This window comes from Triticum aestivum, chromosome 7B (assembly GCF_018294505.1).
Source record: "Triticum aestivum cultivar Chinese Spring chromosome 7B, IWGSC CS RefSeq v2.1, whole genome shotgun sequence".
NCBI lineage: Eukaryota > Viridiplantae > Streptophyta > Magnoliopsida > Poales > Poaceae > Triticum > Triticum aestivum.
The window spans coordinates 326,262,825-326,334,913 of NC_057813.1; the positions used below are offsets into that span (position 1 = coordinate 326,262,825).

The window sequence follows — 72,089 nt, forward strand, 5'->3', positions numbered from 1 at the left end:
CCCCCGAACCAGGCTTCAATGACGACGAGTCCGGCGCGCAAGTTGTCTTCGGCATTGCAAGGCGGGTTCTCCTGCAAATTCTCTGTATCCGTCGAATAGTGTCCGGCTTCTAGTGCGTGCTGCCCTCCTCTGCTTCTGTGCCCCATAATGACCATCTTCCACGTGTCAAACGAATGCGAAAAGCCAGGGGATTTTTTTAGTTACCCCCCTGGTTGCGTTAATGAACCGCCCATAAAAGAGACGGGGATTTAGATCCAATTCACACCATCTTCCCTCCGCGAGATTTCATCAGAGTGCCTTCGACAGAGATCCATTCCACCATGGCCGGTCGGTGCAGCTCCTCCTCTCGCCCCTCCAACACTCGGCCCGGAGATTGGGGGCGGTGTTCCGTCCCGCATAGCGAGCTAGTAGTGCTTCAGTCCAAGGGGCTTCTCCCCCAGCATATATGGTCCCAGTTCGAGCCGGGATTGCTACCTATAGCGGCGGAGAGCAGGCGGAGAGCGTCCCCCATCCCTCTCGAGGAGAGCGGGTATGCCTAGTCCCTTATTTAATGAGAGGACTCGGATTTCCAATTCATCCGTTTCTTCGAGGGTTGCTGGAGTTCTACGGCCTCCAGCTACACAACCTCACGCCCGCCTCCATTCTGCACATTGCGGGCTTCGTGGCCCTCTGCGAGCTGTTCTTGGGCGTTGAGGCCCATTTCGCGTTGTGGAAGAGGTTGTTTTGCCTTGTGCCTCGTTCTCAGGAGGGGTCTATTTATCAAGTGGGCGGAGCCGAACTATGGCGCATCGCCGGGACCGGATATCTATCCGGCACCCCAAAGAGGGCGTCCGAAGACTGGCCCTCGGAATGGTTTTATATAGATGACGTCCCCCTGCCGGACCCTGTACGGATCGGCCTCCCCGAGTTCAATAATGCTCCGTTGAAGAAGCGCCTGAGTTGGCGCCCACGGAACCCTCAGAGGGAAGCTGACAGGGACGTCCTGTACCTGATGAGCCGGATAAGGTTGTTGGCTCATTCCGGACTGACCATGATCAAGGTCATGGCCATATGCATCACGCGAGGGGTGCAGCCGCTTCAATACAGAGGCCACCCCATGTGGGATTTCAACGGGGAGGATGATGCTACCCGGTGCGGTCGCAAGGGGCCAGATTCGGCCGCCACTTTAACGAGAATCTTATCCGCTTTGTACAAGGGGGAGGAGGAAGAATTCCTCCGTGTCAACCCGGAAGGCGGATTCTCTATGTACAATCCTCCTAGTTGGGTGAGCGGACACTTTCACTTGCCTATCCATTTTCGAAATTCCCGTAGTTGAGTACTTAGACTAGTAATGTTTAAACGCAGGAGCTGCGCCAGGCTGTGAAGGAAATAAACAGCCCTGCTCCACAACCCGAGGATCCGGAACGGTCCCTCGATCCGGACTCCCAAGAAGATCCGGACTTATGCGTGGAGTTGGTTGATGGAGTATTTCATCAATTGAGCAAGGATAACTCCTTAGTGGCCATCACGGCCGACTACCCCGGACTACTTCCAGCTTCCAAGGTAACTAAGACCGAAGTCCCAGTATTCTCATGCTTTATCTTGCATGCCGTGCACTAACAGCGCTTCGCAGGGTAAATCCTTGAGGCGGAAGGCCGAGCCCACGGTGGGCAGCCAACAAGGGCCGCTGAAACCAGGCGGGCCAAAAAGAAGTGCGGACCAGATCGAGATTCCGGTGCAACGGTATGGTGTGCGGATTTAACGCCTAGGGTTTATGCCCTTGAGTCTTACTAATGCTCATGATTTTCTTAGAAAGAAGAGAGCCCGCCGGACTATGTCCGCCGGCCAAGGTTCGAGGCCGGGTCCGGAAGCGGAGGCGGACACGGGACGCGCCTCGGGCGCTCCTCCGACAGAGGGCGCCGACGGGCTATCTGCCACCAATTCAGAGGTGGAGAGTGCCCTAAACCACAGGCGTCGCCGGACTGTTCTCCGTGACGCGTGTTTCTCCCCAGAGGCGTTGGACGCCTTTAATACAGGAGATGCGTATCTCCGTGCTGCTCAAAATGGTCTAGCCAGAGCCACGGAGCAGTATGTGAAAGACATACAGGTGAGTAGAATTGAAGGTTATATATGTCAGTAGCCCCCGAGACTTGAAACAGTGAAGATAACTGTTTGAAGGATCATGTGCTATGCAGTGTCTTACAAAGAAGAACACGCAATTGTCCCAGGAGCTCGAAGAGTGCAAGGCTCAGCTCGAGGCCGCATTGGCCACTTCAGAGAATGTCAAGGGGACGCCCGCAGGTAATATGTGCTTCGAAAGGTACCTCCGTTTTGAAATGCGGCAGGCGTGCAACCCTGACTATAATAATGCAGATGAGGCCGGAGTAAATCCGGACCAGCAACAACTCCTACGCCAACTAAAGGCTGGCGAGAACGTGCTGACGAGGGTGAGGCAAGAGAAGAACAAGCTTCAAGACGCCAATACCCAGCTAGGCGAGGAACTGAAAGACGTTCGCATTCAGCTGTCTTCTGCCGTGAAGGAGAATCGGCGACTTCGACGCGGCATTTTTAGTAAGTGCTTGAGCGAATCTTCGAAAAAAGAATTCGGCGAGGAAGTCGATTGACAGAGCTATGTCTGTAGGTCTGCTGACGGGTCGTCCGGCGGAGGAAATGCCCGGTTCATCGGGAGACCTTCTTCCCGAGCTGTTGCAACTACACGAGCGAGTTCGGCAGGCAATGCGAGGCGTCGTCCAGGCTATGTGGCCATCCCTCTCCGTGCCCGAAGGCCTTGAGGAGCTTGCCAAGAAGCTGGAGGGAGTGCGGCAGCGCTTCCGGTTATGGAAGATATCGGCTTGCCGTCAAGGTGCCAGGGAGGCCTGGGCCATGGTGAAGACTCGGTACACGAAGGCTGACCCAAACCACATGGCCGAGGTCGGCCCTATAGGTCCGGACGGAAAGGAGATCCCGGTCAGCTTGGCATATGGCCAGGTGGAGCTGGCTGCAAAGTATTCCCAACAGGACTGTAAATTAGACCGCCTGTTAGATGGCATTGAAGAAGAATATGCCGAGTCGGATTGACTATGTAAAAATGACATAAAAAATGTCCTCTAGCCGGATTGTAGATCGTTTGTCATTGCGGACCTTTTCGCTTCGACCTCTGGACCCTATAGTCCGGAGTGTGTCCGAATACCCTCTTTGTTATGTAAGAACCGGGGCATGCATGGAGACAAGGCGTAGGGGTCATAAGTGCTTTAGCAGACAAGTGCCCAACTAGTTATGTTATATTACATGGTTAGTAAGAAACATCTTCCAGAGAGAATAGTTCCGTTAGGGGTTCCTTTCCCTGGGAGGCATGCCCTAAAGTGCATGTCCGAACTGCCAGAAAGAGCAGAAAAGCATCTGGGGGCAAAAAAGTAAATACGAAAGATCATCTTTTAGCTCACCGACCGAATATTCCCTTAAGAACGCTAGCTTTCGGCTTCACCCAGTCTGAGGTACACATCCGGCTGACCCGGCAGTAACAATCGCAGAGGTGCTCCCTTTACCACCTAGCCGAACAAACGGGAACGTAGGGGTAAGCACAGGAGCCAGGCAACCCAGCTTGGCCAAAACTTAAGTCATATCGATGCATATAATGGTGTATAAAAGGTTCATGCGGAAGCATTACACATGTTTTGGGCATGAGGCCCGTTTTATATAAACTTCTTGGTAGAGAAGCCCCCAGGTATTGTGAGCGCAGGTAGCGCGTCGGGTGCGTGCGAATATTGCACATGCGAGCCCCTAAGGGCTTGTGAGAAAAAAAGGGGGAGGGAGAAGGAACAAAATCCCGGACTGCCAAAAATAAAAACAAAAAATAAACAAAGGGACGAGGGAAGGAGACGAACACGGAGTCCGGTGCTAGGCGTAGAACCTTCGTAGGCGTGCTGCATTCCATGGGTTCGGCTCGAGTCGGTTGTCCGATGCGCCTCGCAGACGGTACGCTCCGCCGGTCAGTACTTGGTCGATGATGAAGGGGCCCTCCCATTTGGGCTTTAATTTATCCTTTTTCTTGTCCGGCAGGCGTAGAACTAGTTCGCCAACGTTATATGTTTTGGCCCGTACTTCTCTGCTTTGATATCTTCGAGCCTGCTGTTGATAGAATGCGGAACGAGCCTTTGCCACGTCGCGCTCCTCTTCCAATGCGTCCAAGCTGTCCTGCCGATCGAGCTCGGCTTCTCTTTCTTCGTACATGCGCACTCGAGGTGAGTCATGGATTATGTCGCATGGCAGTACCGCCTCTGCGCCGTATACCATAAAAAATGGTGTGAATCCGGTAGTGCGATTCGGCGTGGTCCGCAGCCCCCAGAGTACGGAGTCAAGCTCCTCTACCCAGTGCGTGTCAGATTCCTTGAGGGATCGCACTAGTCTGGGTTTGATGCCGCTCATAATGAGACCGTTGGCCCGTTCGACTTGACCGTTAGTTTGAGGGTGATAGACTGAAGCGTAGTCGAGCTTGATGCCCATGTTTTTGCACCAAAGTTTGACTTCATCGGCCGTGAAGTTTGTGCCGTTGTCGGTTATGATGCTGTGGGGGACACCGTAACGGTGTACAACCCGGAAAGGAAGTCTATCACTGGTCCGGATTCGGCCGTCTTTACAGGCTTGGCTTCTATCCATTTGGTGAATTTGTCCACCATGACCAGTAGGTATTTTTGCTTGTGGGTTCCTCCTTTAAGGGGTCCGACCATGTCAAGCCCCCAGACCGCGAAAGGCCAGGTAATGGGTATAGTTTGTAGGGCGGTAGGCGGCATGTGGCTTTGGTTGGCGAATAACTGGCAACCAACACATCGTTGTACTAAGTCCTGAGCGTCTGCCCGGGCCGTTGGCCAATAAAATCCGGTACGGAAGGCCTTGCTTACAAGGGCCCGGGCTGCGGCGTGGTGCCCGCCGAGTCCGGCATGGATTTCAGCCAAAAGGTCTCGTCCTTCTTCTTCGGAGATACACCTTTGCAGGACTCCGGTTGTGCTTTTCTTGTAAAGCTCTCCCTCGTGGACTTTGTAGGCTTTAGATCGCCGCACTATGCAGCGGGCCTCGTTTTGGTCCTCGGGAAGTTCCTGCCTAGTTAGGTAGGCTAGGAATGGCTCTGTCCAAGGGGCAATGACTGCCATTATTTCGTGGGCTGACGGCGTTGTTTCGTTGGCGTAGCCCCCAATTGTGTCAGGATGCTCGGTGAGGGGCAGTGTAGTTGTGTCCGGGCTATCGTTTCCGGATTCTCCGTCCCATGATACAGATGGCTTGAACAGCCTTTCTAGGAAGATGTTGGGAGGGACGGCCTCGCGCTTGGCGCCGATGCGTGCCAGCACGTCTGCTGCTTGGTTATTTTCCCGGGCTATGTGATGAAATTCGAGCCCCTCAAACCGAGCTGACATCTTTAAGATGGCGTTGCGGTAAGCTGCCATTTTCGGGTCCTTGGCGTCGAAGTCTCCATTTATTTGGGATATTGCGAGATTTGAATCCCCGCGGACCTCTAGGCGCTGAATGCCCATGGAGACTGCCATTCGGAGGCCATGTAAAAGGGCCTCGTATTCGGCTGCGTTGTTCGAATCCGTGTACATTATCTGAAGTACGTATTGGACTGTGTCCCCGGTTGGGGACGTCAGAACGACGCCAGCCCCCAGGCCAGCCAACATTTTGGAGCCGTCGAAGTGCATGATCCAGTTGGAGTATGCGCCGTATTCTTTAGGGAGTTCGGCTTCAGTCCATTCGGCAATGAAGTCGGCCAAAACCTGCGACTTAATAGCTCGCCTTGGCTTGTAGGTTATGTCGAACGGGAGGAGCTCGATGGCCCATTTGGCAATCCGGCCCGTTGCGTCGCGGTTGTTTATAATGTCATTAAGGGGTACTTCGGATGCCACTGTTATGGAGCACTCTTGAAAGTAGTGTCGCAGCTTCCGGGATGCCATGAACACCGCGTATGCTATCTTTTGATAATGCGGGTACCGTGACTTGCATGGAGTTAGCACAGTGGACACGTAGTACACTGGTTTTTGGAGGGGGAACTTGTGTCCGTCCGCCTCTCGTTCGACGACGAGCACCGCGCTTACCACTTGATGGGTTGCCGCGATGTATAATAGCATTGGTTCGCCCGTGTTGGGCGCGGCCAGGACTGGATTTGTTGCCAATATGGCTTTTATTTCTTCGAGTCCGGCCGTGGCGGCCTCCGTCCACTCGAAGTGGTCGGTGCGCCGTAGGAGGCGATAGAGGGGTAATGCCTTTTCTCCTAAGCGGGAGATAAAGCGGCTTAGAGCCGCCACGCATCCTGTCAGTTTTTGTATTTGTTTGAGGTCCTTTGGGGTATCTAATTGTGACAGAGCTCGGATCTTGGCTGGGTTTGCTTCGATTCCTCTACCGGATACGATGAAGCCCAGGAGCTTTCCGGCTGGTACGCCGAAAACGCATTTTTCCGGGTTGAGCTTAATGTCATATGTTCGGAGATTGTCGAACGTGAGCCTCAAGTCGTCTACTAGAGTATCGACGTGTTTGGTTTTGACGACCACGTCATCTACGTATGCTTCGACCGTTTTGCCGATCTGGTTGGCCAGACATGTCTGAATCATGCGCTGATATGTTGCGCCGGCGTTTTTGAGCCCGAAGGGCATCGTGTTGAAGCAGAATGGGCCGTATGGGGTGATGAATGCCGTTGCGGCCTGGTCTGACTCTGCCATCTTGATTTGGTGGTAGCCAGAGTATGCATCGAGGAAACACAACGAGTCGTGTCCTGCGGTGGCGTCGATGATTTGATCAATTCGGGGGAGTGGGAAAGGGTCCTTTGGACAGGCCTTGTTTAGGTCTTTGAAATCGACACATAGGCGCCAGGATTTGTCCTTCTTTGGTACCATCACCAGGTTTGCTAGCCAGTCTGGATGTTTTATGTCTCTGATGAACCCGACTTCTAGTAGTTTTGCTAGCTCCTCTCCCATGGCTTGTCTCTTAGGTTCGGAAAAGCGCCGTAGGGTCTGCTTGACGGGTTTAAACCCTTTTAAGATGTTCAGGTTGTGTTCGGCCAGCCTGCGTGGGATTCCTGGCATATCCGAGGGGTGCCAGGCGAAAATGTCCCAATTTTCTCGCAGAAAGTCTCTGAGTGCGGCGTCTACATCGGGCTTTAATTGTGCCCCGTTTGGGATGGACTTGGAATTTGACTATTTCGTACGCTGGTTTAAAAGAGGTGGACTTGGATCTCTTGTCTAGTATCACGTCGTCCCTGTCCACCATGGAGCGCAACACCGTTAATTCCTCGGCCGCTAGGGCCTCACATAATGCCTCTAGGGCCAGTGCGGCTGTCTTGTTTTCCGCGTGGAGCGCTATGTCCGGATCACTTGCGAGAGTGATGATTCTGTTGGGCCCGGGCATTTTGAGCTTCATGTACCCATAATGGGGTATGGCTTGGAAAATTGTAAATGCTTCTCGCCCTAGCAGAGCGTGGTAGCCGCTGCTGAACGGGGCCACTTGAAACGTGACCTCCTCGGATCTGTAATTGTCCGGTGTGCCGAACACCACATCCAGTATGATTTTTCCTGAACAGCACGCTTCCCGGCTTGGGATTATTCCCCTAAAAGTTGTGTTGCTTCGCTCAATGCGGCTCTAGTCAATTTCCATTTTTCGCAGGGTTTCCTCGTAGATGAGGTTGAGTCCGCTGCCGCCGTCCATGAGTACCTTTGTAAGTCAGAAGCCATCCACTATCGGACTGAGGACCAATGCGGCTGGTGCTCGGGCTGTCCGGAATTTAGGTTCGTCACTGGCATTAAAGGTGATAGCCGTGTCACTCCATGGGTTTATTGTTGCTACTTGGTAGACTTCGGCGAGGTTGGGAGCGTTAGTTTCCTTGCATTGTTTGATGTGAACGTCTCGAAGACTGTCGATACCGTACTGGGGAGGTATTCTTCGGGTGCTGGAGTTAAAAGCTCCTCGCCGCTTCTGGCTACCTGCCGTAGTATCCAACATGCTCTGAGGCTGTGCGTTGGTGTGGCTTTCCCTGAATTATGAATTCTACAGGGTCCATTGAGCCATCCTTCCAATACGGTCCCGTACCCTGTAGAGGGCTTTTGTTTTTTGATATTTGGCTCGGATGCCTGGCGATAATGCGCCCTTTTGTTTTGGACTCGTGTTATATTCGGGGCCGGATTGTCCCAGAATTTATCTTCGGTTTTCCGAACGCTTTCAATCGCACAGTACTTTTGTACTATGGATGTCAAGTCGGCGAATCGTGTAATTTCACGGCGACTTATGGCGTTGAGGATTCCGATGTCCGTGCAGTTGTTAAGGAAGAGTAAAATTGCTTCTTTCTCACGGCAGTCCTTTATCCTATTCATAACCAGGAGGAATCTGGCCCAGTAGTGGTGTACTGCTTCTCCGGACTCTTGCCGTATTAGGGATAAATCCCGTATAGTTGGGTGGGCGGGTGGAAATAAATCCGGAACCCTGCCCGATGTAAGATTCATGGGCCGAGCAGTTTCTGAATTCGGAAGCTTGCTGCCTGACTTTAAGTTCAGGGTTCGGCCGACATCCTTCCCTTCGCTGGTTTCCGGCTTGGAGGGATCGGGAATCCGGACGCATCTGGTCCTTAGGGCGGGCGAAGATTCGCCGCATTGTTCTTCCACCACTTCGACGTGGTGGGTAATCTGGGGAGAGTCAAGCTCTCTCTGGTCAGGTTTAAGCCCAATCTGGTCGTAATCGGTAGCGACTCCCAGGGCTGCAATGCGATCCAAGAGTTCGTTCAGGGAGAAGAGCTCCATCGGATCTAACTGCTCGGCGAGCTCCGAGCTGATGCGAAGATTGCTTTCGATGGCCCGAGAGGTCATCGTTGGCGCGGCGGCCGGACTGGCGGTCATCAAAAACCAGCCTAGCCGGAGAGTTTGGCCGACAGCCAAAGCTCCTTTAGCAACGACGCCGTCTTTAAAGACGGGGTGCGGCATCCTTCCTGATGGTGACGACACAGCGGAACTCTCAATGAAAGCACCAATGTCGGTGTCAAAACCGACGGATCTCGGGTAGGGGGTCCCGAACTGTGCGTCTAGGCGGATGGTAACAGGAGACAAGGGACACGATGTTTTTACCCAGGTTCGGGCCCTCTCGATGGAGGTAAAACCCTACTCCTGCTTGATTAATATTGATGATATGGGTAGTACAAGAGTAGATCTACCACGAGATCGGAGTGGCTAAACCCTAGAATCTAGCCTATGGTATGATTGTTGTTCGTCCTAGGGACTAAAACTCTCCAGTTTATATAGACACCGGAGAGGGCTAGGGTTACACAGAGTCGGTTACAATGGGAGGAGATCTTCATATCGTATCGCTAAGCTTGCCTTCCACGCCAAGGAAAGTCCCATCCGGACACGGGACGGAGTCTTCAATCTTGTATCTTCGTAGTCCAGGAGTTCGGCCGAAGGTCATAGTCCGGCCATCCGGACACCCCCTAATCCATGACTCCCTCAGCGCTGCTCCACAGACAGGTACTCTGGAGCACTCTTCGGAGGAGGACCTATCAAAAAGGAATGGTGTCGACAATCAATACACAAGCATATGCAACAATGCGATGCATGAATATGGCATAAACATGTGATGTTGTTTGATCTAATGCAACTAGCATTATTCATTTGGGTGAAGTCCATTTGAACCAAGGGTTGAAATGCAACTCCAAATTAAACATTCATAAATGCCATTTAAGTGTTTTCACTTATATAGTAGGTATAAGTTTTTTTGTCATGGATGAAACTAGTACAGATGGATAGATTGAATTTCTCTGATAATCTTTCATATATAAATTATTACAATCTGAGCTATGGTTGAATTTATATGAATTTTTGAACTTTGTAACAATTTCTAGAATTTCCTCATTTATTTTAAAACCAGAAAAAGATTAATTGCGTCAGCACTGCGTCATGCTTGTGTCAGTAAGTCAACTGCGCTGACCAGGTCCAACCTAACGTGTGGGGTCCACACGTCAGTGTCACAGTTAATTAATAGAGTTAGTTAACACTAACACTAACCCTAATTATAATTTAGCTAGAGTCGGGCCCCACAGGGGTCAAAACTGGTCAACTGGGTGGTCAAACCCAGTCACCTGTCAGCGTTTAGCCACCGGCAAGGCCGAACACGGCGGAGGGGATAGGAAAATACCCTCTGGTGACCAAATGCACGACGGAAACCATGAGCGAGGAGCTGGGGCTCGTCCGCGTCATTTAGAGCAAGCGGGAGGCTGCGGGGGTGCGAGAGCTCGCCGGAAACGAGCTCGGAGTGGCGGCCGGAGCACGGCGAGGTGCGCGCGCAACGCGCGGTGCACGCCAGGGGTTGCTGGTGGTGGTGTTGGCCTGCTAGGGGCTGCTGAGTGATGTCTACTACACAACCTTCTTCTTGTAGACGTTGTTGGGCCTGCAAGTGCACAGGTTTGTAGGACAGTAGCAAATTTCCCTCAAGTGGATGACCTAAGGTTTATCAATCCGTAGGAGGCGTAGGATGAAGATGGTCTCTCTCAAACAACCCTGCAACCAAATAACAAAGAGTCTCTTGTGTCCCCAACACACCCAATACAATGGTAAATTGTATAGGTGCACTAGTTCGGCGAAGAGATGAAGATACAAGTGCAAAATACATAGTAGATAAAGGTTTTTGTAACCTGAAATAATAAAAACAGCAAGGTAGCGAGCGATAAAAGTGAGCGTAAACGGTATTGCAATGATAGGAAACAAGGCCTAGGGTTTATACTTTCACTAGTGCAAGTTCTCTCAACAATAATAACATAGATAGAACATATGACAAGCCCTCAACATGCAACAAAGAGTCACTCCAAAGCCACTAATAGCGGAGAACAAACGTAGAGATTATGGTCAGGTACAAAACCACCACAAATCTATTCTTTCGAATCGATCTATAAAAGAGTGTGTACTAGAATAACACCTTAAGACACAAATCAACCAAAACCCTAATGTCACCTAGATACTCCATTGTCACCTCAAGTATCCGTGGGCATGATTATAAGATATGCATCACACAATCTCAGATTCATCCAACCAACATAAAAGTACTTCAAAGAGTGCCCCAAAGCTACTACCGGAGAGTCAAGAACGTGTGCCAACCCCTATGCATAGGTTCATGGGTGGAACCCGCAAGTTGGTCACCAAAACATACATCAAGTGGCACATGATATCCCATTGTCACCATAGATAATCATGGCAAGACATACATCAAGTGTTCTCATAAAGACTCAATCCGATAAGATAACTTCAAAGGGGAAACTCAATTCATCACAAGAGAGTAGAGGGGGAGAAACATCATAAGATCCAACTACAATAGCAAAGCTCGGATACATCAAGATCGTGCCATAGAAGAACACGAGAGAGAGAGAGATCAAACACATAGCTACTGGTACATACCCTCAGCCCCGAGGGTGAACTACTCCCTCCTCATCATGGATAGCGCCGGGATGATGAAGATGCCCTTCGGTGATGGGATCCCCCTCCGACAGGGTGCCGGAACAGTGTCCCGATTGGCTTTTGGTGGCTATAGAGGCTTGCGGCGGCGGAACTCCCGATCTATCTTCTGTTCTGGAAGTTTTTCGGTACGTAGGTATATATGGGTGCAGGAAGTACGTCGGTGGAGCTACGGGGGTCCCACGAGGCAGGGGGGCGCGCCCAGGGGGAGGGCGCGCCCCCACCCTCGTGAGCACCTCCCGTATCTCCTGACGTGCACTCCAAGTCCATCGGGTGGCTTTCCTTCCAAAAATAACTTCTCTAGTTAATTTTGTTCCGTTTTGACTCCGTCTGATATTCCTTTTCCTCGAAACACTAAAATAGGCATAAAACAGCAAATCTGGGCTGGGCCTCCGGTTAATAGGTTAGTTGTGAAAATAATATAAAAGTGGATAATAAAGCCCAATATTGCCTAAAACAGTAGATAAAGTAGCATGGAGCAATAAAAAATTATAGATACGTTGGAGACGTATCACTGAGCGCAGTGGCATGCGCGGGCGCGAGCTACGGTGGCCAGGGCGACGGCGGCGACATGAACGGCGTCGAGGAGCCACGGCCATGGCGGGGAACGGAGCTACGGTATGCGAAGAGAAAAATAGAGAAGGGGAAACATATCAGGAGCTCACAACGAGCACCATGGGCTTGACGGCGAGCTCGGGGGCACGCTGAGGTCGACGGGGCAATGATGGCGATCTCCAGCGGCGGGAGGTGAAGACGATGGTGATGGCGGCTCTCTAGGGCCTACCGTGGCGCGCGGCTCGACGGAGATGCAGTAGACGTCACGACAGAGCTTGTAGACACGAGGAGAGGGCGAGGGGGAGGCAATAGCTACGGCAGCGGCGAGCGGCGGCGACGGCAGCGCTCGACTGTTGTGAGAGGGAGAGATCCAGGGGAGGAGGGAGAGCAAGAGAGAGTGACAGAGGTCCTGGGTGGCACGTGGAGTCGTCCAGGACGTCTAGGCGTCGATGGGGAGGGGCAGGCTGGCAGGAGGTGGCGCAGTGCGTGCATGCGCGCGGCGACCACGCGCCCGTGGCCTCCTGGTGGGAGGTTGGTGGTGACTGGCAGGGCTAGCTGGCTGGGTCAGCCTATTGGGCCGCACAGTGCCAGGCCGCCAGGTGGGCCTCTTCTTTTCATTTTTTCTATTTTTCTTTTTCAGACATTGTTTTGATATAATAATAATACTAAACCATTTTATTTTCTTGTGTCTATTTTTGTAGGAACTAGTTGGATTTTTCAGAGCTCCTCAACAACTAACAGAATTATTGGACACTATTTTATATATATATAAATATATATCCAATGCAAATAATTACTGGATTAATCCAAATGGCCAACAATAAATATTTATGAGCTCCTTAAAATATTGGTATGAATTTTACCTCTGACCAATATTTCCAGAGAGAATCATGACCATTTTCTTGGACCTTTTTGGAGCAATTTTTATCTGGGTCATTTCCAGAAATGATTTCTGAGGGTTTCAAAAATCCCCAATTCAATTTTAAATGAAATTTAAACATGATGCACAAATGACTAGCTAGTGTAGGTCATACCAGAACTAGGGATGTGACAAGTTTCCTCCTCTTCCTGGCCGTTATTGCCGGGGATACGGAGGGCTGAGTCAAATGGAGAACAAAAGTCCCTGGTACCATAGGGAGTTTTTGTGCAGCGCACTTTGACAGATGATCAGCAACGTTGTTTTACGCATGACGTACGTGCTCTGTTTGCAATCCGCCAAAGTGCTCCTCCAACTTTCTCACTTCCTCAACGTATGCCTCCATCAATGGACTTTGGTAATACTTGTTCACTTTTCTCACCACAAGTTGTGAATCTCCGCGGATGATCAACTTCTTGATCCTCGGTTCTATCGCAATCTCGAGCCTGTCAAGGAGCCCTTCATCCCGTATTATTGGTAGCCTCCTCCCAGGGAAAATACATCTGGACGACATACTTAAGGTGTTCCCCAATGGGAGCAATAAGAAGCAAGCTAGACCCTACACCTTGCAGGGAGAAGGCACCATCGAAATACCTAATCCGTTCCTGGGGCGCTTCCTTACCGGAAATAACAGTCTCCAACATTGGCATCCATTCTGCAATGAACTCTGCCAGTGCTCTACTCTGAATAATTGATGTGCTCTCAAACTTCAAACCAAATCTGGATAATTCCAAGGCCCACTCCACTATCCTGCCGGTGGTCTCGGGGTTTCTGAATATTCTTTGTATAGGAAAGCGGGTGACAATCGTGATCTCATGGGCTTGGAAGTAGTGGCGCAGTTTCCTTGAGGCCATGATGAGGCTAAAAAACAACTTTTGCACGCCAGAGTACCTTGATCTAGCCCCCCTGTAACAGGGAGCTGACGAAGTACACTAGGCGATACACCACTTTCTTCCTTGCCGCAACCTTGGGACTGTCTCCGCTATCTCACTCTCCCTTGTCTTGAACTGTGTCTGACGTTGCCGGGGTGTGTTCGCTTTCTGATGAGGACATCAATACAATTGTTACACCCACAGCCCCTGCTACTATACATACTGGACCAATTACTAGAGCTCGTGCACGCCAACTAAATTACCAGGTACTTTCGTTTCTTGGTAATGATTCTAATGTTCATGAGAATATGATGCTGCCTAAATTGGATACATTTGTTTTGCTTACAAATGAAGGGCCTAGCTTGGAGAAAGATGAACATTGGAGCAAGAACAAGCATGGAGATGATGGCATGCGCAAGGGGAACAAGAACGGAGTTACAAGTGATGATTTCAGGACTTTGAAGCCACCATAATGGGTGCATGAAGCCTTGGACAAAATATACAAGATGCCACTTCATAAATTTCGTCCCGAGGCTATTTTAGGTGCTGCGTCACCTTATTTTTGGGCCAGGCCCATGTAATTTCGAAATACATAAGTATAGGCTATTTTTAGAGTCCGTATGTGGGGGAAACAAGAGATAGGGTTGATTTCGGACCCCTCCACCAAGGGCCACGAAATTCCCCCCTCTTCCTCCATATATACAGCCCTTAGGGCATCGTTTAGACTTTGGGTTTTGTTTAGATTAAAAGTTCGCCATAGCTGCAACTTCGCGTACTTCGTTTGTGTTCAACGACCAGACAAAGGCGTCACAGAACCCCACCTTGATCAATAAAGCTTTCATCTTATATTCGCAATATCCAGATTGCAATCTCAGTTTCTTGCTTGTTCTTCGTTTGCTCGCAGGAAACAGACCCTCGTGGTCAGGTTGATCATGCTCCGGCGTGGTCAATAACCTCTCGGAGTTGGTTTAGCGATTGCTAAGGCGCGACGTCCTCGCACGTTCGTAGTCGGATCGTCAAAGTCGACTTCCACCAAAGCGATATCCATCATCTCATCGAAAGACGGGACACCTTTGCCCCTATCAAGTGGTATCAGATTTCCAGGTTGCTCGGTGAGATTTTACAGTTTTTCGTAGTTTAGATCGAGTCTGTTCTTCATACCTACAGTCCACGAAAAAGCCACAAAAAAAAATTAGGGTTAGTTCATCATATCCGAACCAATCTGAGCCTTTGCATAATCTTTTTAGGGTTTTGCTTTGTTGAATTTGCGGTTGCATCGTCGTGTCTAGTTGCTGGTCTTAGAGTCTAGTCTTTTAGAGTTTCGAGTTCTGGTCATAAGTTGTCACGCCGCCGCCGCACCATCATCATCGCCCCTGCCATCTACCACCACCGCTTATCCGCCACCGCTCCGAATCCGTATCCATATACCACCACCGATTCATATACCACCACCGATTCATATCCATATCCATATACTACCACCGCTACCACCACCGCTGCCATATACCACCACCATATATCCACCACCAATCCGAGTTCCTTGATTATTAGGGTTGTTTTCGAGATCCATCTAGTTTCCGATTCGTCTTTCCTTGCCGGAGTAGGTTTCAGAAAAAAAAAGCAGTTTAGGCCCAAAATTTTTCGAAAACGCATTTTTCGAAAAAATTTCTGGCTATCCTATTTTTAGGTGTTTCTGAGTGTTTTGAGACAGGTGCCATTATAGGAAGTTTTTTTTGACCTGTTTCCAGTTTTTGGGTCCGGGCAGTCGAAAAAAAAAAATTTTGGTCGAAAAATAATTTCGTGCCCATCCTGTCAGTTTGACCTAGGAAGAGTTTTGAGACACTCGCCATTATAGTGATTTTTCACAAAAAAAAAGCAGCGCAAAAAAAAAGAGCGCAAAAAAAAGAGCGAAAAAAAAATTCAGAGTGTGCTTTTCCCTTGTTTACGTGCCGCGCCGTGATTTTGTTGGTGTTCTAGGCTCGCGTCTCTAGCACAGTCTAGCCTAGGACCGGCACAGTACCGTCGTTGAGCGTTTATTCAACTTTGCATCTCTGAATTGATTATTGCTGACCCTTTTTGCTACCATACTATAAGCCATCCCAGCTCCACATACATCTACGTCGTGTGTTTGACTCTCCCTGGTAATCGCTCTATCCAAGCTTTGAGAGTTTTTGACTACAACGGTTGCCGATCACCGCCTGCTGCTGGGTAAGAACTGGTAAGAATTTGAGATTTGCTTGACGGATTTGTGATACACCACCACCACTTCTTAGTAGTCTGTAGGATCATATTCTTGTGTGTTTCTATTGCTGCTAACCATGCCAGGATCACAAGCCGTCGAGATTGACTGGGAGAACTTATCGAACAAGGAGCTTCATGATAAGTTTCAGCAAATGATGACTGAACAGGTACAAGATGTGCTGAACAATTTTGAAGAGGCCATGGAGAAGATCACTGGCCTTGAGAAGACGTTCGAAACAAAGCTCGATAACAAGTTTAATGAATTGCTCGCGCGTCTTCCACCACCACCACCCGCTGCACCTAACGCACCTCTCCAACAACAACAACAACGACTACCTCCACGTCGCGAAGCAGACCTCCGCCGAGCAAGCCGTGTTCCTCTTGCGTTTGGCCAAACTGTTGGTGCTGCTGTTGATATTTCTGTGGCTCCTGCTGCTGATGTGGAGGAGGATGATTATGTGGGAGATTATGAGGATGAGGTTGATCAAAATCAACACTGCGTGCAGCCACCTGTACCACCACCAGCAGGTCGACCTCAGGTATATATTCGTAATGGTAGGCCTGCACCACCACCTCAGGTACGAGATGATGTCCATATTCCTAAACTGAAATTGAATATTCCACCATTTGAGGGTAGATATGTTCCTGATATATATCTTACTTGGGAGTTAGAAACTGAACAACGATTTACATGTTTACAATATCCTGAGGAGAGACGAGTTGCTGCTGCTGTTTGTGCTTTCACTAGTTTTGCATGTGTATGGTGGTCTGAACATTGTAGATTATATCCTATTCCAACTACTTGGGCTGCTTTGAAAACTGCTATGCGTACGCGTTGGGTTCCACCATATTATCAACGTGAATTGCTTCAAAAATTGCAGCGTTTAAGACAAGGAAAAAATTCTGTAGAAGAATATTATCAGGAATTACAAACTGGCATGATTAGATGTGGTATTGTTGAGGAGAATGAAGCTATGCTTGCACGTTTTCTGGGTGGATTAAATAGAGAGATTCAGACCATTTTAGACTATAAGGAGTATACTAATATCACTCGTTTATTCCATCTTGCTTGTAAAGCTGAACGTGAAGTGCAGGATCGACAAGCATTGGGGCGAACTAACTTTTCTGCAGGCCGACCTTCATCATGGACACCACGTGCATCTTCTACTTCAACTGCACCAGCACCTCCATCCGGTGCCACCTCCAGCCGTGATACAAGAAAACAGGCACAACCACCATTATCTGCCAAGAGCGCACCTGCGGGGCCTGCACAGCGTTCTTCTTCTTCCATGGCATCAACAGGGCACACAAGTGATATTATTTGTCATCGTTGTAAGGGAGGAGGTCATTATGCGAGGGAATGCAAATCTCCGCGTGTGATGATTGCTACCGCGGATGGTGGATATGAGTCCGCTAGTGACTATGATGAGGAGACTTTGGCTCTTATTACACGTGAAGAACATGGTGGAGATGATTCTGATAATGAGACGCAATACATGGCTCCTAAAGACGCTGACAGGTATGAATGTTTAGTTGCTCAACGTGTTTTGAGTGTGCAGGTCACACAAGCTGAGCAAAATCAAAGGCACAATTTGTTCCATACCAAGGGAGTTGTGAAGGAACGTTCTGTGCGCGTCATCATAGACGGAGGGAGCTGCAACAACTTGGCTAGCATGGAGATGGTGGAGAAGCTTTCTCTCACCACAAGATCACATCCACATCCTTACTACATCCAATGGTTCAACAACAGCGGCAAGGTTAAGGTAACACGTACTGTTCGTGTGCATTTTAGTATCTCTACATATGCTGATTATGTTGATTGTGATGTGGTACCTATGCAAGCATGTTCCTTATTACTTGGTAGACCATGGCAATTTGATAAAAATTCTGTACACCATGGTAGAAACAATCACTATACTCTTGTTCATAAGGATAAAAATATTACTTTGCTTCCTATGACTCCTGATTCCATTTTGAAAGATGATATTAATAGAGCTAATAAAGCACAACAGGAGAAGAATAAGAGTGAAAATCAGATTGTGGCAAAAGAATTTGAGCAACAAATGAAGCCTAATAATAAACCATCTAGTGTTGTTTCTGAAATTAAATTGAAAAGTGCATGTTTATTTGCCACCAAATCTGATATTGATGAGCTAGATTTCAGCAAATCTGTTTGCTATGCTTTTGTGTGCAAAGAGGCATTATTTTCATTCGAGGACGTGCCTTCCTCTTTGCCTCCTGCTGTCACTAACATTTTGCAGGAGTTCGCTGACGTTTTTCCACAAGACGTACCACCGGGATTACCGCCTATTCGAGGGATTGAGCATCAGATTGACTTAATTCCCGGTGCTTCACTGCCAAATCGTGCACCATACCGTACCAATCCAGAGGAGACGAAGGAGATTATGCGTCAAGTACAAGAGCTTCTCGACAAAGGTTATATACGCGAATCCCTTAGTCCTTGTGCTGTTCCTATTATTCTAGTGCCGAAAAAGGATGGTACATCACGTATGTGTGTTGATTGTAGAGGCATTAATAATATTACTATTCGTTATCGTCATCCTATTCCTAGGCTAGATGATATGCTTGATGAATTGAGTGGCTCTACAATATTCTCCAAAGTTGATTTGCGTAGTGGCTACCATCAAATTCGTATGAAATTGGGAGATGAATGGAAAACAGCATTTAAAACTAAGTTTGGATTATATGAGTGGTTAGTCATGCCTTTTGGGTTAACTAATGCACCTAGTACTTTCATGAGATTAATGAACGAAGTTTTACGTGCTTTCATTGGACGATTTGTGGTCGTTTACTTTGATGACATATTGATTTATAGCAGATCTTTGGAAGAACATTTGGAACATTTACGTGCTGTTTTTATTGCTCTACGTGATGCACGTTTGTTTGGTAACCTTGGGAAGTGCACCTTTTGCACCGACCGAGTATCTTTTCTTGGCTATGTTGTTACTCCACAGGGAATTGAAGTTGATAAAGCCAAGATTGAAGCTATTGAGAGTTGGCCGCAGCCCAAAACGGTCACACAAGTGAGGAGTTTTCTTGGCCTCGCTGGATTCTATAGGCGTTTTGTGAGAGATTTCAGCACCATTGCTGCACCTCTCAATGAGCTTACAAAGAAAGATGTGCCTTTTCTTTGGGGTACCGCACAGGAAGAAGCCTTCACGGTATAGAAAGATAAGTTGACACATGCTCCTTTACTCCAACTTCCTGATTTTAATAAGACTTTTGAGCTTGAATGTGATGCTAGTGGAATTGGATTAGGAGGTGTGTTATTACAAGATGGCAAACCGGTTGCATACTTTTCTGAAAAATTGAGTGGGCCTAGTCTGAATTATTCTACTTATGATAAAGAATTATATGCTCTTGTTCGGACTTTAGAAACATGGCAACATTATTTATGGCCCAAAGAATTTGTTATACATTCTGATCATGAATCTTTGAAACATATTAAAAGTCAAGCTAAACTGAATCGTAGACATGCTAAATGGGTTGAATTCATTGAGACTTTCCCTTATGTCATTAAACACAAGAAGGGAAAAGAAAATGTTATTGCTGATGCATTGTCTCGTCGCTATACTATGCTTTCACAACTTGACTTCAAAATATTTGGTTTGGAGACTATCAAAGATCAATATGTGCATGATGCTGATTTTAAAGATGTAATGCAGAATTGTAAAGAAGGAAGAATGTGGAACAAGTTTGTTGTTAACGATGGATTTGTGTTTCGTGCTAACAAGCTATGCATTCCAGCTAGCTCCGTTCGTCTTTTGTTGTTGCAGGAGGCGCATGGAGGAGGATTAATGGGACACTTTGGCGTGAAGAAGACGGAGGACGTACTTGCTACACATTTCTTTTGGCCAAAGATGAGACGGGATGTTGAGCGTTTTATTGCTCGCTGCACTACATGTCAAAAAGCTAAGTCACGACTCAATCCTCATGGTTTATATATGCCTTTGCCTGTACCTAGTGTTCCTTGGGAGGATATATCTATGGACTTTGTTTTAGGTTTACCTCGAACAAAGAAGGGGAGGGATAGCATATTTGTTGTCGTGGATAGATTCTCGAAAATGGCACACTTTATACCATGTCATAAAAGTGATGATGCTGTTAATGTTGCTGATTTGTTCTTTCGTGAAATTATTCGCTTGCATGGTGTGCCAAATACTATTGTTTCAGATCGTGATACTAAATTTCTTAGCCACTTTTGGAGATGTTTATGGGCTAAGTTGGGGACTAAACTGCTTTTTAGTACTACTTGTCACCCCCAAACTGATGGACAAACTGAAGTAGTCAATAGAACGTTGTCTACTATGCTTAGGGCTGTTTTGAAGAATAATAAGAAAATGTGGGAGGAATGCTTGCCTCATATTGAATTTGCTTATAATCGTTCATTGCATTCTACTACTAAGATGTGCCCTTTTGAAGTTGTGTATGGTTTCCTACCTCGTGCACCTATTGATTTGTTGCCTCTTCCATCTTTGGAGAAGGTTAATTTTGATGCTAAACAACGTGCTGAATTGATTTTAAAAATGCATGAGTTAACTAAGGAAAACATTGAGCGCATGAATGCTAAATATAAACTTGCTGGAGATAAGGGTAGAAAACATGTTGTGTTTGCACCTGGAGATCTTGTTTGGTTACATTTGCGTAAGGATAGATTTCCTGATTTGCGCAAATCAAAGTTAATGCCACGTGCTGATGGTCCCTTTAAGGTGTTAGAGAAAATAAATGATAATGCATATAAACTTGAGCTGCCTGCAGATTTTGGGGTTAGTCCCACTTTTAACATTGCAGATTTGAAGCCTTATTTGGGTGAGGAAGATGAACTTCCGTCGAGGACGACTTCATTTCAAGAAGGGGAGGATGATGAGGACATCAATACAATTGTTACACCCACAGCCCCTGCTGCTATACATACTGGACCAATTACTAGAGCTCGTGCACGCCAACTAAATTACCAGGTACTTTCGTTTCTTGGTAATGATTCTAATGTTCATGAGAATATGATGCTGCCTAAATTGGATACATTTGTTTTGCTTACAAATGAAGGGCCTAGCTTGGAGAAGGATGAACATTGGAGCAAGAACAAGCATGGAGATGATGGCATGCGCAAGGGGAACAAGAACGGAGTTACAAGTGATGATTTCAGGACTTTGAAGCCACCATAATGGGTGCATGAAGCCTTGGACGAAATATACAAGATGCCACTTCATAAATTTCGTCCCGAGGCTATTTTAGGTGCTGCGTCACCTTATTTTTGGGCCAGGCCCATGTAATTTCGAAATACATAAGTATAGGCTATTTTTAGAGTCCGTATGTGTGGGGAAACAAGAGATAGGGTTGATTTCGGACCCCTCCACCAAGGGCCACGAAATTCCCCCCTCTTCCTCCATATATACAGCCCTTAGGGAATCGTTTAGACTTTGGGTTTTGTTTAGATTAAAAGTTCGCCATAGCTGCAACTTCGCGTACTTCGTTTGTGTTCAATGACCAGACAAAGGCGTCACAGAACCCCACCTTGATCAATAAAGCTTTCATCTTATATTCGCAATATCCAGATTGCAATCTCAGTTTCTTGCTTGTTCTTCGTTTGCTCGCAGGAAACAGACCCTCGTGGTCAGGTTGATCGTGCTCCGGCGTGGTCAATAACCTCTCGGAGTTGGTTTAGCGATTGCTAAGGCGCGACGTCCTCGCACGTTCGTAGTCGGATCGTCAAAGTCGACTTCCACCAAAGCGATATCCATCATCTCATCGAAAGACGGGACACCTTTGCCCCTATCACTTTCCTCCCCGGAGGGGACAATGGATGTGGCTGCTGCTTCATCTACTTCTTGCTGCGCCACTAGTACTACACTAACCAGTTGATTAGTTGCCGCTAAGTATAGCAGCAACGACTCTTGTGGTTTGGGAGCGACCAAAGTGGGCATAGAGGAAAGATAGGTTTTCAAATCTTGTAGTGTAGCATCCACCTCCGGGGTCCACTCCACAGGTCCTACCTTCAAGATTTTGAAGAACGGCAAGGCATGCTTGGCAGTCTTGGAAATGAAGATGCTAAGTGCCGCAACAGATCCAGTCAAACGCCTCACGTCCTTAACTTTCTTGGGTGCTTGAATCTACTCGATAGCCTTGATCTTGTCGGGGTTCGCCTCTATTCCCTAATGGGACACAGAGAAGCCAAGTAGCTTGCCGGAAGGAACGCCAAACATGCACTTCTCTGGGTTCAACTTCGGGTTGATCTTGCGCAGATTAGCAAAGGTTTCTATCAAATCCTGAATGAGGGTTTATCTGTCCTTGATGTTGACCACAATATCATCCATGTAAGCTTCAATGTTTCTATACAGCTGGGACTCAAAGCCAATCAGGACTGCCTTTGCCAAAGTGGATCTGGCGCTCTTCAATCCAAAGGGCATCCTTACGAAGTAGTACGTGCCACATGGGGTGATGAACACCGTCTTCTCTTCGTCCTCCTTGGACATAAAGATCTGACAGTATCCAAAATATGCATTCAGGAAAGAAAGAAGGTCACACCCGAAGGTGGAATCCACAATCTAGTCGATGTGCGGTAGGGGAAATGGGTCCTTCGGGCATGCCTTGCTTAGATCCATGAAATCTACACAAAGCCTCAATTTCCCATTAGCCTTGCGCACCACCCTAGATTTGCTAACCATGTTGAATGCAGGACTCCTTTGACCAGACCAGTTGCCTCAAGTTTCTTGATCTCCTCGGCAATTAATTGCTTCCGCTCCAAAGCTTGCTTCCGGACATTCTGCTTGACGGGTCGGGCATGAGGGCAGACAGCAAGGTGGTGCTTAATTACCTCCCTGGGACCTCCGGGGATATCAGATGGTTGTCAGGAAAACACATCAATATTCGCCCGCAGGAAGGCAACGAGTGTGCTTTTCTATTTGTCATCGAGGGTGGCACTGATAGTGAAGGTACCGTCAGCGCCAGCCAACCCTACCGGGACCTTTTTCACAGCAGGTGCAACAGCCTAGGGTCTCTTGCTATTGGAACTTTCTGACAAGTCATCAACGGGCACAATGTACTCCGAAGAGGTATGTTTCCCGGTTTCCTTGCAGGCATCCTTACTATCTCTCTTCTTTTTCTTGCTTTCCTTGTCGAGAAAAGTTGTTTCAATTGCCTCTGCCGCGACTGCTTCCCGGTACATCTTGTCCACGTAAATGATTGCTTCCTTCTCGTCTGATGGAATGGAAATGATGCCTATCGGCCTTGGCATCTTCAAGGTGTTGTAGGCGTAGTGGGACGCTGCCATGAATTTTGCTGAAGCTGGGCGACCAAGGATTCCATTGTATGCCAGGGGGAGGTCGACCACATCAAACAGAGTCTTCTCAGTCTGGTAATTCACCCCCCCCCCCCCGAATATCATTGGCAACGTGATCTTCCCCTTAGGACGACTCCTGCCGGGGTTGATTCCTTGAAAGGTTCCAGTAACCTCGAGCTCTTCCTATGTTATCTAATGTTCGCTGATGACCTTTGGAGAAATCATATCCAACCCGACCCCGCCGTCAACCAACATCTTCCTAACTTTGAGGTTGTGGATTGTTGGTGAGACCAACAATGGCAAGCACCCTACCGCGATGGTGTGGTCAAGTTGGTCCTCTTCACCAAATACGATGGGCATGCAGGACCACTTGAGTGGCCTCCGTGAATCGGCCGCTGGCTCCATGGCATTGACTTCATGTGCCCACTGTTTAAGTTGGCAGTGAGAGGAGTGCAGAGATGCACCCCTGTCAATGCACAGGGCGTTAGTGGCTTTCTGGAACTCCTGCCCGCTGGTTTCCTCTTCATCCCCTCTATCACTCTTATCATTGCAATCTTCCTTCTCACGGCCTCTAGCGGGTTTTCCTTGATTCCGAGGAGCCTTGCCGGGGCGTCTAGCTCCGCCGCCTCGGCCCTTCCCGCATGTGCCACTCTGACCTTTCTCCTTATCATGCTTCTCATATTCAGTCCTCTGCTTCTTGACGTGCTTCTCGACCTGATGACACTCCTGGAGATCGTGGCCCTTGGTCTGATGGATCTTGCAGTATGACCCATCACCTTTCCCAGCCTCACTACAAGAAATATGTCAACTGGTGACCTTCTGTCAGTGACCCTGGAAGAATTGGTCATAGATCTATGACCATTTTAGACCAATTGGTCAAAAGCTGTTCGGGGGGGGGGGGGCTCCAAACCCTAAACTATAACGACCATTTTGGTTAGAAAGGTCGTAATTTCCTTACACGAAATGGTCATAAAGCATATAGCACTGGTCCGCTGCCTTATTTCTAGCTGATCATGACCAATATAGATGGTCATAACCTTGTAAATTATGGTGGGTTGCTATGACTAGGTGCCACCTCATCTGTTTTGCCTATGTGTCATGTCCATGTGGCAGTTTTTGCCCTAGGTTGTGAAGCAACCTATATTTCTGTCATTCCCAAAATTCCCAAAATAATATCATAAATTCTTTGGGTCATATCTTCGTCAAATATGTAAAAAACCTTCCTTGCCTAGTTCAAAAATAATTCAAAAATATTCATTTTCCTATTATGTTCAGAAAAACACTTTGTGAAGGAAGTACCACTTTGGCATGTCCAAATGGTATCCATTTTCTACAGTGCTTTCCAATGCCCAAATAACCATCCTCCACCAAATGCTAGCTCAATCCATTCATTATTTTGAGCCCAGCTTTAACATTCGTATTTATGTCCAGTGTGGTATTTGCAAAGCAAGTACCACCTAGGCTCCTCCTTTTGAGCTAAAAATTTGTGAAGACGGTCTTCTTAATAATTGATCATCCTCAGCGAAAACTCACGCCCATTAGCCATGTGCATTTCCCGTACCGCTAATCAAACACTTCACTGCTTATTCATGTTTGAGCATCGATCGGTCTCCTCGTGAGAATATTATGTTGTGATTTTTCTTCCTAGCACCTACCTGGGGAGTGCCCAACCCACTAGACATGCCTAGGCCGCCCAAAACACATGGCAACGCCACGGTCACGCGGTGACCTCGTAGCGGGCATGCGAGTTTATGCGCTCTAGAGTTGGGACCCTCATCCACCGTCCAAACCTGAAATAGGTACTTATGATTAAATAGGTACTTATGTAACTAGAAATGATTTTTGGAAAAAATAAATAGCAAACTATGAGGCAGCTGCAGTTCAAATTTGACCCACTTTCTACTGAATCGGCGGGAATTTGTCTTTTTCACCAGAGGTGGATCAAAACTTTAGACACCCAACCATTTTGTCAATTGTGCATTAAATATGGCCTAGTATTTTAGAAAATTGATTTGGTCCAATTTTGCAACAAATATATGGTAGGTCCTTCGCAAAAAAAACTCATTTCAAGCACTCGGAAAATGGAAAATGAATTTTCCGTGCATAGAAAATGAAAACTCCCTTAGGCAACATTGTTTGTAATTCCAAGATGCACCCTTGTGCACAATATGAGATCATTTGAACAAACTATGCCATGAATGTGGCCATAAGATTGATCATTTGGCTTGAAAGCCATGAATCTTCACACATGATAGATCATTTTTTAGAACACTTTTTTAAAATAATTTCCATATTACTAGTTTATTATTTTTCTGAGAAACTTGGTCACATATAATGACACAATGGGAAGGTTTTCCAATTTTTTGATTTTTTTTGAATTTTTTATGCCCGTTTCAAAATGCGGTCAAAACGGCGGGTGTGACCATTCCTAGCTAGTGGTTGAATCTTGGAAAACTTTTGATGTTTCTCTTCTTAAAAATATACTTATGTACCTAGAAATGATTTTTTGAAAAAATAATGATCAAACTATGAGGTAGCTGCAGTTCAAATTTGACCCGCTTCCTGCTGAATTAGCGGGAATTTGTCTTTTTCACCAGAGGTGGATAAAAACATTTTACACCCAACCATTTTATCAATTGTGCATTAAATATGGCCTAGTATTTTATAAAATCGATTCGGTCCAATTTTGGAACAAATATATGGTAGGTCCTTCACAAAAAAAAACTCATTTCAGGCACTCGGAAAATGGAAAATGAATTTTTCGTGCAAAGAAAATGAAAACTCCCTTAGGCAACATCATTTGTAACTCCAAGATGCACCCTTGTGCACAATATGAGATCATTTGAACAAACTATGCCATGAATGTGGCCATAAGATTGATCATTTGGCTTGAAAGCCATGAATCTTCACGCATGATAGCTCATTTTTGAGAACACTTTTTTAAAATATTTTCCGTATTACAAGTTTACTATTTGTCCTAGAAACTTGATCACATATAAATACACAATGCGAAGGTTTTCCAATTATTTTTTGAATTTTTTATGCCCGTTACAAAATGCGGTCAAAACGGCGGGCTTGACCGTTCCTAGCTAGTGGTTGAATCTTGGAAATTTTTTGATGTTTCTGTGATTAAATAGATACTTATGTACCTAGAAATGATTTCTAGAAAAAATAAAGATCAAACTATGAGGCAGCTGCAGTTCAAATTTGACCCACTTCCTACTGAATAGGCGGGAATTTGTCTTTTTCACCACAGTTGGATAAAAACTTTTTACACCCAACCATTTTATGAATTGTGCATTAAATATGGCCTAGTATTTTACAAAATTGATTTGGTCCAATTTTGCAACAAATATATGGTAGGTCCTTCACAAAAAAACTCATTTCAGGCACTCGGAAAATGGAAAATGAATTATCCGTGCAAAGAAAATGAAAACTCCCTTAGGCAACATTGTTTGTAATTCCAAGATGGACCCTTGTGCACAATATGAGATCATTTGAACAAACTATGCCATGAATGTGGCCATAAGATTGATCATTTGGCTTGAACCCATGAATCTTCACACATGATAGCTCATTTTTTAGAACACTTTTTAAAAATAATTTCCATATTACAAGTTTATTATTTTTCCTAGAAGCTTAGTCACATATAATGACACAATGCGAAGGTTTTTCAATTTTTTGATTTTCTTGATTTTTTATGCCCGTTTCAAAATGCGGTCAAAACGGCGGGCTTGACTGTTCCTAGCTAGTGGTTGAATCTTGGAAAACTTTTGATGTTTCTATGATTAAATACAACTTATGTACCTAGAAATGATTTTTGAAAAAAATAAAGATCAAACTATGAGGCAGCTGTAGTTCAAATTTGACCCGCTTCCTGCTAAATCGGCGGGAATTTGTCTTTTCACCAGAGGTGGATAAAAACTTTTTACACTCAAACATTTTATGAATTGTGCATTAAATATGGCCTAGTATTTTATAAAATTGATTTGGTCCAATTTTGCAACAAATATATGGTAGGTCCTTCACAAAAAAAACTCATTTCAAGCAGTCGGAAAATGGAAAATGAATTTTCCGTGCAAAGAAAATGAAAACTCCCTTAGGCAACATTGTTTGTAATTCCAAGATGCGGCCTTGTGCACAATATGAGATCATTTGAACAAACTATGCCATGAATGTGGCCATAAGATTGATCATTTGGCTTGAAAGCCATGAATCTTCACGCATGATAGCTCATTTTTTAGAACACTTTTTTAAAATAATTTCCGTATTACAAGTTTATTATTTTTCCTAGAAACTTGGTCACATATAATGACACAATGCGAAGGTTTTCCAATTTTTTGATCTTTTTTGAATTTTTTATGCCCGTTTCAAAATGCGGTCAAAACAGCATGCTTGACCGTTCCGAGCTAGTGGTTGAATCTTGGAAAACTTTTGATGTTTCTCTGATTAAATAGATACTTATGTACCTAGAAATGATTTTTGGAAAAAATAAAGGTCAAACTATGAGGCAGCTGCAGTTCAAATTTGACCTGCTTCCAACTGAATCGGCTGGAATTTGTCTTTTTCACGACAGGTGGATCAAAACTTTTTACACCCATCCATTTGGTCAATTGTGCATTAAATATGTCCTAGTATTTTAGAAAATTGACTTGGTACAATTTTGCAACAAATATATGGTAGGTCCTTCACAAAAAACTCATTTTGGGCACTCGAAAGATGGAAAATGAAATTTCCGTGCAAAAAAAATGATAACTTCCCGAGGCAACATTGTTTGTCATTTGAATATGCACCCTTGTGGACAATATAAGATCATTTGAACAAACTATGCCATGAATGTGGACATAAGATTGAGCATTTGGGTTGAAAGCCATGAATCTTCATGGATGATAGCTCATTTATGAGAACACTTTTTAAAAAAAATTGTCTTATTACAAGTTTATTATTTTTTCTGGTAACTTAGTCACATATAATGACAGAATGCAAAGGTTTTCCAATTTTTTGATTTTTTTTAATTTTTTATGCCCGTTTCAAAATGCGGTCAAAACGGCGGGAATGGCCGTTCCTAGCTAGTGGTTGAATCTTGGATTTTTCTGGGTGTTTCTCTAATTAAATAGATACTTTAGTACCTAGAAATGTTTTTTGGAAAAAATAAAGAAGAAGCTATGAGGCAGCTGCAGTTCAAATTTGACCCGCTTCCATCTGAATCGGCAGAAATTTGTCTTCTTCACGTGAGGTGGATCAAAAGTTTTGACACCCAACCATTTGGTTATTTGTACATTAAATATGGTCTAGTATTTTTGAAAAATGATTTGATACAATTTTGCAACAAATATTTGGTATGTCCTTCACAAAAAAACTCATTTTGGGCACTTGAAAAATGAAAAATGAATTTTCGTGCAAAGAAAATGAAAAGTTCCTTATTACTATTTTGTTATTTTTTTCTTCTAAAAACTAGGTCACATTTGATGACATGATGAGAAGGTTTTTCATTTATTTCATTTTTTCCAATTTCTCAGGTCAAGTAAATAGCTGAAATGATCTAACATCTTATTTTTAAATTTATTAGGACCAATTTAATTGGTCATAGTATTGTATTGCGTTGGATCCTCCCGGATCCAACAGTAGCCGTCACTGCTCGCCTCCCCCACCAACCCCACCTAAGGCGAAACCCTAGATGGCATCTTCCATCCACCCCCGCCTCCTTTCTTTCTTTCTTTCTCTCCCTCCCCCCTCAGTCCTCTCCCCTCTCCCCCGATGCAGATCCCCCTCGTCCTCCTCGTCGCCGCCACCCACCCCTCTGAACCTCACCGCCACCCACCTCTGTCGCTGACTTCACTCTCCCCTCGTCTCCCTCGTACTCGACCAACCTCGCCGCCCGTGGGGCTCTCGCATCGCCGCCACTCCACGCCCGCGCATGACAGAAGAGAAGCCCGAGGTCCTCCTCCGATGCTTCTCTGCCTTACTCGCCCGCGGGGCTCTCTGCTCCACTTCGACTGGCCGGCGCAGACAGAAGAGAAGCCCTCGTCGGTCACAGGTCCTCGCCTCCGCCGTCGTAGCTCCAAACCCTCGTCGTTCGGATCCAGCCGCCGTCGCAGCTCTGAACCCTCGTAGTCCAGATCCAGCCGCCATCGCAGCCATGCCGTTCACCCTGCACCCTCGCCCTTTTAAGGGACGCATGCACCCCTCTTCGATTCATGATTCGTCCATGGTCTCACTGATCAGATCTGATTGACCGACCTCTGATTCATGTTGCAGGTGGCCACGGTCTCCGCCATCGGTGTCGCGGCATCGTCTAGGGAGCCTCGCGCGGGAGGCAGAGTGGCGAGCGCACATCTGTGCGTCACCGGCCATGGACCATAAGGATGAGCACTCCACCCACCCCGACCAGGAGGTCGAGGAGGAGGAGGAAGAGGAGGCCAAGCGCCGGATCGGATGGACCTGGTCGTGCCCATACCATACGTCCCCGACGAGAAGGGCTACGCCTTCGCGCTCAAGGACGGCAGCACCTATAGCTTCCGCTTCTTGTTCATCGTCTCCAACAACATTGTGTCGGGGCTCAAGTACACCAACACCGTCTGGAAGACTGGAGTAAGAGGTGACACCACACACACACACCAACATGATCACCCCTCCTAATGTCGTTCTTTATCTGGTTGTTAGATCGTACTTGTACAGAAGTATGATTCTAGATCAAATTAACATGAAGGTTGAATATAGTACTCTTAAATTTGTTAAGTGACCTCGATTGTTCCTTTTGAATTCCACAGTAAATGATTCTCTGAAAGTTCCTGTGGTACTCTTGAGGAACATTTAAGACGTCAAGAAAAAGATATATAGGACATTTTAGATAACATAATGGCATCCGAACAGACCATATTTCCTTAAGGAGTGTATTATGTACTGATTTCTGCACCCAGTATAATTAATAACAACGTTTTGATAATTAGTGCTAAGTAATAATCACTGGAGATGTACCTGATCAAAATCCGAGTAGAAGGGTAATCGTTTCGAATAGCTCTGAAGAACATCCCATGATTTCTCAATGAGGCCCCACCAGCTGCACTATTACTTGGTGAATACTTTCAAAAAGTATGTCAGAACTTAGGAGAGTGTTAGCAATACGTTACCAATTTTGTGCAGTCTGAAACTCAGGTTGTTGTTTAGTTTCATATATCCATCCAGGAGCAAATATGGCAGTTGAGACATCATCTTTTTTAAGTAGATCAAGGGCAACATTTGTCTAGCAAAAAAATAACAGTTGGCAGTTTAATAGAATGCATTTGCAGTCGGGCACAATAGTTAGAAAGGCTGATCTACTACATTACTGTAGTATTCAATCAATGTTGTATAGCCAGCATGTTTTACAATAGTTGAGCATTCAACATTGGAGTATGCATCTATTTAACACTTAATATGCAGGGCAATTGTTGAGTTACACTCAGAATACCTTACTAATTTAGTTGCTAGTTTCGAAGCAGAGTATAGATAGGAAGGAATAAAATACACTACAGCAAGAATCATGAGTCGAACCAAAAAGAGAGAAGATTTCACGTACATTCCATTTCCCACCACAGAAAGTATTTCGGCCGAAAACGTCAATACCCATGTACACATCATACTTCCGGTCACCAGCAGTTGTAGCTGAATCTCGTGGATACTTTTCCTACCAAAATCATCCCATAATTTTTAGGTAATCACTAAGGAGATATTGCGGGGGACCAGAAAAGGAAAAGAGGCGTACCTTCCATGTATAATTAACAAATAAGCCATCACACAAATCAAAGAATGGCTTGTTATGCTTGTTGAGCTTATCCTGCCAGTCGAGATCGCCACCCACTATAATTGCATCATACCTGTAGTAGGGCCAAGTAAAAGACGCCAAATAGTTCATAAAACAAGTTTCACAACTAACACCAGTCATGCTTATTGCACAGTAGGAAATACCATATGACTAAAGATCTAGGAACAACAGCATGCATTCTCTTGGTTAGATGATTGACAAACTCTTTCAGGTTATCGATGAACTGAATGTTGAGCTTATTTGCACTACATATGCAGATACTACATTTCCCTCCCGAATCTGACATCTGTATAACTAGATACTAGATACTAGATATGTGTGATCATTTTGTCTAACTATCTTCCTTGTGTATGCTTGTTCTTGAACTATAGGGCATAGAGGTTCTGCTGGTAACAAGTTCCGAATGTCGCCGGGTCTGCCGGTTGCAGCCACTGTCAACTGCGCTGATAACACTAGTGCCAAGAACCTCTACATCATCTCTGTGAAGGTAATCAAGGGGCGCCTGAACAGGCTCCCTTCTGCCTGCGTTGATGACATGGTTATGGCCACTGTCAAGAAGGGCAAGCCAGACCTGAGGAAGAAAGTCATGCCGGCTATCATTGTGAGACAGTGTAAGCCATGTCACCATAAGAAAGTTGGCGATGAAGCAACTGTGCATCTCGTCCCAGGAGGAGATCGAGCCGGGAGGCAGCTTCAGGAGCCATGATCGGGTACCGTCCTTGAGTGCCATGGGAAACCAATTCGCCATGACTTTCTCGTCGCCGTTGGCCGCCTCGATGCTCAGCTCGTAGAGATGCAAGTACTCCGCAGGGTCCTCGGTGCCGTCATAGCGAGGAGGCAGGTCCGACTTGAACTTGACTGTCCAGGCGACGATACGCAGCTCGGGGGTGAAGGCGCGGCAGCCTATTGTGGTCACCGGGTGCCTTTGCTGACACAGAGCTTGCTCCTGATGGTACCCGCGCACCACTGCCATATGCAGTACGCGGTCTTGTCGCATCGGTGCAGGGAGCACGGGGGCGCCTTCTTGAGGCTGAGGGATTTCTTGACAGCTTCTTTCTTCTCGCGCGGGCACCGGACACGGTGGGTCACGCCCAGGGGTCGCGCGCCTTGGCGCCCTGGTGCCGTCTTGGGGCAGAGGTGGTGGAGGTGCTCCATGAGCCACGTCGCCCGTACCTGGCGGAGGGCGAGGCAACAAGAGGGACGGCGTGGGAGAGCCCCCTGTGGCACTGACGAGCTCAGTGATGTGAGCAAGCCATTCCTCGTAGAGGTCATCGACAGGGCGGAAATGCAGGAGCTCGTGCGCCATAAGCAGTAGGGTCTGCGCGTCGGTGGGGGCGCGCCGAGCATGGGACGATGAGCCGGCTGGGGACAACGATGGAGTGGCGGTGCCGCCGTCCCACTGCACCGAGGGGTGCAGCGAGGATGCTTCATCCTTGTTCCCCGCCGGTCCGGTGGCGGCATTGGCGGCAGGCGACGGAGAATGACGGGGAGGTTCGCCGACAGGAGCCGTTTGGGTGACGCATGCGGTGAGAGTGGCCCGGTGCTCCGTGCGGGCTTGGCGGGCGTCAGACATGGATGCGACGAAGCGATGGGACGCGGATCAGCGGAAGGAAGACTTCGGCGCACCCCTACCTGGCACGCCAAATGTCGGATTTAGGGTTCCGGCAAAACCCTTAAGGTTCGAACACTAGGGTGCGCACGAAGATTTCCCCCTACTGAATATCGCCCTCAGCCTCTCTACGATCTCTAAGCTTAACTCGATGAACTCACAACACAAGAGACACAAGATTTATACTGGTTCGGGCCACCATTGTGGTGTAATACCCTACTCTAGTGTGGTGGTGGTGGATTGCCTCTTGGGCTGATGATGAACAATACAAGGGAAGAACAGCCTCCTAAGGAGAGGTGTACTTGTGCTTGGTGGGTGCGAGGATGAACTGAGTTTGTTCCAGTCTCCCTTCTACTATGGTGGCTAGTCTTATTTATAGAGGCCCTGGTCCTCTCCCCAAATATTGAGCGGGAAGGGATCCAACAACGGCCAATTTGAAGGGGGAGAGCTAGTACAAGCTATCCTGACTAAAGGTGGTCTTCGCCTGTCAAAGGCGCTGGTGGTGACGCCCTCTTGTGCTCCATGATGACCTTCGTCCTGTCGACCTACTGGTCTTGGTCTTGTTGCACTGATATGGAAACCTTTGCCTAATGCCTCGGTACTCCGTGCCTGCGCTTGCCCCCTTATCACCAAAGGGAAAACAAGGACACTGCGTGTTGGCGCCCGCCTGGCCTTGGTCTTCATGGCTTGCGTCACGGGAACCTCACGAGGTACCCATTGCCTTGATCTCTCCGCCCCCTCGCGAGCCTGCCTGGTAAGGCCGCTCCTGAGGAGGCCTTGTGTCGTCCGCCTCGTGAGGCTTGGCCCCTCGCGAGGGTCTTGAGTGTTGGTTGATGAAGACGGGCCATACTGGGCCACTCGTGGAGCCATGCCGTGGGCCGCAGGCAGGCAAATCTGGGGAACCCTGTTCCCAGAACGCTGACATTATCAATCCATGGGAGGCGTAGGATGAAGATGGTCTCTCTCAAACAACCATGCAACCAAATAACAAAGAGTCTCTTGTGTCCCCAATACACCCAATACAATGGTAAATTGCATAGGTGCACTAGTTCGGCGACAAGATGGTGATACAAGTGCAGTATGGATGGTAGATATAGGTTTTTATAATCTGAGATTATAAAAACAGTAGGGTAACAAGTAACAAAAGTGAGTGAAAATGGTATTGCAATGCTTCAAAACAAGGCCTAGGGTTCATACTTTCACTAGTGCAAGTTCTCTCAACAAAACATAGTTAGATCATATAACATTCCCTCAACGTGCAACAAAGAGTCACTCCAAAGTCACTAATAGCGGAGAATGAACGAAGAGATTATTGTAGGGTACGAAACCACCTCAAAGTTATTCTTTCCGATCAATCCATTGGGCCATTCCTACAAGTGTCACAAACATCCCTAGAGTTCGTAGTAAAATAACAGCTTAAGACACACATCAACCAAACCTTAATATCACCTAGGTACTCGAATGTCACCTCAAGTATCCATGGGTTTGATTATACGATATGCATCACACAATCTCAGATTCATCTATTCAAACTAACACAAAGAACTTCAAAGAGTGCCCCAAAGTTTCTACCGGAGAGTCAAGACGAAAACGTGTGCCAACCCCTTTGCAGAAGTTCACAAGGTCACAGAACCCGCAAGTTGATCACCAAAACATACATCAAGTAGATCACGTGAATATCCCATTGTCACCATAGATAAGCACATGCAAGACATACATCAAGAGTTCTGAAATCTTTAAAGACTCAACCCGATAGGATAACTTCAAAGGGAAAACTCAATCCATTACAAGAAGGTAGAGGGGGAGAAAGATCATAAGATCCAACTATAATAGTAAAGCTTGTGATACATCAAGATCGTGCCATATCAAGAACATGAGAGAGAGAGAGATCAAACACATAGCTACTGGTACATACCCTCAGCCCCGAGGGTGAACTACTCCCTCCTCGTCATGGAGAGCGCCAGGATGATGAAGATGGCCACTGGTGATGGATCCCCCCTCCGGCAGGGTGCCGGAACAGGGTCCTGGTTGGTTTGTGGTGGCTACAGAGGCTTGCAGCGGCGGAACTCCCGGTCTTGGTTTATTTTCAGGGGTTTGTGTATTTATAGGAATTTTTGGCGTCGTTTCACGTCAAGGGGGTCTCTAAGTCATCCACGAGGTAGGGGGCATGCTCAGGGGGGTTGGGCGCGCCCTCCACCCTCGTGGATGATTCGGCACTCTTCTGGCCCTACTCTTTTGCTTTGGGGGCTTCTTCTGGTCCATAAAAAACCATTGGGAATTTTCAACTCGTTTGGACCCCGTTTGATATTCCTTTTCTGTAAAACTCAAAAACAAGGAAAAAACAGAATCTGGCACTAGGCTCTAGGTTTATAGGTTTGTCCCAAAAGTCATATAAAATAGCATATAAATGTATATAAAAAATCAAGATGGATAATATAATAGCATGGAACAATAAAAATTCTAGATACGTTGGAAATGTATCATATACAATGGTGTGAATCCTGTCTATTGTTGCCACGTGCCTCCTTTTATAGATCAAGGGGTCACCATAATGGCAAATCAGGCATTGCGCACTGATTGGATAGCAAATAGTGCTATCATACCTAACTTTGTAGACATGGCAGAGCGCATTAAATGCGTCGCTTAGTGTCACATCATGGCATGCCCGGCAAACCTCCCAGGTAGTTCAGCCAGCTTCCCTCCTCCCTGCATGACACGTTTCTGGACGAGTGTCATTTGGAAGTGATTCCCATAGGAAGTGGCTGCTAGGTGGAAAAAAACAACCACTTAGTCACTTGGGGGCTTGAAACTGCATCGATCGTTGACTTGCATCGCCGTGAGGTGGGGCGGTGAAGCCTTGGCGGGGTAATTTGCCTTCATGGGGCCCAGCAGGCCTATAGGGACAGTCTTGACGCTCATCTTCAGGGTAACCTTTACCTCGCCAGGCTCGCCTGCCCCACAAGGGAGGTTTTCCCTTGGTGGTATCTTGCTTCCTTTGGCTTGACTTGGTCTCCTTGATACGCTCTCTGACTCCTCAAAGAGCTGATCTCTTTTGCTTGGTCTGGTCCGGGATGTTGTAGTCTTGCTCTCAGGCCTGTGCACAGCCTGGACAATAGACCCAGGTTTGTTGCACCGACAGGAGCTCCTGGGCCTGGCCCAAACACGCTGTCGAGCATCGTCAGGGTAGGCCCTATCTGTCGGTGTCCTGGATACGGGGTTACCTAGACATGCCTGCCTGCGGCCCGCGGCATGGCTCCACCAACGGCCTGGTACGACCCAGTTTCTACATCGACAACTCAAGATCCTCGCAAGGGGACAAGCCTCACGAGGCGGACGACACCAAGGCCTCCAAAGGGATCAGCTTCCTCAGGCTGGCTCTTGAGGAGTGGAGCTTGCCATGCAAGGCTCACCTCGCGAGGTTTGGGTGACGTCAGCCATGACGACCGAGGCCAAATGGGCGCTAGCTGGGCGCCAGCGGGCGTAGTGTACCAGTTTCCTGTTTGGTGCAAAGGAGGCAAGCAGCAGGAACAGAGTCCCGAGGAAGAAACCAAAGGTTTCCATTCCCGTGCAATAATACCAAGACCGCCAGGACGGCAGGATGGAGGTCATTGTCGAGCCCACCGCAGCGTCATGACCAGAGGCTTTTGCAGGCGAAGACCACTTTAGTCAGGACAAGATTTACTTGTTGTCTCCCTTCAAATTTGGACGTCGTGGGATCCCTTCCCGCCTCCATTCAGGAAGAGGACCAAGGCCACTATAAATAGGACCTAACCACCACCATGGAGGGGGGACGAAGGGACGACAGATCAAGTCGATCGGATCCATTCCACCGTCACCAGCTCACCAGCCCACTCAAGCCCAAGAACACATCTCCTGAGGTTGTTCTCCACTGTACTAGTTCTTCCTCAGCCCCTCGAGGCAAATCCACCACAAAGCAGGAGTAGGGTTTTACACCACAAGGTGGCCCGAACCTGGGTAAATTGTTGTGTCCCATTTCCTTTGAGCTCAGCGTGTTAGGCTGTGAGATCGGCGAGTAGGCAGGCTAGGGAGAGTGAGATCTTCGCAAACACCCTAGAATTCGAACCTCTCAAAGGTTTGCAGAACCCGTAATCCAACATTTGGTGCGCCAGGTAGGGGTGCGTCGAAGCTTCTCTTCCATCGATCGACTCGCCACCTCTCCACCGCTTCCATGACTGATGCGTGCCGAGCTCGTGCTGAGCGTCGGGCCGCCCTTGCAGCCTGTGTCGCTCAGACAGCGCCTGCGGGCGAAGGCTGCCCTCGCTGACCCCCGTCATCGGTGGAGAATGCCGCCACGGGCCTAGCAGGCCGCGAGCAACAATCCTCTTCACTGCATCAGTCTGTGCGCTGCGACGGGCGCACCGCCACTCCATCGCTAAATCCAGCTGCTTCGTCCTCTCAGGCTCGTCATGGCCCGGTAAACGTGCAGGCTGCTCTGCTCATGGCACGCAAGCTCCTGAGCTACCGCCCGGTCGATGACCTCTACAAGGACTGGCTCGACTGCATCACTGAACTCTTCAGCGTCGGTGGGGATTCTGCTGCACCAGCTCACTCGCTGCCTCAACCGCCGCCTGCTGCGGGAGATGTAGCTCACAGGGCTCCTCCTTTGCCTCCAAGGCAAGACGCCATCATCGAGCCAAGGCGGGTGGCACCTCGGCGTGATCTGCAGCATCAGGCAGCCGCGTGCGATGAAGCAAGCTGCCAGGTGGTGATGAGGACATCAATACCATTGTTACACCCACAGCCCCTACTGCTACATATATGGGACCAATTACTAGAGCTCGCGCACGCCAATTAAATTATCACGTACTTTCGTTTCTTGGTAATGATTCTAATGTTCATGAGAATATGATGCTGCCTAAATTGGATACATTTGTTTTGCTTACAACTGAAGGGCCTAGCTTGGAGAAGGATGAACATTGGAGCAAGAACAAGCATGGAGATGATGCTATGCGCAAGGTGAATAGGAACGGAGTTACAAGTGATGATTTTAGGACTTTGAAGCCACCATAATGGGTGCATGAAGCCTTGGACGAAATATACAAGATGCCACTTCATAAACTTCGTCCCGAGGCTATTATAGGTGCTGCGTCACCTTTTTATTGGGCCAGGCCCATGTAATTTCGAAATACATAAGTATAGGCTATTTTTAGAGTCCGTATGTGTGGGGAAACCAGAGATAGGGTCCGTATGTGTGGTATAAGTTGTCACGCCGCCGCCGCACCATCATCATCGCCCCTGCCATCCACCACCACCGCTTATCCGCCACCGCTTCGAATCCGTATCCATATACCACCACCGCTGCCATCTACCAACATATATCCACCACCAATCCGAGTTCTTGTCATATTAGGTTTGTTTTTCGAGATCCATCTAGATTCCGATTCGTGTTTCCTTGCCGGAGTAGGTTTCGGAAAAAAAAAGAGTCCGGAAACCACGCTCCGTTTAGGCCCAAAATTTTTCGAAAACGCATTTTTCGAAAAAAAATTCTGGCTATCCTATTTTTAGGTGTTTCCGAGTGTTTTGAGACAGGTGCCATTATAGGAAGTTTTTTTTGACCCGTTTCCAGTTTTTGGGTCCGGGCAGTCGAAAAAAAAAATTGGTCGAAAAAATTTCGTGCCCATCCTGTCAGTTTGAGCTAGGAAGAGTTTTGAGACACTCGCCATTATAGTGATTTTTCGCAAAAAAAAAGCAGCGCAAAAAAAAGAGCGAAAAAAAAAATTTCAGAGTGTGCTTTTCCCTTGTTTACGTGCCGCGCCGTGATTTTGTTGGTGTTCTAGGTTCGCATCTCTAGCACAGTCTAGCCTAGGACCAGCACAGTACCGTCGTTGAGCGTTTATTCAACTTTGCATCTCTGAATTGATTATTGCTGACCCTTTTTGCTACCATATTATAAGCCTTCCCAGCTCCACATACATCTACGTCGTGCGGTTGACTCTCCTTGGTAATCGCTCTATCCAAGCTTTGAGAGTTTTTTACTACAACGGTTGCCGATCACCGCCTGCTGCTGGGTAAGAACTGGTAAGAATTTGAGATTTGCTTGACGGATTTGTGACACCCACCACCACCTCTTGTTAGTAGTCTGTAGGATCATATTCTTGTGTGTTTCTATTGCTGCTAACCATGCCAGGATCACAAGCCGACGAGACTGACTGGGAGAACATGACGAATAAGGATTTGCATGATAAATTTCAGCAAATGATGAGTGGACAGATGCAAGATGTGCTAAACAGATTTGAAGAGGCCATGGAGAAGATAGATGGCATGGAGAAGACGTTCGAAACAAAGCTCGATAACAAGTTTAATGAATTGCTCGCGCGTCTTCCACCACCACCACCCGCTGCACCTAACGCACCTCTCCAACAACAACAACAACAACTACCTCCACGTCGCGAAACAGACCTCCGCCGAGCGAGCCGTGTTCCTCTTGCGTTTGGCCAAACTGTTGGTGCTGCTGTTGATACTTCTGTGGCTCCTGCTGCTGATGCGGAGGAGGATGATTATGTGGGAGATTACGAGGATGAGGTTGCTCAAAATCAGAACTACGTGCAACCACCTGCACCACAACCACCAGGTCGTCCACATGCAAATAATCACAATGGTAGGGCTTTCCCTCAGGTACGAGATCATGACCATCATCCTAAACTGAAATTGAATATTCCACCTTTCGAGGGTAGATATGTTCCTGATATATATCTTACTTGGGAGTTAGAAACTGAACAACGATTTACATGTTTACAATATCCCGAGGAGAGACGGGTTGCCGCTGCTGTTTGTGCTTTCACTAGTTTTGCATGTGTATGGTGGTCTAAACATTGTAGATTATATCCTATTCCAACTACTTGGGTTGCTTTGAAAACTGCTATGCGTACTCGTTGGGTTCCACCATATTATCAACGTGAATTGCTTCAAAAATTACAGCGCTTAAGACAAGGAAAAAATTCTGTAGAAGGATATTATCAGGAATTACAAACTGGCATGATTAGATGTGGTATTGTTGAGGAGAATGAAGCTATGCTTGCACGTTTTCTGCGTGGATTAAATAGAGAGATTCTGACCATTCTAGACTATAAGGAGTATACTAATATCACTCGTTTATTCCATCTTGCTTGTAAAGCTGAACGTGAAGTGCAGGATCGACAAGCATTGGCGCGAACTAACTTTTTTGCAGGCCGACCTTCATCATGGACACCACGTGCATATTCTACTTCAACTGCACCAGCACCTCCATCAGGTGCCACCTCCAGCCGTGATACAAGAAAATAGGCACAACCACCATTATCTGCCAAGAGCGCACCTGCGGGGCCTGCACAGCGTTCTTCTTCTTCCATAGCATCAACAGGGCATACAAGTGATATTATTTGTTGTCGTTGTAAGGGAGGAGGTCATTATGCGAGAGAATGCAAATCTCCGCGTGTGATGATTGCTACCGCAGATGATGGATATGAGTCCGCTAGTGACTATGATGAGGAGACTTTGGCTCTTATTACACGTGAAGAACATGGTGGAGATGATTCTGATCATGAGACGCAATACATGGCTCCTGAAGACGCTGACAGGTATGAATGTTTAGTTGCTCAACGTGTTTTGAGTGTGCAGGTCACACAAGCTGAGCAAAATCAGAGGCACAATTTGTTCCATACCAAGGGAGTTGTGAAGGAACGTTCTGTGCGCGTCATCATAGACGGAGGGAGCTGCAACAACTTGGCTAGCATGGAGATGGTGGAGAAGCTTTCTCTCACCACAAGACCACATCCACATCCTTACTACATCCAATGGTTCAACAACAGCGGCAAGGTTAAGGTAACACGTACTGTTCGTGTGCATTTTAGTATCTCTACATATGCTGATTATGTTGATTGTGATGTGGTACCTATGCAAGCATGTTCCTTATTACTTGGTAGACCATGGCAATTTGATAAAAATTCTATAGATCATGGTAGAAACAATCACTATACTCTTGTTCATAAGGATAAAAATATTACTTTGCTTCCTATGACTCCTGATTCCATTTTGAAAGATGATATTAATAGAGCTAATAAAGCAAAACAGGAGAAGAATAAGAGTGAAAATCAGATTATGGCAAAAGAATTTGAGCAACAAATGAAGCCTAATAATAAACCATCTAGTGTTGCTTCTGAAATTAAATTGAAAAGTGCATGTTTATTTGCCACCAAATCTGATATTGATGAGCTAGATTTCAGCAAATCTGTTTGCTATGCTTTTGTGTGCAAAGAGGCATTATTTTCATTCGAGGACATGCCTTCCTCTTTGCCTCCTGCTGTCACTAACATTTTGCAGGAGTTCGCTGACGTCTTTCCACAAGACGTGCCACCGGGATTATCGCCTATTCGAGGGATTGAGCATCGGATTGACTTAATTCCCGGTGCTTCACTGCCAAACCGTGCACCATACCGTACCAATCTAGAGGAGACGAAGGAGATTATGCGTCAAGTACAAGAGCTTCTCGGCAAAGGTTATATACGCGAATCCCTTAGTCCTTGTGCTGTTCCTATTATTCTAGTGCCGAAAAAGGATGGTACATCACGTATGTGTGTTGATTGTAGAGGCATTAATAATATTACTATTCGTTATCGTCATCCTATTCCTAGGCTAGATGATATGCTTGATGAATTGAGTGGCTCTACAATATTCTCAAAAGTTGATTTGCGTGGTGGATACCATCAAATTCGTATGAAATTGGGAGATGAATGGAAAACATCATTTAAAACTAAGTTTGGATTATATGAGTGGTTAGTCATGCCTTTTGGGTTAACTAATGCACCTATTACTTTCATGAGATTAATGAACGAAGTTTTACGTGCTTTCATTGGACGATTTGTGGTACTTTACTTTGATGACATATTGATTTATAACAGATCTTTGGAAGAACATTTGGAACATTTACGTGCTGTTTTTATTGCTCTACGTGATGCACGTTTGTTTGGTAACCTTGGGAAGTGCACCTTTTGCACCGACCGAGTATCTTTTCTTGGCTATGTTGTTACTCCACAGGGAATTGAAGTTGATAAAGCCAAGATTGAAGCTATTGAGAGTTGGCCGCAGCCCAAAACGGTCACACAAGTGAGGAGTTTTCTTGGCCTCGCTGGATTCTATAGGCATTTTGTGAGAGATTTCAACACCATTGCTGCACCTCTCAATGAGCTTACAAAGAAAGATGTGTCTTTTCTTTGGGGTACCGCACAGGAAGAAGCCTTCTCGGTATTGAAAGATAAGTTGACACATGCTCCTTTACTCCAACTTCCTGATTTTAATAAGACTTTTGAGCTTGAATGTGATGCTAGTGGAATTGGATTAGGAGGTGTGTTATTACAAGATGGCAAACCTGTTGCATACTTTTCTGAAAAATTGAGTGGGCCTAGTCTGAATTATTCTACTTATGATAAAGAATTATATGCTCTTGTTCGGACTTTAGAAACATGGCAACATTATTTATGGCCCAAAGAATTTGTTATACATTCTGATCATGAATCTTTGAAACATATTAGAAGTCAAGCTAAACTGAATCGTAGACATGCTAAATGGGTTGAATTCATTGAGACTTTTCCTTATGTCATTGAACACAAGAAGGGAAAAGAAAATGTTATTGCTGATGCATTGTCTCGCCGCTATACTATGCTTTCACAACTTGACTTCAAAATATTTGGTTTGGAGACCATCAAAGATCAATATGTGCATGATGCTGATTTTAAAGATGTAATGCAGAATTGTAAAGAAGGTAGAATGTGGAACAAGTTTGTCATTAACGATGGATTTGTGTTTCGTGCTAACAAGCTATGCATTCCAGCTAGCTCCGTTCGTCTTTTGTTGTTGCAGGAGGCGCATGGAGGAGGATTAATGGGACACTTTGGCGTGAAAAAGCCGGAGGACGTACTTGCTACACATTTCTTTTGGCCAAAGATGAGACGGGATGTTGAGCGTTTTATTGCTCGATGCACTACATGTCAAAAAGCTAAGTCACGACTCAATCCTCATGGTTTATATATGCCTTTGCCTGTACCTAGTGTTCCTTGGGAGGATATATCTATGGACTTTGTTTTAGGTTTACCTCGAACAAAGAAGGGGAGGGATAGCATATTTGTTGTCGTGGATAGATTCTCGAAAATGGCACACTTTATACCATGTCATAAAAGCGATGATGCTGTTAATGTTGCTGATTTGTTCTTTCGTGAAATTATTCGCTTGCATGGTGTGCCAAATACTATTGTTTCAGATCGTGATACTAAATTTCTTAGCCACTTTTGGAGATGTTTATGGGCTAAGTTGGGGACTAAACTGCTTTTTAGTACTACTTGTCACCCCCAAACTGATGGACAAACTGAAGTAGTCAATAGAACGTTGTCTACTATGCTTAGGGCTGTTTTGAAGAATAATAAGAAAATGTGGGAGGAATGCTTGCCTCATATTGAATTTGCTTATAATCGTTCATTCCATTCTACTACTAAGATGTGCCCTTTTGAAGTTGTGTATGGTTTCCTACCTCGTGCACCTATTGATTTGTTGCCTCTTCCATCTTCGGAGAAGGTTAATTTTGATGCTAAACAACGTGCTGAATTGATTTTAAAAATGCATGAGTTAACTAACGAAAACATTGAGCGTATGAATGCTAAATATAAACTTGCTGGAGATAAGGGTAGAAAACATGTTGTGTTTGCACCTGGAGATCTTGTTTGGTTACATTTGCGTAAGGATAGATTTCCTGATTTGCGCAAATCAAAGCTAATGCCACGTGCTGATGGTCCCTTTAAGGTGTTAGAGAAAATAAATGATAATGCATATAAACTTGAGCTGCCTGCAGATTTTGGGGTTAGTCCCACTTTTAACATTGCAGATTTGAAGCCCTATTTGGGTGAGGAAGATGAGCTTCCGTCGAGGACGACTTCATTTCAAGAAGGGGAGGATGATGAGGACATCAATACCAATGTTATACCCACAGCCCCTACTGCTACATATACGGGACCAATTACTAGAGCTCGCGCACGCCAATTAAATTATCAGGTACTTTCGTTTCTTGGTAATGATTCTAATGTTCATGAGAATATGATGCTGCCTAAATTGGATACATTTGTTTTGCTTACAAATGAAGGGCCTAGCTTGGAGAAGGATGAACATTGGAGCAAGAACAAGCATGGAGATGATGCTATGCGCAAGGGGAATAAGAACGGAGTTACAAGTGATGATTTTAGGACTTTGAAGCCACCATAATGGGTGCATGAAGCCTTGGACGAAATATACAAGATGCCACTTCATAAACTTCGTCCCGAGGCTATTATAGGTGCTGCGTCACCTTTTTATTGGGCCAGGCCCATGTAATTTCGAAATACATAAGTATAGGCTATTTTTAGAGTCCGTATGTGTGGGGAAACCAGAGATAGGGTTGATTTCGGACCCCTCCACCAAGGGCCACGAAATTCCCCCTCTCTTCCTCCATATATACAGCCCTTAGGGCACCGTTTAGACTTTGGGTTTTGTTTAGATTAAAGTTCGCCATAGCTGCAACTTCGCGTACTTCGTTTGTGTTCAACGACCAGACAAAGGCGTCACAGAACCCCACCTTGATCAATAAAGCTTTCATCTTATATTCGCAATATCCAGATTGCAATCTTAGTTTCTTGCTTGTTCTTCGTTTGCTCGCAGGAAACAGACCCTCGTGGTCAGGTTGATCGTGCTCCGCGCGTGGTCAATAACCTCTCGGAGTTGGTTTAGCGATTGCTAAGGCGCGACGTCCTCGCACGTTCGTAGTCGGATCGTCAAAGTCGACTTCCACCAAAGCGATATCCATCATCTCATCGAAAGATCGGGACACCCTCGCCTCTATCAGGTGGTCCGGTGGCCACAAGAAGAAGCACGCACGCTCCCTTCGCCACGTCAAGACCGCGCCGCCTGTGGTGGCAGTGCACGAGCGCCAAGACCAGGCTCCACCTCCATGGCGGGCTCTCGTGACCACAGTAGGGTGTTGCGCGTTCACTCCAGAGTTGCACAGCGTCGTCTGGCCAAGGAAGTTCAAGCCCGACCTGCCTCCATGCTATGACGGCACCGCCGAGTTCCTGCAGCTCCACGAACTGAGTATCGAGGTGGCCAGCGGCGACGAGAAGGTCATGGCGAGCTGGTTCCCCATGGCCCTTAAGGCCGGCGCCCGCTCCTAACTCCTGAACCTGCCCGTAGGATCGATCTCCTCCTGGGTAGAGATGCGGGAACGCTTCATCGCCAACTTCCAGGGCACTCGCGACCATCGGCCGGCCGTGGGTGACCTGTGACCCATCAAGCAGCAACCAGGAGAGACCCTGCAGAAGTACATCCAGCGCTTCAACGGTGTTTGCGTCAAGATCCCCAAGGTGTCGGACAAAGTCATCATGTTGTCATTCACCGACGGCGTCCGCAACGTCAAGATGAAGGAGGAGTTCGCCATACATGAAGACCTATGCATGGCCCTGGAGATGTTCAACATGGCAACCAAGTGCGCAAGAGTTGACGAGGGATGCCTCTCCCTCCTCGAGCTCTCTGACTCAGACCCAGAAGACAAGAAGGCCAAGGACAAAGACGTGAAGTGCAAGGGACTGGCCGTGCTCGCGGCCAAGCCAGAGATGAAGCGCAGCTGCGATCACCCAGAGTCATCCAAGGGCAGCCGCCCGTTCTGCGTCTTCCACAATGTGCACAACCACAACACAAACAACTGCCAGGAGCTCAGGGCCATCCGCGACGGGCACCTTAGTCGTCGCCTCGAGCGCAACGATCGAGGCTACGATCACGGAGGAGGCCGACGTTGAGGACACTGGGATGGCCGTGACCATCGTCAGGAGTGGCGCGACCAACCTCGGGAGGAGCACTGGCAGGGTCAGCCTCGCGAGGGCTCTTGGAGGGATCAGCCTTGTGAGGATCGGCCTCAGGGCAACACTGGTATTCCTCTGCTGCCACCGCCGCCAAGAAGGAATGAAGTCCACCATCAAGATGAGGGGGCTGGGGGCTTCCAAGAGCCTCGTGCCATCGCCTGCATCCTGGGCAGCTCCCAGGCCCTAGCCTCCCATCGCATCTTCAAGCAGGTCGCACAAGAGGTGAATGCAACCCTTCCAAATCTCAAAGCGACGCGCCCACTCGGGTGGTCCAAGTACGCCATCACCTTCGACTCCTACGATCAACTCAAGGGCGCGGCTGCAGCTGGCGCTCTCCCAATGCTCTGCTTGCTCATCATCAGCAACATGCTCGTCACCAAGACGCTCATCGACGATGGTGCGGGGCTCGATGTCCTCTCTGTCCCGGCATTCAATAGAATCAATGAGTCGTATCACCAGCTTCAGGCTACCAAGCCCTTCTCAGGAGTGACCGATAGCTCCACGCATTCGATCGGGCAGGTCCCCCTCCCCATCAACTTCGGCAAGCGAGACAACTACCACACCAAGCTCATTGACTTCGACGTTGCTGACATTCGCCTGCCATACAATGCCATCCTCAGGTACCCAGCTCTCGCCAAGTTCATGGCGGCAACACACCACGGCTACAATGTCCTCAAGATGCCAGGGAACTGTGGCATCATCACAGTCGCTTGTGAAGAAAAGGATGCGGTGTGGTCTCTCGAGCACTACTACAGGCTGCAGTAGTTGAGAACCCTGACAATGAGGATGCCGCCCTCCCTCCTGAGGCCATTCCCAAGAAGAAGAAGCAACTGCTCCACAAGGGACCTCAGGAGGATGGGGCGTCCAGCGGGGCCGCCTCCAGCCTAGTGTCCATGGACGGGGCACCTTGCCCTCGCGCATAGGAAGGTGTGCCCAGCGCCCTCTTGGGCTAGGCTCAGGGGCTCTCCTCTGGAGGGCCTCTGACCTGGCCAACATCACGAGGGAGGCGCTCGGGCACCATGTGGAAGCATGATTCAGTGCATGCTTCCGCAAAGAGAGCGTTGGGCGCGGGACGCCTGGCGCTGAGGATTTTGTCGACAAGGCAGTCAAGGAGATTTAGGAGGCAAGGATCATGCGGGGTGATCGCCGCCCACCGCCAGGCGTGGCTCCTCGCCCAGGAGAGGACGAGGAGCTGCGCGTCTGTGTTGACATCCCAGGGCTCAACAGGGCCGTGTCTCAGGAGCTCTTCTGTCCGTCCTGAGTTGGCCGATGCAAGGGCCCCCCTCACAGCTATGTCCGCATGCCCTTTGGGTTGCTAAACACAGCTGCTGCATCCCAGCGCCACATGTGGGGCGTCCTGGAGGCTCAGGAGGCCCGGCGCCAGGCGATCTAGGCGGAGATGGCGATGGATCCTCACGAGCCCCCCGGACCTCCAGAGCCTCACGAGGTTCTGGGCTAGGGCAGCTCATGAGGAGCGACTTCAGCGGCGCGCGTCTTCCAGTAATCCAACACCTCTTTAGCAATGGTGCCAGGTGACATCTTTTGGTTCGTTCAGTTGGGGGCACCCCTAGGGCTACAATATCCCCAAGTTGTGTGGGTATGTCCCTACGGCATGTATCCTTCTTGCATTTATCAGAGCTAGCTAACCATCTTCCATGAGTTGGCTTATGATTATCATTTTCCTGTATGGCGCTTCGCCGCCATGAATATCTCGTGCTCTTGCAAGCCAACCCACAACCGCCTCATGATTAAGGACTGGCACGGCGTCTGTGCTCGGGTCCGTCCCTACAGCGATGCTAAACCCAAGAGGCTGAGCTCTATCTCTTGGGCCAGCTCCCGTGCACGTCACCTCCCATGGCCCTTGGTGCCTTGTTCTCGCATGAGCTAAGTGCGAGTGGATAAGTGAGGGCGCGCGACCCGGTGCCTTGTCACCACGGGAGCCGCACACCAGCTATCTTTCTTCAGGACCGTTGCATGAGAAGACTAGGCACAGCGTCTATGCTCGGGTCCATCCCTGCAGCATCGATAAACCCAACGGCTGAGCTCTGTCTGGTGGGCCGGTCCCTGTCGGATTATGGGATCCGCAAACCCTTGAGAGGTTTGAACTCTGGGGTGCGTGCGGAGATCTCAACCTATCCAGCTTGCCTACTTGTGATCTTACTAAGCCTAGCACGTCAAGCTCAAAGGGACAAAGGGACACATCAGTTTATCCTGGTTCGGGCCACCCTTGTGGTGTAATACCATACGCCAGCGTTTTGGTGGATTGCCTCGAAGAGCTGAGGATGAACTAGTACAGTGGATGAACAAGCCTTAGGAGGTGAGGTGTTCTTGAGCTGGTGTGGTGTGTGCTAGTTCTACTTGCTCTGGTCCCCGTCCCATGGTGGTGGCTAGTCCTATTTATAGTGGCCTTGGTCCTCTTCCTAAATGTTGGTGGGAAGGGATCCCACAACGGCCGGATTTGAAAGGGGACAAGTAGTACAGTCTATCCTGACAAAGTAGTCTTCGCCTACGAAAAGCCTCTGGTCGTGACGCTGCGGTGGGCTCGTTGATGACCTCCGTCCTGCCGTCCTGGCGGTCTCGGTCTCGTTGCACTGAAATAGAAACTTGTGGCTGATTCCTCGGGACTCCGCGCCTGTGGCTTTCCTTCTTTGCACCGAAAAGGAAACCTGCACTCTGCGCCCGCCTGCCGCCCGCCTGGCCTTGGTCGTCATGGCTCACGTCAGCTGAGCCTTGTGAGGTAACTTGCATAGAACTCTCCGCCCCTCAGGACCCATCCTGATGAGGCCGATCCCCTCTGGGGTCTTGGCATCGTCCGCCTCATGAGGCTTGGCCCCTCGCGAGGGTCTTGTGTCATTGATGCTGAAGCTGGGTCATACCAGGCTGTCGACGGAGCCAGGGGTGGGCCGCAGGCAGGCAGGGCTAGATACCCCCGAATCCAGGATGCCGACAGTAGCCCCCAGGCCCAAGGTGCGCTCGGACTTGGCTTTCAGGCGAAACTAAGGGGCAAGTGTGGAGTGTCGCAGGCCCTAACCGCCTGCGGCCTTGATATGTCTCCAATGTATCTATATTTTTTGATTATTACATGCTATTATATTACCTGTTTTGGATGTTTATGGACTTTACTATACACTTTTATATCATTCTTGGGACTAACCTACTAACCAGAGGCCCAACCCAAATTGTTGTTTTTTGCCTATTTCAGTGTTTCGAAGAAAAGGAATATCAAACGGACTCCAAACGGAATGAAACCTTCAGGAGCAATCTTTTTGGAACAAACACAAGCCAGGAGACTTGGAGTGGACGTCAAGAAGCAGTCGAGGCAGCCACTAGGGTGCAAGGCGCGCCCTAGGGGGGTGGGCACGTCCCCCACCCTCGTGGGACCCTCGTGGCTCCCCTGACTAACTTCCTTCGCCTATATATACTTGCATACAATGAAAACATCCAGGAGCACCACGAAACCTTATTTCCATCGCCGCAACCTTCTGTGCCCGTGAGATCATCTTGGAGCCTTTTCCGGCGCTCCGCCAGAGGGGCAATCGATCACGGAGGGCTTCTACATCAACACCATATCCTCTCCGATGAGTTGTGAGTAGTTTACCATAGAGCTTTGGGCCCATAGTTATTAGCTAGATGGCTTCTTCTCTCTCTTTGAATCTCAATACAAAATTCTCCTCGATCTTCTTGGAGATCTATTCGATGCAACTCTTTTTGCGGTGTGTTTGTCGAGACCCGATGAATTGTGGGCTTATGATCAAGTTTATCTATGAGAAACATTTGAATCTCCTTTGAATTCTTTTATGTATGATTGGTTATCTTTGCAAGTCTCTTTGAATTATCAGTTTGGTTTGGCCTACTAGATTGATCTTTGTTGCAATGGGATAAGTGCTTAGCTTTGGGTTCAATCTTGCAGTGTCCTTTCCTAGTGACAGCAGGGGCAACAAGGCACGTATTGTATTGTTGCCATCGAGGATAAAAAGATGGGGTTTATATTGTATTGCTTGAGTTTGTCCCTCTACATCATGTCATCTTGCCTAATGTGTTACTATGTTCTTATGAACTTAATACTCTAGATGCATGCTGGATAGCGGTCGATGTATGGAGTAATAGTAATAGATGGAGAATCATTTCCATCTACTTGTCGCAGACGTGATGCCTATATACATGATCATGCCTAGATATTCTCATAACTATGCACTTTTCTATCAATTGCTCGACAGGAATTTGTTCACCCACCGTAATACTTATGCTATCTTGAGAGAAGCCACTAGTGAAACCTATGGACCTCGGGTCTATTTTCTATAATATAAGTTTCCAATCTACTTTATTATGAAATCTTTACTTTCCAATCTATATCATAAAAATACCAAAAATATTTATCTTATATTATTATCTCTATCAGATCTCACTTTCGTAAGTGGTCGTGAAGGGATTGACAACCCCTTTATCGCATTGGTTGCGAGGTTCTTGTTTGATTGTGTAGGTACGAGGGACTTATGTGGAGCCTCCTACTGGATGGGTACCTTGGTTCTCAAAAACTGAGGGAAATACTTATGCTACTTTGCTGCATCACCCTTTCCTCTTCAAGGGAAAACCAATGCAGTGCTCAAGAGGTAGCAAGAAGGATTTCTGGCGCCATTGTCGGGGAGGTCTTCGCTCAAGTCAAGACATACCAAGTACCTATCACAAACTCATCTCCCTCACATTACATTATTTTCCATTTGCCTCTCGTTTTCCTCTCGCCCACTTCACCCTTGCCGTTTTATTCGCCCTCTCTTTTCCATTCGCCTCTTTTTTTGCTTGCCTCTTGTGTGCCCGTTTGCCCTAGTGGCCTTGCCTAAAAGCGCTGATCTTCACCTTAGAAGGTTGGAAGAGATCGAAACCAACATTAGAAGCTTTATGGCTTTACAATTTGAGCATAATAATTTCTTTAGAAACGAGCTTAAAGAACAAAAAAGCTTTATGGAATACATGAACAAAGATCTTGATGATATGTCTAAGCAATTTTATGGTTTGAATTCTCAGATTACTCGCCTTGAAAAATCAATAGCCCAAATTTCTGATAAGCAATCCAGCTTATTTAATAAGATGGCTGCCAAACCAGAAGGGTTAGAGGGAAATAATGACGAAGATCTAAAAGTGATTGATGTGTCTCCTATTTAATCCTTGTTTTGCAATATGAATCTTGATAATGATGGGACTGGAGATGAGTCAACTTTTGTTAAAAAGGCGTCCCAATGATTCGGAGTGTTTAGATCTTGATGCTAAATTTGGTAAAAGTGGGATTGGAGAGGTCAAAACTTTACATAACAATGAACTCACTATTTCGGATTTCAAGGAATTTAATTATGATAATAGTTCTTTAGTAGATTGTATTTCCTTGTTGCAATCCGTGTTGAATTCTCCTCATGCTTATAGTCAAAATAAAGCTTTTACTAAACATATCATTGATGCTTTAATGCAATCATATGAAGAAAAAGTAGAATTAGAAGTTTCTATCCCTAGAAAACTTTCTGATGAGTGGGAACCTACTATTAAAATTAAAATTAAAGATCATGAATGCTATGGTTTGTGTGATTTGGGTGCTAGTGTTTCCACGATTCCAAAAACTTTATGTGATGTGCAAGGTTTCCGTGAATTTGATGATTGCTCTTTAAACTTGCATCTTGCGGATTCCACTATTAAAAAACCTATGGGAGGAATTAATGATGTTCTTATTGTTGCAAATAGGAATTATGTGCCCGTAGATTTTATTTTTCTTGATATAGAATGCAATTTTTCATTTCCTATTATTCTTTGTAGACCTTTCCTTGGAACTATTGGTGCAATTATTGATATGAAAGAAAGAAATATTAGATTGCAATTTCCATTAAGGAAAGGCATGGAACACTTTCTAGAAAGAAAATCAAATTACCTTATGAGACTATTATGAGAGCCAATTATGAATTGAATACCAAAGATGCAATACTTAGATCTATTCTCGCTTTTATGCCTAGCTAGGGGCGCTAAACAATAGCGCTTGTTGGGAGGCAACCCAATTTTATTTTTGTTTCTTTTTTTGTTCTTGTTTAGTAATAAATAATTAATCTAGCCTCTTTTTAGATGTGGTTTTACGTTTTAATTACTGTTTGTGCCAAGTAGAACCTATAGGATGATCTTGGGTGATAGTTAATTTGATCTTGCTGAAAAATAGAATCTTTTGCACGCACGAGAATAATTTTAATAAATCACATAAACGTGATTTTTAGTTGATTTGTTTTTCAGTAGATCAATAGAAAAATTTCCTAGGACTTCCTATTTTGGTAGGAATTTTAGAGTTCCAGAAGTATTCAAAAGTTACAGATTACTACAGACTCTTCTGTTTTTGACAGATTCTGTTTTTCATGAGTTGTTTGCTTATTTTGATGAATCTATGGCTAGTATCGGGTGCTATGAACCATAGAGAAGGTGGAATACAGTACTTTTAACACCAATATAAATAAAGAATGGGTTCATTACAGTATCTTAGGTGGTGTTTTTCTTTCTTGCAATAATAGAGCTCATAAGATTTCCTGTTGAGTTTTGTGTTGTGAAGTTTTCAAGTTTTGGGTAAAGATTTGATGGACTATTGAATAAGGTGTGGCAAGCGCCTAAGCTTGGGGATGCCCATGGCACCCCAAGGTAATTCAAGGACAACCAAAAGCCTAAGCTTTTCTTCCGGGGCATCTCCTCTTTCGTCTTTGTCTATCGGTAACTTTACTTGGAGCTATATTTTTATTCACCACATGATACATGTTTTGCTTGGAGCGTCTTGTATGATATGAGTCTTTGATTTTTAGTTTAACACAATCATCCTTGCTGTACACACCTTTTTGGAGAGACACACATGATTCAGAATTTTTTAGAATAGTCTATGTGCTTCACTTATATCTTTTGAGCTAGACAGTTTTGCTCGAGTGCTTCACTTATATCTTTTTAGAGCACGGCGGTGGTTTTATTTTGTAGAAATTATTGATCTCTCATGCTTCACTTATATTATTTTGAGAGTCTTTTAGAATAGCATGGTATTTCCTATGGTTATAAAATTGGTCCTAGAATGATGGACATCCAAGTTGGGTATAATAAAAACTATCCTAGGAAGTGAATTGAATACTATGATCAATTTGATGCTTGATAATTGTTTTGAGATATAAAGGTGGTAATGTTAGAGTCATGCTAGTTGGGTAATTATGAAATTGAGAAATACTAGTTGCGACTCCTGGATAAAGATCAAGTCGGTTAATAAGTCGAGAGGGGCACTTAAGCATTCCAATGCGTGGTAGTAGCTAGTAATTGGACAACATACACAGAATTCAATGCTTAAGGACGGTTCTAGTGAGACAACCCACCATGTACTCCTACATAGCCTCTCACCACTACCTTTACCAAATCATGTTCACACACTTAACTCTCAGTATGAGAACATAGCATTGCACTCCAATTCATTCCCATGAATCAGACCTGACACACTCTAAGCAATAGCAGGCATGGTATGGTAGGAACACAACATGGCTTCAATCAACTCCTACACATGCTAGTGGGTTTCAACTATTTATTGTGGCAATGACAGGTCATGCAAAGGAATGAGTTCAACTACCACAGCATAAAGTAGCAGTTGAATCGTTGTTGTCCTAATGTAATAACAAAGAGCGGGAGAGAGAGAGTAGGATTGTATCAGAATCAACAAGGGGTTGTCATACATGAAAAAACCAAATTAAACATTTATAAATGCCATTTAAGTGTTTTCACTTATATAGTAGGTATAAGTTGGTTTTTCATGCATGAAACTAGTACAGATGGGTTGATTGAATTTTTCTGATAATTTTTCATATATAAATTATTTCAATCTGAGCTACGGTTGAATTTATATGAATTTTTGAAGTTTGTAACAATTTCTGGAATTTCCTGATTTATTTTAAAACCAGAAAAAGATTAATTGCGGCAGCAAGTCAACTACGCGGACCAGGTCAAACCTGACGTGTGGGGTCCACACGTCAGTGTCATAGTTAATTAACAGAGTTAGTTAACACTAACACTAACCCTAATTATAAATTAGCCAGAGTCGGGCCCCACCTGTCATTGACCCACAGGGGTCAAAACTGGTCAACTAGGGGTCAAACCCAGTCAACCTGCCGGTGTTTAGCCGACGGCGAGGCCGAACGCGGCGGAGGGGCTCAGAAAACGCCCTCCGGTGACCAAACGCGTGGCGGAGACCACGGGCGAGGAGTTGGGGATCGACTGTGTCGTTTGGAGCAAGTGGGAGCCTGCGGGGGTGCCGGAGCTCGTCGGAAACGACCTCGGGGCGGCGGCCGGAGCGCGGCCAGGTGCGCGCGCAATGCTGCGGTGCATGACAGGGGTTGCGGGTGGTGGCGTTGGCCTGCTCGGCGCCTGCTGAGCGCAGTGGCATGCGCGGGCGCAAGCTATAGTGGCCAGGGCGATGGTGGCAACTTGAACAACGGCGAGGAGCTTTGGCCATCACAGGGAATGGAGCTACGGCATGCAAACGGCAAAACAAAGAGGGGGAAACGGAGTAGGATCTCACAGCAAGCACGATCGGCTTGACGGTGAGCTCGGGGACGCGCTAAGGTTGATGGGCGGCGATGGCGATCTCCGGCGGCCGGAGGTGAAGACGATGGTGATGGTGGCTCTCTAGGGCCTCTCGCGGCGCACGGCTCGACGTGGATGCAGTAGGCGTCACGGAGGAGCTTGCAGACAGAAGGAAAGGGCGAGGGGGAGGCGGTAGCTACGGCAGCGGCGAACGGCGATGATGGCAGCGCTCGTCCGTGGTGAGAGGAAGAGATCCAAGGGAGGAGGGAGAGTGAGAGAGAGTGAGAGAGGTACAGGGTGGCGCGTGGCATCATCCAGGACGTCCAGGTGTCGATGGAGAGGGGTAGCCAGGCAGGAGGTGGCGCAGCGCATGCGTGCACACGGTGACCACGCGCCCCTGGCCTCCTGGTGGGAGTGTGGGGGTGACTGGCAAGGCCAGCTGGCAGGGCCGGCCTGCTGGGCTGCTGGGCTACACAATGCCAGGCCGCCAGGTGAGCCTCTTCTTTTCTATTTCTTTCTGTTTTTCTTTTTCTGACATTGTTTTGATTTAATAATAATACTAAACCATTTTATTTTCTTCTGTCAATTTTTGTAGGAACTAGTTGGATTATTCCAGAGCTCCTAAACAACTAACAAAATTATTGGACAATATTATGTATATATAAAAATATATATCCAATGCAAATAATTACTGGATTAATCCAAATGGCCAAAAATAAATATTTATGAGCTCCTAAAAATATTGGTTTGAATTTTATCTCTGACCAATATTTCGAGAGAGAATCATGAACATTTTCTTGAACCTTTTTGGAGCAATTTTTATCTGGGTCATTTCCAGAAATGATTTCTAAGGTTTTCACAAATCCCCAATTCAATTTTAAATGGAATTTAAACATGATGCACACATGACTAGCTAGTATAGGTCATACCAGAACTAGGGATGTGACAACTCGCCCCCAGTCGAAAGAATCTTGTCCCGAGATTCAGGGGTCGATGGAAAGAAAGTGGGGTACTCTAGTCGGAGACGATCTTCTCTCTCCCATGTAGCTTCCCTCTCGGAATGATGAGACCACTAAACCTTGAGAACTTGATGTTGTGACATCGGGTAACACGCTCTGCTTGATCAAGGATGCGAACTGGGTACTCTCGATATGTGAGGTTATCTTGGAGATCAAGCGTTTCGTGATCCACTCCACAGATGGGATCCAAGAAGCAACGCCTGAGTTGAGACACGTGGAAGACACCATGCACTCTGGAAAGATGTGGGGGTAGTTCCAACTGGTAGGCAACTTCTCCTCATTTAGCGAGAATGTGAAAAGGACCAATGTAACGAGGAGCAAAGTTGCCCTTGATACCGAAACGATGGGTACCCTTCAAAGGAGTAACCCGAAGGTAAGCTTTGTCGCCAACTTCATAAGCCATATCCTTATGACGATGATCATACTTACTCTTTTGACAAGAATGGGCTGTTTTCAAGTTCTCACGAATGATGTGAACTTGCTCTTCTGCCTCCTGGATCATGTCCGGTCCAAAGAATTGTGTTTCACCGATTTCTAACCAGTTCAAAGGTGTTCGACATCTTCGTCCATAGAGAATCTCAAAAGGAGCTTTCTTGAGACTGGATTGATAGCTATTGTTATAAGCAAACTCAGCGAAAGGAAGCCATTTCTCCCAATCCATACCGAAAGAGATAACGCAAGCTCTAAGCATGTCTTCGAAAATCTGATTGACCCTTTCCACCTGACCACTCGACTGAGGGTGGAAAGCGGTACTGAAGGAAAGAAGGGTTCCCATGGCAGTTTGGAAACTCTCCCAGAAATGAGAAGTGAAAAGACTACCACAGACTGAATTGATCTCTAGTGGAACACCATGAAGTGACACTATTCGAGATATATATTTGTCAGCGAGCTGACATGCAGTGATACTCTCTCGAGCAGGTAGGAAATGAGCTACTTTGGAAAGTTGATCAATTACTGCAGAGATAGCATTATTCCCTCTCTTAGTCCTGGGAAAGCCAGTGATGAAGTCCATACCAACTTCATCCCATTTCCACTCAGGAATAGCTAAAGGCTGAAGGGTACCAGCATGTCTCTGATGCTCTGCCTTAACGCAATGACAAACATCATAGTTAGCAATAAACTGAGCAATTTCTCTCTTCATCCTAGTCCACCAGAACCTCCGTCGTAGGTCCTGATACATCTTAGCACCATCGGGATGAATCGTGAGAGGAGATTCTTGCTCCTCCTTAAGGATCAGTTGCCGAAGATGCTGCTTCCTTGGGACCACCAGGCGATTCCCGAAGAAAACAACACCTCGATCATCTATAGAGAAACTACCAGCTATACCCTTGGCAATGTTTCTCTTGATCCGGGTAATCCCCGTATCATGCTTCTGGGCTTCTATGATATGATCCACAAGAGTAGGTGAGGGAGTCCTGGATTAGGGGGTGTCCGGATGGCCGGACTAAGACCTTTGGCCGGATTCCTGGACTATGAAGATACAAGATTGAAGACTCCGTCCCGTGTCCAGATGGGACTTTCCTTGGCGTGGAAGGCAAGCTTGGCGATACAATATGAAGATCTCCTCCCATTGTAACCGACTCTGTGTAACCCTAGCCCTCTCCGGTGTCTATATAAACCGGAGAGTTTTAGTCCGTAGGACGAACAACAATCATACCATAGGCTAGATTCTAGGGTTTAGCCACTCCGATCTCGTGGTAGATCTACTCTTGTACTACCCATATCATCAATATTAATCAAGCAGGAGTAGGGTTTTACCTCCATCGAGAGGGCCCGAACCTGGGTGAAAACATCGTGTCCCTTGTCTCCTATTACCATCCGCCTAGACGCACAGTTCGGGACCCCCTACTCGAGATCCGCCGGTTTTGACACCGACATTAGTGCTTTCATTAAGAGTTCCGCCGTGTCGTCACCATCAGGAAGGATGCTGCATCCCGTCTTTAAAGACGGCGTCGTTGCTAAAAGAGCTTTTGCTGTCGGCCAAACTCTCCGGCTAGGCAGGTTTTTGATGACCGCCAGTCCGGCCGCCGCGCCAACGATGACCTCTCGGGCCATCGAAAGCAATCTTCACATCAGCTCGGAGCTCGCCGAGCAGTTAGATCCGATGGAGCTCTTCTCCCTGAACGAACTCTTGGATCGCATCGCGGCCCTGGGAGTCACTACTAATTACGACCAGATTGGGCTTAAACCTGATTAGAGAGAGATTAACTCTCCCCAGATTACCCACCACGTCGAAGTGGTGGAAGAACAATGCGGCGAGTCTTTGCCCGCCCTAAGGACCAGATGCGTCCGGATTCCCGATCCCTCCAAGCCAGATACCCGTGAAGGGGAGGATGTCGCCCGAACCCTGAACCTAAAGTCAGGCAGCAGGCCCGATTCATTGAGTAATATCCGAGAAAGCAAGCTTCCGAATTCGGAAACCGCTCGGCCCCTGAATCGTACATCGGGCAGGGTTCCGGATTTATTTCCACCCGCTCACCCAACTATACGGGATTTATCCCTAATACGGCAAGAGTCTGGAGAAACAGTACACCACTACTGGGCCAGATTCCTCCTGGTTATGAACAGGATAAAGGACTGCCGTGAGAAAGAAGCAATTTCACTCTTCCTTAACAACTGCACGGACATCGGAATCCTCAACGCCATAAGTCGCCGCGAAATCACACGATTCGCCTACTTGACATCCATAGTACGAAAGTACTATGCGATTGAAAGCGTTCGGAAAACCGAAGATAAATTCTGGGACAATCCGGCCACGAATATAACACGAGTCCGAAACAAAAGGGCGCATTATCGCCAGGCATCTGAGCCAAACATCAACAAACAAAAACCCTCTACAGGGTAAGCCACACCAACACACAGCCTCAGAGCATGTTGGATACTACGGCAGGTAGCCAGAAGCGGCGAGGAGCTTTTAACTCCAGCACCCGAAGAATACCTCCCCAGTACAGTGTCGACAGTCTTCGAGATGTTCACATCAAACAATGCAAGGAAACGAACGCTCTACAACCTCGCCGAAGTCTACCAAGTAGCAACAATAAACCCATGGAGTGACACGGCTATCACCTTTAATGCCAGTGACGAACCTAAATTCCGGACAGCCCAAGCACCAGCAGCATTGGTCCTCAGTCTGATAGTGGACGGCTTCCGACTTAGAAAGGTACTCATGGACGGCGGAAGCGGACTCAACCTCGTCTATGAGGAAACCCTGCGAAAAATGGAAATTGACTGGAGCCGCATTGAGCGAAGCAACACAACTTTTAGGGGAATAATCCCAAGCCGGGAAGCGTGCTGTTCAGGAAAAATCACACTGGATGTGGTGTTCGGCACGCCGGACAATTACAGATCCGAGGAGGTCACGTTTCAAGTGACCCCGTTCAGCAGCGGCTACCACGCTCTGCTAGGGCGAGAAGCATTTACAATTTTCCAAGCCATACCCCATTACGGGTACATGAAGCTCAAAATGCCCGGGCCCAACGGAATCATCACTCTCGCAAGTGATCCGGACATAGCGCTCCGTGCTGAAAACAAGACAGCCGCACTGGCCCTGGAGGCATTATCTGAGGCCCTAGCGGCCGAGGAATTAACGATGTTGCGCTCCACGGTGGACAGGGACGACGTGATACTAGACAAGAGATCCAAGTCCACCTCTTTTAAACCAGCGGACGAAATAGTCAAATTCCAAGTCCATCCAACGGACCCTACAAAAATGGCCTCCATCGGGGCACAATTAAAACCCGATGTAGACGCCGCACTCAGAGACTTTCTACGAGAAAATTGGGACATTTTCACCTGGCACCCCTCGGATATGCCAGGAATCCCACGCAGGCTGGCCGAGCACAGCCTGAACATCATAAAAGGGTTTAAACCCGTGAAGCAGACCCTACGGCGCTTTTCCGAACCTAAGAGACAAGCCATGGGAGAGGAGCTAGCAAAACTGCTGGAAGCCGGGTTCATCAGAGACATAAAACATCCGGACTGGCTAGCAAACCTGGTGATGGTACCAAAGAAGGACAAATCTTGGCGCCTATGTGTCGATTTCAAAGACCTAAACAAGGCATGTCCAAAGGACCCTTTCCCACTCCCCCGAATTGATCAAATCATCGACGCCACCGCAGGACACGACTCATTGTGTTTCCTCGATGCATACTCTGGCTACCATCAAATCAAGATGGCAGAGTCAGACCAGGCCGCAACGGCATTCATCACCCCATACAACCCATTCTGCTTCAACACGATACCCTTCGGGCTCAAAAACGCCGGCGCAACATATCAGCGCATGATTCAGACATGTCTGGCCAACCAGATCGGCAAAACAGTCGAAGCATACGTAGATGACGTGGTCGTCAAAACAAAACACGTCGATACTCTAGTAGACGACTTGAGGCTCACGTTCGACAATCTCCGAACATATGACATTAAGCTCAACCCGGAAAAATGCGTTTTCGGTGTACCAACCGGAAAGCTCCTGGGCTTCATCGTATCCGGTAGAGGAATTGAAGCAAACCCAGCCAAGATCCGAGCTCTGTCACAATTAGATACCCCAAAGGACCTCAAACAAATAAAAAAACTAACAGGATGTGTGGCGGCTCTAAGCCGCTTTATCTCCCGCTTAGGAGAAAAGGCATTACCCCTCTATCGCCTCCTACGGCGCACCGACCACTTCGAGTGGACGGAGGCCGCCACGGCCGGACTCGAAGAAATAAAAGCCATATTGGCAACAAATCCGGTCCTGGCCGCGCCCAACACGGACGAACCAATGCTATTATACATCGCGGCAACCCATCAAGTTGTAAGCGCGGTGCTCGTTGTCGAACGAGAAGCGGATGGACACAAGTTCCCCCTCCAAAAACTAGTGTACTATGTGTCCACTGTGCTAACTCCATGCAAGTCACAGTACCCGCATTATCAAAAGATAGCATACATGGTGTTCATGGCATCCCAGAAGCTGCGACACTACTTTCAAGAGTGCTCCATAACAGTGGCATCCGAAGTACCCCTTAATGACATTATAAACAACCACGACGCAACAGGCCAGATTGCCAAATGGGCCATCGAGCTCCTCCCGTTCGACATAACCTACAAGCCAAGGCGAGCTATTAAGTCGCAGGTTTTGCCCGACTTCATTGCCGAATGGACTGAAGCCGAACTCCCTAAAGAATACGGCGCGTACTCCAACTGGATCATGCACTTCGACGGCTCCAAAATGTTGGCTTGCCTGGGGGCTGGCGTCGTTCTGACGTCCCCAACCGGGGACACAGTCCAATACGTACTTCAGATAATGTACACGGATTCGAACAACGCAGCCGAATACGAGGCCCTTTTACATGGCCTCCGAATGGCAGTCTCCATGGGCATTCAGCGCCTAGAGGTCCGCGGGGATTCAAATCTCGCAATATCCCAAATAAATGGAGACTTCGACGCCAAGGACCCGAAAATGGCAGCTTACCGCAACGCCATCTTAAAGATGTCAGCTCGGTTTGAGGGGCTCGAATTTCATCACATAGCCCGGGAAAATAACCAAGCAGCAGACGTGCTGGAACGCATCGGTGCGAAGTGCAAGGCCGTCCCTCCCAACATCTTCCTAGAAAGGCTGTTCAAGCCATCTGTATCATGGGACGGAGAATCCGGAAACAATAGCCTGGACACAACTACACTGCCCCTCATCGAGCATCCTGAAACAATTGGGGGCTACGCCAACAAACAACGCCGTCAGCCCACGAAATAATGGCAGTCATTGCCCCTTGGACAGAGCCAATCCTAGCCTACCTAACTAGGCAGGAACTTCCCGAGGACTAAAACGAGGCCCGCTGCATAGTGCGGCGATCTAAAGCCTACAAAGTCCACGAGGGAGAGCTTTACAAGAAAAGCACAACCGGAGTCCTTCAAAGGTGTATCTCCGAAGAAGAAGGACGAGACCTTTTGGCTGAAATCCATGCCGGACTCGGCGGGCACCACGCCGCAGCCCGGGCCCTTGTAAGCAAGGCCTTCCGTACCGGATTTTATTGGCCAACGGCCCGGGCAGACGCTCAGGACTTAGTGCAACGATGTGTTGGTTGCCAGTTATTCGCCAACCAAAGCCACATGCCGCCTACCGCCCTACAAACTATACCCATTACCTGGCCTTTCGCGGTCTGGGGGCTTGACATGGTCAGACCCCTTAAAGGAGGAACCCACAAGCAAAAATACCTACTGGTCATGGTGGACAAATTCACCAAATGGATAGAAGCCAAGCCTGTAAAGACGGTCGAATCCGGACTAGTGATAGACTTCATATCCGGGGTCGTACACCGTTATGGTGTCCCCCACAGCATCATAACCGACAACGGCACAAACTTCACGGCCGATGAAGTCAAACTTTGGTGCAAAAACATGGGCATCAAGCTCGACTATGCTTCAGTCTATCACCCTCAAACTTACGGTCAAGTCGAACGGGCCAATGATCTCATTATGAGCGGCATCAAACCCAGACTAGTGCGATCCCTCAAGGAATCTGACACGCACTGGGTAGAGGAGCTTGACTCCGTACTCTGAGGGCTGTGGACCACGCCGAATCGCACTACCGGATTCACACCATTTTTTATGGTATAGGGCGCAGAGGCAGTACTGCCATGCGACATAATCCATGACTCACCTCGAGTGCGCATGTACGAAGAAAGAGAAGCCAAGCTCGATCGGCAGGACAGCTTGGACGCATTGGAAGAGGAGCGCGATGTGGCAAAGGCTCGTTCCGCATTCAATCAACAGCAGGCTCGAAGATATCAAAGCAGAGAAGTACGGGCCAAAACATATAACGTTGGCGAACTAGTTCTACGCCTGCCGGACAAGAAAAAGGATAAATTAAAGCCCAAATGGGAGGGCCCCTTCATCATCGACCAAGTACTGACTGGCGGAGCGTACCGTCTGCGAGGCGCATTGGACAACCGACTCGAGCCGAACCCATGGAATGCAGCATGCCTACGAAGGTTCTACGCCTCGCACCGGACTCCGTGTTCGTCTCCTTCCCTCATCCCTTTGTTTACTTTTTTTGTTTTTATTTTTGGCAGTCCGGGATTTTGTTCCTTCTCCCTTCCCATTTTTTTCTCACAAGCCCTTAGGGGCTCGCATGTGCAATATTCGCACGCACCCGACGCGCTACCTGCGCTCACAATACCTGGGGGCTTCTCTACCAAGAAGTTTATATAAAACGGGCCTCATGCCCAAAACATGTGTAATGCTTCCGCATGAACCTTTTATACACCATTATATGCATCGATATGACTTAAGTTTTGGCCAAGCTGGGTTGCCTGGCTCTTGTGCTTACTCCTATGTTCCTGTTTGTTCGGCTAGGTGGTAAAGGGAGCACCTCTACGATTGTTACTGCCGGGTCAGCCGGATGTGTACCTCAGACTGGGTGAACCCGAAAGCTAGCGTTCATAAGGGAATATTCGGTCGGTGAGCTAAAAGATGATCTTTCGTATTTACTTTTTTTGCCCCCAGATGATTTTCTGCTCTTTCTGGCAGTTCGGACATGCACTTTAGGGCATGCCTCCTAGGTAAATGAACCCCTAATGGAACTATTCTCTCTGGAAGATGTTTCTTACTAACCATGTAGTATAACATAACTAGTTGGGCACTTGTCTGCTAAAGCACTTATGACCCCTACGCCTTATCTCCATGCATGCCCCGGTTCTTACATAACAAAGAGGGTATTCGGACACACTCCGGACTATAGGTTCCAGAGGTCGAAGCGAAAAGGTCCGCAATGACAAACGATCTACAATCCGGCTAGAGGACATTTTTTATGTCATTTTTTACATAGTCAATCCGACTCGGCATATTCTTCTTCAATGCCATCTAACAGGCGGTCTAATTTACAGTCCTGTTGGGAATACTTTGCGGCCAGCTCCACCTGGCCATATGCCAAGCTAACCGGTATCTCCTTTACGTCCGGACCTATAGGGCCGACCTCGGCCATGTGGTTTGGGTCAGCCTTCGTGTACCGAGTCTTCACCATGGCCCAGGCCTCCCTGGCACCTTGACGGCAAGCCGATATCTTCCATAACCGGAAGCGCTGCCGCACTCCCTCCAGCTTCTTGGCAAGCTCCTCAAGGCCTTCGGGCACGGAGAGGGATGGCCACATAGCCTGGACGACGCCTCGCATTGCCTTCCGAACTCGTTCGTCTAGTTGCAACAGCTCGGGAAGAAGGTCTCTCGATGAACCGGGCATTTCCTCCGCCGAACGACCCGTCAGCAGACCTACAGACATAACTCTGTCAAATCGACTTCCTCGCCGAATTCTTGTTTCGAAGATTCGCTCAAGCACTTACTAAAAATGCCGCGTCGAAGTCGCTGAATGTCCTTCACGGCACAAGACAGCTGAATGCGAACGTCTTTCAGTTCCTCGCCCAGCTGGGTATTGGCGTCTTGAAGCTTGTTCTTCACTTGCCTCACCCTCGTCAGCACGTTCTCGCCAGCCTTTAGTTGGCGTAGGAGTTGTTGCTGGTCCGGATTTACTCCGACCTCATCTGCATTATTATAGTCAGGGTTGCACACCTGCCGCATTTCAAAACGGAGGTACCTTTCGAAGCACATATTACCTGCGGGCGTCCCCATGACATTCTCTGAAGTGGCCAATGCGGCCTCGAGCAGAGCCTTGCACTCTTCGAGCTCCTGAGACAATTGCGTGTTCTTCTTTGTAAGACACTGCATAGCACATGATCCTTCAAACAATTATCTTCACTGTTTCAAGTCTCGGGGGCTACTGACATATATAACCTTCAATTCTACTCACCTGTATGTTTTTCACATACTGCTCCGTGGCTCTGGCTAGACCATTTTGAGCAGCACGGAGATACGCATCTCCTATATTAAAGGCGTCCAACGCCTTTGGGGAGAAACACGCGTCACGGAGAACAGTCCGGCGACGCCTGTGGTTTAGGGCACTCTCCACCTCTGAATTGGTGGCAGATAGCCCATCGACGCCCTCTGTCGGAGGAGCGCCCGAGGCGCGTCCCGTGTCCGCCTCCGCTTCCGGACCCGGCCTCGAACCTTGGCCGGGAACATAGTCCGGCGGGCTCTCTTCTTTCTAAGAAAATCATGAGCATTAGTAAGACTCAAGGGCATAAACCCTAGGCGTTAAATCCGCACATCATACCGTTGCACCGGAATCTCGATCTGGTCCGCACTTCTTTTCGGCCCGCCTGGTTTCAGCGCCCTTGTTGGCTGCCCACCGTGGGCTCGGCCTTCCGGCTCAAGGATTTACCCTGCGAAGCGCTGTTAGTGCACGACATGCAAGATAAGCATGAGAATACTGGGACTTTGGTCTTAGTTACCTTGGAAGCTGGAAGTAGTCCGGGATAGTCGGCCATGATGGCCACTAAGGAGTTATCCTTGCTCAATTGATGAAATACTCCATCAACCAACTCCACGCATAAGTCCGGATCTTCTTGGGAGTCCGGATCAAGGGACCGTTCCAGATCCTCGGGTTGTGGAGCAGGGCTGTTTATTTCCTTCACAGCCTGGTGCAGCTCCTACGTTTAAACATTACTAGTCTAAGTACTCAACTACGGGAATTTCAAAAATGGATAGGCAAGTGAAAGTGTCCGCTCAACCAACTAGGAGGATTGTACATAGAGAATCCGCCTTCCAGGTTGACATGGAGGAATTCTTCCTCCTCCCCCTTGTACAAAGCGGATAAGATTCTCATTAAAGTGGCGGCCGAATCTGGCCCCTTGCGGCCGCACCGGGTAGCATCATCCTCCCCGTTGAAATCCCACATGGGGTGGCCTCTGTATTGAAGCGGCTGCACCCCTCGCGTGATGCATATGGCCATGACCTTGATCATGGTCAGTCCGGAATGAGCCAACAAACTTATCCGTCTCATCAGGTACATGACGTCCCTGTCAGCTTCCCTCTGAGGGTTCCGTGGGCGCCAACTCAGGCGATTCTTCAATGGAGCATTATTGAACTCGGGGAGGCCGATCCGTACAGGGTCCGGCAAGGGGACGTCATCTATATAAAACCATTCCGAGGGCCAGTCTTCAAACGCCCTCTTTGGGGTGCCGGATAGATATCCGGTCCCGGCGATGCGCCATAGTTCGGCTCCGCCCACTTGATAAATAGACCCCTCCTGAGAATGAGGCACAAGGCAAAATAACCTCTTCCACAACGTGAAATGGGCCTCAACGCCCAAGAACAGCTCGCAGAGGGCCATGAAGCCCGCAATGTGCAGAATGGAGGCGGGCGTGAGGTTATGTAGCTCGAGGCCATAGAACTCCAGCAACCTCAAAGAAACGAATGAATTGGAAATCTGAGTCCTCTCATTAAATAAGGGACCAGGAATACCCTCTCACCTTGAGAGGGATGGGGGACGCTCTCCGCCTGCTCTCCGCCGCTATAGGTAGCAATCCTGGCTCGAACTGGGACCATATATGCTGGGGGAAGAAGCCCCTTGGACTGAAGCACTACTAGCTCGCTATGCGGGACGGAACACCGCCCCCAATCTCCGGGCCGAGCGCTGGAGGGGCGAGAGGAGGAGCTGCATCAACCAGCCATGGTGGAATGGATCTCTGTCGAAGGCACTCTGATGAAATCTTGCGGAGGGAAGATGGTGTGAATTGGATCTAAATCCCCGTCTCTTTTATGGGCGGTTCATTAACGCAACCAGGGGGGTAACTGAAAAAATCCCCTGGCTTTTCGCATTCGTTTGACACATAGAAGATGGTCATTATGGGGCACAGAAGCAGAGGAGGGCAGCACGCACTAAAAGCCGGACACTATTCGACAGATACACAGAATTTGCAGGAGAACCCGCCTTGCAATGCCGAAGACAACTTGCGTGCCGGACTCGTCGTCATTGAAGCCTGGTTCGGGGGCTACTGAGGGAGTCCTGGATTAGGGGGTGTCCGAATGGCCGGACTATGACCTTCGGCCGAACTCCTGGACTACGAAGATACAAGATTGAAGACCTCGCCCCGTGTCCGGACGAGACTTTCCTTGGCGTGGAAGGCAAGCTTAGCGATACGATACGAAGATCTCCTCCCATTGTAACTGACTCTGTGTAACCCTAGCCCTCTCCGGTGTCTATATAAACCGGAGAGTTTTAGTCCGTAGGACAAACAACAATCATACCATAGGCTAGATTCTAGGGTTTAGCCACTCCGATCTCGTGGTAGATCTACTCTTGTACTACCCATATCATCAATATTAATCAAGCAGGAGTAGGGTTTTACCTTCATCGAGAGGGGCCGAACCTGGGTAAAAACATCATGTCCCTTGTCTCCTGTTACCATCCGCCTAGACGCACAGTTCGGGACCCCCTACCCGAGATCCGCCGGTTTTGACACCGACAAGCGCCCCTGTTGATCTACCAGGAAAGCAAACCCCCTTGTTCATGCCGATACAATCCTACTCTCTCGCTCCTGCTCTCTATTATTGCTTTAGGACAACAACGATTGAATTGCTACTTTATGCTGCAGCAGTTGAACCCATTCCTTTGCATGACCTGTCATTGCCAAAGTAAATAGTTGAAACCCACTAGCATGTGTAGGATTTGATTGAAGCCATGTTGTGTTCCTACCATGCCATGCTTGCTATTGCTTAGAGCGTGTCAGGTCTGATTGATTGGGAATGAATTGGACTGCAATGCTATGTTCTGATGCTGAGAGTTAAGTGCGTGAACACAATTTCGTAAAGGTAGTGGTGAGAGGCCATGTTGGAGTACATGGTGGGTTGTGTCACTGGAACCGTCCTTAAGCACTGAGTTTTGTGCATGTTGTCCAATGACTAGCTACTACCATGCACTGGAATGCTTAAGTGCCCCTCTCGACTTATTAACCAACTTGATCTCTATCCAGGAGTCGCAACTAGTTTGCAGGTAGTGTTATTTTTCTACCAAGTGGCACCCGACAGGGTGGGCTTGGGGAAAACTAGGCACACGTGGCATGGTGTACTAAGTGGCACCTGGATGGTGGGCTTGGGAACCCTGCTCACATCATTTGGGGCCGTGATGGAAACCTCGGCCGGACTCCCATGCGGATAGAACCCGAATAGGCGATAAACCTGGACTAGGGTATTGTGTGGTTAGTCAGGTCATGGCCGACACCCTCGCCAGGCTTCTGCTTGAAGGTTGCCGAGATACACGACATGTACATGGCGGTAAGTGGCGAGAACGTGTGTGAAGAAGTACACCCCTGCAGGGTTAACATGATCTATTAGAATAGCCGGGTCCATGGTTATGGACTTCTTGGATGCTTACGTAGTACATAGAAAACTTGAAGTGGATACTCTAAAATGCTCAAGACAAGTGTGAGTCTATGGATGGCCTTCTCTTAGGGAGACGGGGATGAATCCATAGTAGTGTATTGTGTGGTGATTAGTGGACTTGTGTGCGCTATCTCACCTCAATGAAGTTACTCATAGTCGTAGAACATGATAGCCATCGAGTCAAAGCTGGCTTGCTGTAACTAAACCCCACACTGCCTTCTTGATACAAATGCATGTATGATAGGATCTGATGTAAGTCTTGTTGAGTACCTTTGTACTCACGTTGCTTAATTTATGTTTTTGCAGAGGAGACTTCGGTCTCACTAGTTTCCACATGGACTTCGACAAGTAGCTTGTTACCTCACCTACGATCTTGATCGGATGTTGTAGATAGTCAGGCTTCTCAGCCTTTTTCATTTGTAGTTGTCTGTACTCAGACATGTTATGCTTCCGCTTGTTGCCTGTATGCTTTGAATGTTGGGTCATGTGACCCCTGTTTGTAATAAATGCTATGATGGCTCTTCTGAGTCTTTATCTATATGAGTTGTTCAGTTATGTTGTGATGTCGTGTTGTACAACACAAACTTGCATGTTATGAGTACATGTAATGTGTATGGCTATGTGTGGGATCCGACAACCTAGTTGTTTATTCTTGGTAGCCTCTCTTATGGGAAAATGTCTCCTAGTGCTTCCACTGAGCCATGGTAGCTTGCTGCTGCTCCGGAACACTTAGGGTGGCCGGCATATGTCCTTCTTCATTCCTGTGTCTGTCCCTTGGGGGAAATGTCACGCGTTGTTCCTTTAAGTCCTTGTAGCTTGCTATGACCTGGGTTCATACGTTGATGATCGACACGTTCGTTGCTGGGTCATGTATGCATGTTCCTGTAAGTTTGTGCCACCTTGGGTTTACGCCTAGCCATGTCGGCCCGAGTTCTCTGTCATATGGATGCTAGCGACACAATCATATACGTGAGCCAAAAGGCGCAAACGGTCCTAGGCCAGGTAAGGTGGCACCCGTGGGAATACCGTGCGTGAGGCCGCAAAGTGATACAGTGTGTTACATGCTAGATCGATGTGACTTAGGATCGGGGTATTGGAGCTTTGGTATCAGAGCCCGAGTGCCTGTAGGATTACTAAGGCAATCTGGTCAAAGTTGAGTCTAGAAATTCCTTAGTTATATAAGGGAATTGATTGTGGAAGGGAACGTAAGGCTCTTTTTACTCCTTATACCTCATGGACTTCTAATCCGAGTCATCCTATATTTCCTCCGGGGTTAAGGGACTAGGATTTCTCTTTCGTCTATTAGGATCACATGTTACTACTCCGTAGTCCCATAAGATTGGTTGATCATGGTCATATCCCAGTTTTCGAGTACTTCCGGTGTAGCCTGCTCAATATTATCTCAGAACCTTGAGTAGTGATGTTGAGTTGTTGTACAACCCCATTTTTAGCAGGATGTCTCATTCCGAGCATTTTACTACTATTATGCTATTGGAATTGTCCTAAGAGTTCGAGAGATACTAAATTCCTTGTTGTACATTCTACAGCCTATAGTTGATGCTGATACCGTCCATGGTTTCGTTTCTTAGGATGTCATCAGTTAAGTGGAGTTTTGTTGCGCGTAGCTAGAACCACGGAGATGGTAGGGATGAGGATCCTCCCGACCAGCCTTCGTTGGCAGAGTTAATGTTAGAGATGGAGAGGAACAAGCATGAGTCTAACCGCTTGTTGGCACATATCGAGGAGAACACGGCACATCAGTTCAGAGAGTTGAGACCATCCATGACTTCATTGGCTTGCACCCACCGACGTTTCATCATTCCATCGAGCCACTCGATGCCGATGACTGGCTCCGTAGCATCACTCATAAGCTGCATTCCGCAAACATAGCTGAAGACAACAAGGTCACCTATGACACATACCACCTGGAAGGGTCCTGCTAGTCTTTGGTGGCAGAACTGTGAGGCTATGCTTCCAGCTGGCCAGATATCTACCTGTTGGAATTTGACTGAGGTTTTTGGCGAGCATCACATTCCTCAGGCCCTCATCGATTGCAAGAGAGAAGAGTTCTGTAGTTTCATCCATAGTAAGATGGTTGTTGATGCTTACAGTAGAGAGTTTTAGAACCTTGCCCGCTATGCTACAGAAGAGGTGTCCGCGGACGCCAAGAAGCAAGCTAGGTTCCAAAGGGTCTCAACCCCAAGTTGCGTTGTGATCTCCACCTGCATCATTGTGAGACATTCCAGGCCCTTGTGAACAAGGCCATTAATCCAGAGACAGCTCAACTCACTTACGAGGAGTCTCGTCAGCACACCTGTGATTTGGGATCTTTCTCCGGCTCTAGCTCACAGAAGAGCCGGATTTGGGTTCCAAACTCCGCTCTTCCTTCCAGTTATTCACTGAGGCCAACCTACATGGCGTCTCACCCAGCTCAGTCGTATGCTCTGCCCAGGCCTATTGGTAGACCGTCTGTCAATGTGGGTCCACGCCCAACTTCAGGGACTTGCTTCACATGCGGGAAGCCAGGACACTATGCAGTGACTGCTCTCAATCTAGTTATGCTCCACCCAAGCTCGAGAAGTCTGTTCTTCGTGGTAAGCCATCAAGCAAGACGATCGGTGCCAAGCCAGCTCACACTGAACGTGGATGTGTGCACCATGTCTCAGCCAAAGACGCTCATGATGATCCAAATGTAGTTCTTAGTACACTCCTTGTCAATTGTCATCTAGCATCGGTTCTGTTCGATACTGGAGCATCTCACTCCTTATTTCTGAAAGCTATGCTAGCTTGCACAACATTTCATTTTGTGATATGCCCTCTCCACTAGTCATTCAAACTCCTGGATCCAAATGGCAAACTTCTAGTATAAGCCATGGTAATGAAATCCTTGTTGACAAACTTGTATTCCTTGCATCACATATAGCCCTAAAGTCTACAGATATTAACATCATCTTGGGTATGGACTGGATGAAAGCTCATTATGCCAAGATTGATTGTTACACTAGGTCTGTTCAGCTTACACACCCATCTGGCAAGATAGTCACTGTCTCAACTAGAGTTGCAAAGCGTCAGCTCTATTCTCTTAATGCCAGCCCTCTCCCAGACCTTTAAGATATCGCGGTAGTCCGTGACTTTTCTGGTGTCTTTCCAGAGGAACTGCCAGGTGTTCCACCCTAACAGAGATGTAGAGTTTGTCATAGATCTTATCCCAGGAACCGCTCCAATCTGTAGGAGACCTTACAGATGGCACCCTTATAACTAGCTGAGCTTAAGAAACAACTTGACGAGTCCTTGCAAAAGGGTTTCATCTGTCCTAGTTCTTCTCCTTGGGCTTGCCCCGTCCTCTTCGTCAAGAAGAAGGATGGTACGGACCGGATGGTTGTAGATTATCGTCCCGTTAATTTGGTCACAATAAAGAACAAGTATCCCCTCCCGGGGATCAGCGACTTGTATGATCAACTTGTTGGATCCTCAGTCTTTTCCATGATGGATTTGAGGTTAGGCTACCATGAAATCAAGATCAGAAACGGGGACATCCCCAAGACGACCTTTGTCACTCGTTATGGACAGTACAAGTACACCGTTATGTCCTTTGGTCTAACCAATGCTCCAGCTATATTCTCACGCTTGATGAACTCGATCTCATGGAGTACTTAGATAAGTTCGTCGTGGTTTACCTCGATGATATTCTTATTTACTCGAAGAACGAGGAAGAACATGGCGAACATCATAGACTTGTGTTAGAAAAACTCAGAGAACACCGCCTTTATGCCAAGTTCTCCAAGTGTGAATTTTGGTTGCCAGAAGTGACCTATCTAGGCCACGTGATCTCTGGTAAGGGCATTGCTGTCAATCCTGAGAGAGTTCAGGTCGTTCTTGATTGGACTCCACCTGAAACACTTAAACAAGTTAGGAGTTTCCATGGTCTAGCCAGTTATTGTTGTCGCTTTGTTGAAAACTTCTCCAAAGTGGCCAAACCTCTCACAGAACTTCTCAAGAAAGGTAAAAAGTTTGAGTGGTCCCCAGAGTGTGAGTATAGTTTTTAGGAACTGAAAAGACGTCTGACTTCTGCTCCGATACTCGTGCCATCGGATTTCACTAAGCACTTTGTTATTATTGTGATGCCTCACGACAGGGACAATGTTGCATTCTTATGCAGGATCGTCATGTGATTGCCTATGCATCTCGACAGTTGCACCCACATGAGGAGAATTATCCTACACATGATCTAGAGCTTGCAGCTGTAGTCTATGCACTTAAGACATGGTGATATTACCTTCTTGGTAAATGTTGCGAGATCTACACCGATCACCAGAGTCTCAAGTATATTTCCACATAACCAGATCTGAACCTTAGGCAAAGACGTTTGTTGGAGGTAATCTCAGACTATGACTTGGGGATTACCTACACCCCAGGCAAAACCAATGTCATGGCCGATGCACTAAGTCGTAAGTCCTATTGCAACAATATCATGTTGCAGCAAGGCCAACCACTTCTCCATGAGGAGTTCTGTAAGCTTAACCTTCACATTGCTCCTCATGGATTCCTTTCTACTTTGGTTGTGAAACCTACTGTCGGTGTCAAAACCCGCGGATCTCAGGTAGGGGGTCCCAAACTGTGCGTCTAGGCGGATGGTAACAGGAGACAAGGGA

The 72,089-nt window shown here is 47.4% G+C and overlaps 1 protein-coding gene across 1 annotated transcript; it reads left to right on the forward strand.

Annotated features, from left to right (window-relative positions):
* The first annotated feature begins 29,048 nt into the window (after positions 1-29,048).
* LOC123159391 (60S ribosomal protein L23-like) lies at positions 29,049-32,990 on the forward strand. Its single transcript, XM_044577216.1, has 2 exons — positions 29,049-29,926; positions 31,504-32,990. The coding sequence occupies exons 1-2, from the start codon at positions 29,764-29,766 to the stop codon at positions 31,836-31,838; spliced, it is 498 nt and encodes a 165-aa protein (XP_044433151.1). The 5' UTR covers positions 29,049-29,763; the 3' UTR covers positions 31,839-32,990.
* Positions 32,991-72,089: the final 39,099 nt, after the last annotated feature.

Excerpts from the sequence above, each read along its gene's own strand:
- LOC123159391 (XM_044577216.1), top strand. The coding sequence starts at position 29,764 with ATGGACCTGGTCGTGCCCATACCATACGTCCCCGACGAGAAGGGCTAC. Across the intron at positions 29,927-31,503 it reads CTGGAAGACTGGAGTAAGAG|GGCATAGAGGTTCTGCTGGT; the intron begins GTGACACCACAC and ends CTTGAACTATAG.